The sequence below is a fragment of the Gobius niger genome (assembly GCF_951799975.1).
Source record: "Gobius niger genome assembly, chromosome: 15".
NCBI lineage: Eukaryota > Metazoa > Chordata > Actinopteri > Gobiiformes > Gobiidae > Gobius > Gobius niger.
In genome coordinates, this window is record NC_136866.1 from 13084334 (window position 1) to 13155510 (window position 71177).

At 40.2% G+C, this 71177-nt stretch overlaps 5 protein-coding genes across 7 annotated transcripts; 3 read left to right on the plus strand and 2 right to left on the minus strand.

Moving 5' to 3' along the window:
* Nucleotides 1-777: 777 nt before the first annotated feature.
* On the minus strand, nt 778-13610 carry reps1 (RALBP1 associated Eps domain containing 1). 2 transcript variants are annotated; one of them, XM_079571751.1, is made up of 19 exons: nt 12905-13610; nt 10081-10204; nt 8969-9198; nt 8346-8508; nt 8188-8264; nt 7483-7645; nt 7330-7393; nt 6808-6962; nt 6366-6487; nt 5845-5925; nt 4689-4776; nt 4131-4232; nt 3954-4014; nt 3626-3827; nt 3342-3524; nt 3006-3095; nt 2758-2912; nt 2566-2671; nt 778-2491 (listed from the first exon to the last, which is right to left on the minus strand). In XM_079571751.1, exons 1-19 carry the CDS (start codon nt 13055-13057, stop codon nt 2423-2425), a joined length of 2388 nt encoding a protein of 795 aa, XP_079427877.1. In that variant the 5' UTR covers nt 13058-13610; the 3' UTR covers nt 778-2422. The 2 variants fall into 2 exon arrangements, with proteins under 2 accessions (XP_079427877.1, XP_079427876.1); XM_079571750.1 differs by having other exon boundaries at nt 8122-8264.
* Nucleotides 13611-15035: 1425 nt separating this feature from the next.
* On the plus strand, nt 15036-17734 carry abracl (ABRA C-terminal like). The gene is made up of 3 exons (XM_079572308.1): nt 15036-15135; nt 15816-15881; nt 16173-17734. The coding sequence occupies exons 2-3, from the start codon at nt 15821-15823 to the stop codon at nt 16355-16357; spliced, it is 246 nt and encodes an 81-aa protein (XP_079428434.1). The 5' UTR covers nt 15036-15135; nt 15816-15820; the 3' UTR covers nt 16358-17734.
* Nucleotides 17735-18414: 680 nt separating this feature from the next.
* Nucleotides 18415-25895, plus strand: heca (hdc homolog, cell cycle regulator). 2 transcript variants are annotated; one of them, XR_013793643.1, is made up of 7 exons: nt 18415-18869; nt 20000-20996; nt 21573-21739; nt 22312-22466; nt 24371-25149; nt 25491-25512; nt 25815-25895. XR_013793643.1 is itself a non-coding variant. In XM_079571754.1 (5 exons), the coding sequence occupies exons 1-5, from the start codon at nt 18731-18733 to the stop codon at nt 24533-24535; spliced, it is 1623 nt and encodes a 540-aa protein (XP_079427880.1). In that variant the 5' UTR covers nt 18415-18730; the 3' UTR covers nt 24536-25301. The 2 variants fall into 2 exon arrangements, 1 of the variants encoding a protein (XP_079427880.1); XM_079571754.1 differs by lacking the exons at nt 25491-25512; nt 25815-25895 and having other exon boundaries at nt 24371-25301.
* A 38-nt stretch (nt 25896-25933) lies between these two features.
* On the minus strand, nt 25934-27668 carry mtif3 (mitochondrial translational initiation factor 3). Its single transcript, XM_079572105.1, has 4 exons — nt 27589-27668; nt 26835-27297; nt 26573-26721; nt 25934-26504 (listed from the first exon to the last, which is right to left on the minus strand). Exons 2-4 carry the CDS (start codon nt 27292-27294, stop codon nt 26271-26273), a joined length of 843 nt encoding a protein of 280 aa, XP_079428231.1. The 5' UTR covers nt 27295-27297; nt 27589-27668; the 3' UTR covers nt 25934-26270.
* An 8674-nt stretch (nt 27669-36342) lies between these two features.
* LOC306975153 (adhesion G-protein coupled receptor G5-like) lies at nt 36343-41194 on the plus strand (the record flags this gene model as incomplete). Its single annotated transcript, XM_079572572.1, has 9 exons — nt 36343-36395; nt 36705-36815; nt 36889-36925; nt 37126-37229; nt 37502-37623; nt 39010-39278; nt 39600-39693; nt 39768-40057; nt 41037-41194. The coding sequence occupies exons 1-9, from the start codon at nt 36387-36389 to the stop codon at nt 41192-41194; spliced, it is 1194 nt and encodes a 397-aa protein (XP_079428698.1). The 5' UTR covers nt 36343-36386.
* Between the last annotated feature and the right edge of the window lie 29983 nt (nt 41195-71177).

A 71177-nucleotide genomic window follows, 5' to 3' on the forward strand; every position in this document is an offset into this window, starting at 1 on the left:
AATATTTTCAAAGGGATTTTCTGTTTTCGTTGCTCCAGGCCTGACAATTGAACGCACACAAACTCAACATACGCACACAGAATACACCCTCAAACAGCAGAGAGAACAGAAGGCGAGTCTTGATCTGTCTAAAGAGAGCAGTCGAACATACAGAGGGGGCCTGAACGCCAGTTTTATTGGGGAATAGTAAGGCTTTGAAGATACTTCTTTGAGGAAGCTAGGGACAAAACAGGGTTAAAAAGGTGATGAGATAACGTAGATAGCCATCATAGACTGTATAATAAGTATGGCCCATAGCGTTCAGCGTGAGCTAGCTGAAGCTTGTTCATGCTAGCAATTTGGGCTGGGTTTTTGGAGCCAGCTCCTATATTTAGCATGCGGCAAAAATAAAAATAGTGCAAGGATAAAATTAAGACGTTGCACATTGAATTTGAGCCTTTGCTCAATAATGACTTAAAGAGGGGCAGAAGGGTTTCAGTGGAAAGTCAGCAGGAGCCAGGAACTTCCGGAGCCAGCCGCCATTTCCTTACAGCTTCAAGAAGAATTTCGCCACAACTCCATTCTTAGTTTTACAGTCTACGGTAGCTGTCCAACCACACAGCCCTACACCAAGTAATTACAAGCGTATTGAAAAAAGTGTCATGTGAACTGTAAGCTTTGAACTGAGGCTACACAATATATATTGCCAAATTACGGTTATCGCAGTACTATCCCAAGAAACCACAGTAAATTGCAAATTCACTGAGGTCTTTCTGCTGACTGAAATGTACGAAAACAAATTACATGAGCAAAAGTTCAGCTTTGGTCATGAATTGTAGCCTCAGTTTTTAAATTGGTAATCATTTTTGTTTAAATTCAATGGAACATACTAATACATATTTGAAATGGTTTAGTAAAATGCTGCAAAAACATGAATATCGCAATATACAATAGATTTAAAATACTATCGTGTAGCAACTAAAATTGATTTGCATTACAGTGTTGTGTAAGACAGTATACAGTATAGTGTTTTAAATATAGCAAAGGCAGAACATGTAAAAGAAAAAAAAAAAAAAGGTAAAAAACAAGGACACAAAAGACAAAAGTTATTTGGAAAGGGGAAGGTTCAAAGTGCAGTCAAGTCATTCAGGCCTCCCTCTTGCATCGACTGGTCTCTCTGTGCATAAGCTTCATCTACAACCTCTACATTAGGGTCGTATCTTGCCTATTGGTTAACTGCCCTGATAGCGAACACTGATTTGGAGATACTTCCTGGTCGGAAACAGGACGCCAACACGTAGTTCAGCAGTACTAACAAAAAAAAAAACACCAAAAAAAGGCAAGACGACTCGTAAAAGATTGGCGGTAAAAATGGAGGTTCAGTGGAAGATCTGAGATACAAAAAAATTCACAGAGATGCTACTATGAGCCAGCGGATTGGTCTGGGGTGGGGCGGGGGGGGGGGGGGGGGGTTTGGGGGAGCGCTCGCCGTACTTTGCATAGAGCCGGAGAGGACATTAGCAACGCATCCATTGTAATGTTTCAGCGACACAATTCTTTTCACACACCAACCAGGCAATAATGAAACCTTCACTCGACAGAGAGATTGAAGCAAAACCGCTCACTTGCTGCCTCTTGTTGGGTCTGGCTTCCTTCAAAGACCAAAAAAAAAAAAAAAGGTTGAAATACTTTAATCTTCCCATACCTTATAGAACAAGAAATGGTCAAACGCAAAACACAGTCCGCACGGAGGCGAGAGAGGAGAGTGCTATAAGTTCAGTCATTTGGCATTTCGTGAAGAAGATTCGGTCACGACTTCTGGATCTCCGGACGTGGGACAGTCTGCACTTTGTCCGAGCGTCCCAAAAAACAAACAAAAAAGGCATTCGCGAGGTGGGCTGAAAAATGGATTGCCAAGTCAACTTTGTAGTATGGAAATGTGGACTGAGACTAGAAAGATGCTGCCGTGCTAATATGAGATGATCACATGGTTATTTGCAGCCTGTCGAGTTCTTAACCAGAAATGTAACATCAACATGGGGCTGACTTGAGATTAACACTTAGAAATGTGCCCGACTTGCGTGAACATTTATACTTCCGGATGACGTAACGTGAATTGTTTTGATTTGTTTAAGTAGCCTCCGTTTTCTTCAGTCATAAGGAGCTTAGTAACCAGTTCATCTTCTCTCCTCTTCGAAAAAAAAAAGTGCCAGTCTTTTGTTGTTTTTGTTTATCCCCCCCACAACAACACGCCCACCGTCCACTGTTCAACTGTGCTGTCAGGTCCTTTGGGTTGATGATTGAGAAGTGCGTGATTGAGTTCCAATGGGGAGGGGGGAACTATATCGTACGGCCCCGGGAGGACAGACGGGACGGAATTTTCGGGGGAATCACAACGAGGGGTTCTCGTTTTTTTGGATAAAGACGAGCCGCCTCGCGATGGTTAAAGATGAGAGAAAGGTCTGAGCTGCTCCAACTGCACCTCTAGAGATATCCTCTCCTCAAGTAAGTCCTGGAAACGACACAGTGTGAAAGAGAGGAACACATTTAAAGAAGACGTGAATCTGCTGGGAGTTCCCTCTGTACCTTCAGCTGTTGTTGCAGTTCACTATTGAGCCGCGCCAAAACTGTATTCGTCTCCTTATTTCTTCTAATTGATGCTTGGATTGCCTTTTTGTCCTTTCCAATAGACCTGAAAGCACACACAAAAATGAATTTATATCACTTTTTAAACATTCTGGGGGTGTTTTTATGGAACAGAAGGCTACAGGGTCCTACCTGGGGATGGAGGGCTGCGTGGCTAACACCGCAGCTATGACGTTTGACTTCTGAGGACCGTGCTGCTCGTCCTCTGGTCTGAGCTCGTCTTCAGACTTTAACCTCCGACGCACCGGTTTAGGGGGAGGAGCAAAGGGACCGGTCGCACCTTTGGCCTGGAAAAAATAATATGCATCACACCAGGGAGATCTAGGGAAGTAATCCGTTATTATGCAGAAAATCTATGTAAATCTATGTAAAAGCCTTACAGAGTTCACAGTGGCTACGGTTCTCTCATCAGCAGGACCATCACTTTTGACCGTTCTCAATGGACCGGCGCCTTCTGACGTTTTATCCACCTGCAGACACGACAGCGCAAGCAATGCAATTTACAATATGCTTCAGAAAGACACCAAAAGTGCAAGACAATCTGCAGCTCAGGGGTAGAAATAGGCCTAGGCTTACAAGCTTTTCACCTCTGAGTCGGAAGCTTTAGTACTTTCTTCCCCTGGTTCCAAAAGAGCCAAGCAAATACGGTCTACTTCTGCCACGCAGGACAAAAAGTGGGAGTGCAAGTTGAAAGGGGCTGAAGGCGAAACACTCACCGGTCCGGGCTCGGCGTGCTTGTCCACCTCGGGTAAACTTGTCGGCTGTTCGGAGGCAGCGAAGGCCTGAAACTGGCTGAAGTCGGCGAAGTTGGGCTGCTGTGGGATCTGCTGAGGGGACGTGGAGAGGACAGCACCTCCGGGGTCTGCCTCTCCGCGGTGACCAGTGTGTGGGGCTGAAGACTGAAGAGAAGGCCGGTTACTTCTTTACTTAAAATGTACACTACTTGTGACACTCCTGGATGTCGCTAGGAGTCATACTACTACATACGAGGTGGTCATACCTGTGTGGGCAGGGGTCTTGGAGGCACGGCGGGAGGGAAAGCTATTGCATTGTTCTGCTGCGGCTGTCCCGGGGCCGAGGCAGCGGCGAAAGTGCGGTTCATGTCCAGGGAAGAGGAGCGCGAGTGAGAGGCGTGAGGCCGGGGCGGCGGAGGGGGAGGGGCCACAACCTTCAGGGCTTCAGGCGAGTTGCCAGATTGAGACCTGCACACAAGGATTTAAAGGTTTAAGGCTATGATTTGGTGGTTGGATTGATAGACTATAAACTTTTCCCAAATCTACTCTCTCCTCGTGTCTCCTAATATTTTAGTGATGGAAAAGTCCACCCACCTTTGTCTTGTGATTGGCTCCTGGTCTGACGTAAACGAATCAGAGCTGCTGTAACCATCACCTTTAACAAGAGGGAAAATGTCAAACTATCCTGGTATGTTAAAGCAGAGACCTTCAGAGCAATATTGTCTGAATTGCTTGGTGTCAAAACTTTTCAGGAAAGTCATTTTAACTCACCCACGGCGTTGGCAGCTACAAACTTCATAGAGGCAGTTAGCTTGGTTTCTTCGTTCAGTTCTGGAGGTTTGGCCAGCAGTGGACTGGTCGGATGGTTGTGATCTGAAGAGTCAGTTGATTTTTAAGTTAATAATATGTGATGAACTGAAAGAAGCCTAATTTCGACAAACGAGTATGCTAAAATGATCCACGTGTTATGTTTATTGTCAAGAGGCTCTCATTACTGAACCCTGACCCGCTCTTATCCCAGCTGCCGGCATTTTACTGTTAATTACATCCAGATATAATTACATAAAAACCCCACAGCGAGTAACAGGAAGCATCGCGCCTGACCTGCTCCTCATTTCCAGCATCTGAACTCCGTCACCACCCACACAAAATGAAACAATAACATTCTTACATGTTCAAGGCAAGGACAGTGCATGCGAGTGGTGCCAATAAGCAGCCTTTGTCTAAAGTCCAAAACAGACCCCTATTGCTGGTATCAAAGTATTCAGCAGCCCAGTGGTGTATCTGAGTAAGACACCAAGACAGCGACGGGTTTCAGAATGGACTTACCGCTGCCTGTTCGTTTCAACTCCATCTCCTGCATGTGGATCTTACTGGGGGTCATCCGGATTGGGACTGGGTGGACTATGGCTGTGTCCTGGTAAAAACAGATTTATCAAAGTAAGACCATCTTCATTGTAAGACCCAGTCATTTACAACTTGGAATACACTTTGACATACAGTATCTGTAACGTACATCGGCAAGTTTACAGCAAAAAACAAAACAATTTTATGGTAATTATCTTTAAAGTGGACATATCATGCATATGGGGCTTAAGAATAGACAAAAAACATTATTGCGGATGCCTCAGTATTGGTACTTTTGGTTTGAAATTAAATTATGTCTTGGTAAGATTTAAATAGTAAATGAAATACAAGCTAGAGCTGATGAAGACTTGGACTGGAGCTCCCCCTGCTGGCAGCTGTGGGAATAAGCTAATAAACTATCAGCTTTGATTTACGGCATGGTTTACAGCTTCAGCACGGTGTGATACATACACACTTCCAAATGGCTCAAAATAAATATAATACTGGATTATGGGCTTTAATAGTGAGGAGGACAGTTTAGGGTTTTAACTATGACGCTGTATCCAGGACGTATAGAACGAAGAACTGACACCGTAGGGTCTCAAATTTAACAGCTTTCCCCGAGAATTGCTCATAACATTGTGAAAACCTACTGTAGGCGCGTCTCTGACGAGGGAATGTTTTGGAACACCATGGTTTAAAGCTAAAAAAAATGTTTTGCATGATGTGTCCAATTTAAGACTTTGTTGAAAAGTTTGTCCTGGTTGGAATACATGCCATATGCCCTTTACATCCTTGCAAAGTTTGCATTTTAGCCATTTGTGTGTGACTTTCCTGACCATGTATGCGGACTACGACCAAAATAATATCAAATATAAATGTTTTATTGTGAATGGGGAGGTTCAAATTGATCTGCTGTTACTGCTGTGGCTAAATGTATATCAGAAATTAACCAGGTCTAAAGAGATCTAAGTAGGACTGAACTATGTCCAAACTGAGTGTAAACCAAGTCTAAAGAGACGCACGTCTACGATACTGAAAGTGCCATGCGCAGAGTAAATAGGAGAGGAGTGGTTCAGAGCTGGTTAATATATTTGCAGTCAGAGTGAAAACCATGCATGCTTTGTGATGGACTTACAGGGTCAGCTGGTGCAATGTTAGAGTCAAATTGGGTCAGAGTTTGTGAGCTGGAGGAGCGCTCGCTAAACGTCTCCCACTGCTGCAGGAGACACACAGACAGCGAGAGAAAACATGTCAGTCAGCCAGGGCGGTGACATTACACAATTACATCATCAGTACAAGCCGACACGTGGTGACATCATCATCAGCCGCCGAGTAATCGCAGCGGATACCACGGTCACTGCACAGTTAAAACAAATGCATGTGCAGTAAACATTCTCTTTTCCCTATAGTAGCAACAGGAGGATTTGCATAAATGATACAATCTGTGCAATGACTGATACTAAAATTTGGACAGTTTTGGGGCTCGCCGACAAACCAGTCATATTACAGTGAAATAGAAAAGCTGAATTATGAAGTTAAAAATGAAGATGGGCGGATATTGAGAGAAGTCCAGCCATTGATTAGGACAAATGGATTGCAATCACAGCAAAAAAAGGCAAGGCAGAGGAATTGTTGAGATGCTCTGTGGGTCTGAACCTCATTGCTCTGGTTCATCTCGGGCCAGGCCTGGTTGAGCGAAGGCATCGATGGGGACTTGCTGGGGGTCACCTCCACTGGAGAGGCGGAGTATCCGACATCTGCAGTTGCCTCTGGGACCTCTGTGAACAAGATTACAGGTTGTGGTTACAGAAAGGAATAAATGAAGGGATCAAAATGAGTAGGTATAATTGGAAATCTCAGGTTGGTGTTCATCCCCCATGATACAGAAAGGTACAGCCTCTACTATATGCATCCAACACCACTCAATATATTTATTCAGGCTTTGAACTGGCAAAACGAATACTGAAAAAATATCTGCCAACAAGAATGGTACGTCAGCTGAAATCTTACTTAAACGTCACCCCGCAGTGCAACTAAACTTGCTGGTTTTGCTGGTGCAGTGGGGCATGTCGGGGACAGAGGTTTTTCTTGCTTTTACCTGCTGAGTCATCCAGGTCGATCAGCTTTGGCATCAAGCTCTCGGGAAGCTTTTCTGGGAGGTCGTATCCGTTCTTTCTGGCCACGACGAGGTGGAAGGCCGCGCAGAACTCATCCAAGGTCAGCGCTCCGTCTTTATCAAAGTCTGACAGCTCCCTGGAAACACGCACCGGAGATACTATGAAGCTACAGGCAGCTCATTCAAAATGTATAAGCGGCCATTTAATTTCACTTTACTGTTCCTATTGAAACTTGAGTACTTCTCTCGGATGCGATATAAAAGGGTCAAGTAGCGGGGTATATCAGACTGACGGCTGAAGTAATTGTGTCAAAAACAGGTATTGAAGAGAGAGAGAGAGAAAAACATCTTAAATATCAAGTTTTGAACCGTGTTGGGTCCAGGGACGGCACTTAAGAATAATTGTTGAGCTCAGCCCAGGAATCAGAGCTACCCACTCAATGCTATGTCTTTAAAAGAAAACTACTCCTGCTGCGTTTCGCCCTTTACTAAGCCATGACTCACCAAATGTGTGACAACTCTAAAATGGGTAGTTTAGATTTGGTGAAAAACTCTTTCGCGGCCGAACCTAAGCACAGAAAGACAAAAATAACATTTAAATCAACATTAACGCTTCATTGTGCTTCGCAGAAAAAAAACAAATGTGTATTTAGTAACCTGGTATGAATCCCGTGAGGTCCGGCTGAATGCTTTTGAACTGGTTGATATAATACTGTCTCTGCTCCTCTGTGATCTTCCAGGGATCGTCGTAGGCGCTCGACTGCCGCTGGATTTCATTGGTCGTTGCTGCTGAGGCCACGGTGCGTATCGTTGTGCTTTCCTGAAGCACAAACATGAGGGAGAAATGTCAATGAAAAGATTCTGGATAAAATATATATCGATGAAGTAACGTGTGCTTTAAATGCAGAGATATAATGTGATCTGAGTCTAACGAAAGAACAAACTAAAATAAACAATCCTAACAGATGGATAACGCTTTCAAATGATGTGCTAAATATATCAAAATGTGTGATTCCATTTGGGTTACAATCAAGACCATTCTGTGCATCATGTGACTGGCAGCTGTTGGGCATCTCAGACTGTTGCATAACCGCTGGTCCCCTGTGTTTTGGAAATTTGACACTATGAAACCAGAGAGACGGCCTCTGCCAGACACCCAATTCAAAATAACAATGATATTTATTGTACTGTGACCTGAGCTCAAATTATTTTAATGGTGACAATGTACTGGAGTCTGGTCTTGTTTACTCCCGTTTAGCATTAGGAGGAGGACGGTGCATATTGTTATGGCCGTACCTGGACTGATGAGGGGTGTATGGCCGGGATAGTGCTGGAGGGGGGCGTGTCTGCGGTAAAACTGACCCAGCTCTCCTGACTCGGAAGTGGGGGGGAGTGGGACGACCACATGCCATCTCCAGGGACGGGCCCTGTGACTGCCACTGGAACACAGTTACAGAGGGGATTCCGTTACGATGTGGAACGGGCGGAGAGAAGACGCCAGTTCAAATAGTTCCCATTACCCGGCTGTGGCTCTCGGAACTGTGTCCACACGGCTCCGGCTGCCAGCACCGACTGCTGTCTGTCCACGTTGCCTCCGCTGTGCTGCCGCTTGTGTTTCCTCCAGGACAGAGGGGAGGTGGGGGGGGACTGGTGAGGGGACACCACTGGGGATGTGGCTTCTGGCTAAAAATATACACAAAACAGAAGAACTGTCATATTACGCTGCTTTATCATTCCAAGCACCCAGGACCAACAGACACATAAAACAAACCAGGAAAAGTACGAGTGAAAAGATCAAATATAATATAGTGAAAATGCATTATTTAGCTTTACTTAAACAGACTCCACATTCTTACATCTTTATTTATTGTGCATTTTAGTCGAGTTGACAGAATGCAAAAAAAAGAAATGTCCATCAATGAAAAAAGCATCAAAATCGAGACATAGGTTTATAAATAAAAGGTTTTAAAAGGCACTATTATTACCAGAGCATATTTTTAGTAACTGTCGCATCCCAGTGCTCTTAAGAGAATGACGATAATCGCTTATGACTTGGCTTATCAAAACTAATTAAAACAATGTCATCTTAGCTCATTTGAAACCTATTTTTATCCGTACTTCTCACGCATGTTTCTAAATATACCTGCGTGTCTACGGGGGGGCCGTGCGGCTGGATGACTTCGTGTACGGGTAGTGAGGTGGAGGTGGGCGGTCCTTTCTTGTTTTGGACCCCCCTGCCTGGAGGTCGGGGTATTACAGACGTGGCGGAGGCGGGGTACAGGCCCTGGTTGTCGCTGTCCTGGTACAGAGCGGCGTGTCTCGCCTCGGCCTCGTTCTTACCGACGACGAACCGGGGCAGTGGGAGGTCCTTCACTGTAAACACAGGAGAGGATACACAAAACAGACTTGAAATAATAGAAGGAGACAACAAAGCAAAGACATGATTGAGCAAAAACGTTGGAGCTTTGAGTCAGATTCGTAAGCTAGTTTAAGTGTCTAAGAACTACAGAAATATAATAGTATACAGTCAAAAGCCAGTTCTGTTGGCTCACCTGAACTAAATGAGTCCACCTGACCCACAGTACAAACAGTACTTGGAAAAAGTATTATCTGAAGCCTCATGTGTGAACTGAAAGCTGGACTTGTTCCCAACACACCTTTTACTTCTTAAAAACATGAATTACTTTTGGCATGTAAATACTATGATTAAAAAGTCTTACATTTTTTAAACAAACACTTGGAAAGTTGAGACCGGAGTTGTTTTTAACGTCTTTGCTGTTGCTACTATGACACTAAACAAACAGAGTGACGACACGTTCACTAGCCGTGCATTGCAAGAGGAACTAACAACCCTGAGTGTTTCCCTGTAACACTTTATTATGAAATTGTTCTGTGACTGAAGTTTTGCCCTGGCCACCTTTGCAAGTGATTACAAACAAACAATGCTTAGCATATGACAGTTATGTCTTTAGGCTTTACGCAGTATTTACTTAACAACAGACGCACAAGGATACAAGGGCCTGGCTGCTGCTTTTGGGGAACTGAAACCAACTGTAACTCACAGAACTCACGAGTCAAACAACAGTGTATCAAACTATCCAGAGAATGTATATTGTTTTCATCATTGCAAGATAAAACAAGGGCCGACACATTGCCATTCAAAGCGCTGCAGTTCGTGATGTAAGCAAAAACAGATACATGAGCGTTATAGTGGCTCTGCATAGTGAGCAGTCACGATAAAAGAGCAGCACTGACCCGAGTTAAGGCTCTCCACCCTGAGGGGGAGGCCGGACTGTGCGATGGCGATCAGCTTCAGAGCGATGTAGAACTGGCTTCGGCCGAAGTGCCCCAGCCGCGTGGCTCCGCACAGCTCAGTGATCTGCACACAAGAAAGAGGACCAAGAGAGTTATTTATACAACACACTGAAAAGGAAAAAATATATACCCTGTATACCGGTTTATATTGTCAATAGGGATGAAAAATGTAAAAGCAGAGTCAGTAATATTTGTTTCCGGTTCAACTGTAATTTAATCCATTACAGGGCAGCACAATTATGAAAAAATAGTGAATTGGGATGGTGTTCAGAAGTTTTAGAGGGTTTAGAAGTAAAATAAAACCTTAATAAAGACCGGGCATCTTGTTCTTTGAAAAGGATATTGTATGAACTGCAGTTTTGTTAGTTACGTTCCTTACTGTCAATTCACAAAGATATTGAAATTCCACTAAAACCACGATCCAAATTGGATTGGATTTCCATTCATTGCACAACCCAACCCTCACTTGAACTTCTTATTTGCTACTAGACTTACATATATTATCTACAGTCCTAAAGCGTTTTTCCTTTAAATACTGATTTGTTGTTGTCCAAATAACAAGCCTTTCTTGCCTAAAAGCTGAACTGCGCAGGAAGAAGAGATTACACAGAACAATCTCACTGAGGCTTTATTAACTGCACTGAAGCCATGTCTTTTATATAATAAGTGTCAAATGAAGTAGGAGTCCAGCTGCACTGGGGGAGCAACTACAGCCTGCTCCAGCTGACTGGGCTCTGACTAAGCGTATAGCGTGGGTCACACAGTAGAGCCTGTCTCAACATGACACAGTAACAGTACGAGTTAGGAAATCACTGTGCCTTTGCCAGAATAGGCCTTTATTACACTCCCTTCGTATAAAGCGTGGCTGCCTTGTTGACCTTGAAAGGGATGCTGACTCACAAACTGCAAATATTAGCCTGCTGAGAGATGTGGAGTCACCAGAATGGGCTGCTGTGCACAAGTGGTTATTATTACTTTACGCAGAACAATTGATTAAAGTTGAAGTATTTTATTTTCTAGTGCCACACTGGAACTGCCTTATGTTACCCCTTCGACCATTAGATTAAGAAGTTTTCAAAAGGAGCACTAGTAATGTTTATTCTATCATTTTATCCTCGGTCAGAATTAGTCCAGGAAGAAGGCAGCAGATGTTGTTAGTGCGAGAGAGAAAAAGCTGATGGGGCATGTTTTCAGTTCAAAGTTTGCAAGTACTTCCCTGGCACTTAAACATGATTAGGCCATGCGCCATTATCCCACTAAATCTGCGGTATAATCACAGAGCTGAACTGGAACAGCCGCTATGGTACTTTAAAGCCACACTGCGGAACATTCCAGACTCTGCTTTGGGTGGCTTGAGTCTGGTAAAAACACGGGTCAAGCTTCACTCGTATGCACAACAGTTTGAAGTCCCCACTGCGGGAAGTAGTAGTGAAGGAGGATACTGCTGATGATGTGCGTACCGTTACTCAATACTCAGCAAGCACGTTCTTGGCTCTCGGAGAGGTGCCCGTACTCTAAAGGAGGTATTTCGAGTGTTGATGTGTGTCGACCCACAACAATCCCTGAGTACCTGAAACCTGTTTTGTCACGTCACTAGAGCAGGTAAATAGTGGTAGCTTGATTAACGCTTATTATGTTGACAATGTATTTTCTTTTTTTTTTGTGGATCATCAAAGGAGGAGGACCTATTGTACTGAATCTGTTTGGTGATGTTCCGCTCCAGGCAAAGTTACAAGTCAGGTCAGAGGAGAGGCGAGCCCACTCACTGTAAAGGTGCATGTTTATAGCACATTTCCCTCAAACACAAAACACAATCAAATTAAAGCTTTAATTCTACTTATTAACTGGGCGAAGTGTTACTCTGTATGGCTTAAAGGAACAGGCCACCGTTTTTCCACACTGAGATATGTTCTTACCTGAGCTTAGACGAGTTGATTCATACTTGTCTGGTCTTTGTGCGTGCCCTCAATCATGCAAAACGACCAAATATGTTGCTAGCATTTGGCCTCTCCCAATGTATTCCTATAGCTCCAAACGGGGGTGAAGTTGGAAGTGACCAAGCTCTTCCACGGGCACGCACAAACACCAGACAGGTACGTATCAACTCGTCTAAGCTCAGGGAAGAACACATCACAGTATGGAAGAACTGTGTGCCCTCAGTCATGCAAAACGACCAGAGATGTTGTTAGCATTTGGCCTCTCCCAATGTATTCTTATAGCTCCAAACGGGGGTGAAGTTGGAAGCGACCAAGCTCTTCCACGGGCACGCACAAAAACCAGACAGGCACGTATCAACTCGTCTAAGCTCAGGGAAGAACATATCACAGTATGGAAAAATGGTGGCCTGTTCCTTTAACTTTCCTCTCATTTCAAATACACGGGCCTGTTGCTAAAAAATGTTCAAAGATACAAACAAATATTCACAATTCTAGGTCCTAAAAGCTGCACTTTTCTATCGCAGCAATCCGCATTTTAAAAGCAATACTCCCAACACCACGGGCAATGTGCCACATTTAATCCGGTACATGATATGTGTTTAGATCATTGAGTTACTTTCCTGTCAAGCTAATCCAGAAGAGGTGTGTCTGTTGCTGCGCAGTAATGCTAATCATCAAAGCTAACCCCCGTAGCTGTACTGTGTTGACAGCTCCGCTCCGACAACCAAACAACTTCAACAAACGTCACCAAACGCCGCGTTTAGGGCACGGCTCAAAAGTCTTAAAGCAATAGTTTCTGAACAAACGGGTGTTGATTGACAGTTTACCTGCAGGACAACTTCACTGGGGAGCTGGGCCGCCCGAAAAAGGTCAAGAACTCTCCCGTTTGAAGCCACTTTTTTGGTGTTGTCTGTGTCGCAGTAGACGAACAGATCCGAGTAATATTTCTGCTCAACGTCGCTCAAGGTTAAGCTTTCCATCGTAGTACCGGACGAGCTCCCGAAGCGGCGTATATCCCTGATGATTAGCCCGTAGCCAGCGGCTGGGGTAGGATCCAAAAATGGGCGAGACTTCCCAACTTAGCTAGCCTTGAGTTGAGCTAAGGTTAGCGGTGGATAAAAATGTTGACTTGTTGACTTGCTGTCTTCTGGCGCCACTGTGTCCGTTTATAAATACAACAGTTCACCACATGGGCATGCAAATAAGGGATGCCCGCGTGTGGTTATTTACTTGTTAACTTGTTGGCTGGATGGAGGCTAATGGAACAGCAGCAAGCTAAAGCTACCTTGAATCAAAGTCAGCTGCACTAATGATGTGCTAACTGGGGGTCGGAAAGTGCGTCCGCTCCCTCACTGCGGATGTCTGCGCCGATGGATGAAGGAAAAGCACTTGCGAGCCCCTGATCCCACTGTAGGATGGTCTCTCTGCGATTCGATATAAACAAATTCCCCCGCGGGGCCGCTGGAAGTAAAGTTTCAGGGTCTTTGGTCGCTTCCTACAGTGATCACAGCCGCCATTCCTACAACCGAGAGTAAAGACTCGCAATGGAACAGGAGCATTTCCGGTCTGACTCTTCAGAGTAAAATAAAAAAAATAAAAATAATATTAAATTAAAAGTCGGTTATTGTGACAGCTCTTCTTTCTCAATACGGTCCCCGGTTCCTGGAGTCTTTTCGTCCTCATGGCCTGTTTAGTACGGGCCATATTGTCCATGTTATGGTCCATTTGATCAAATGTGGCACATACAATTTACAATTTGTTTGGCTGCAACAAAGAAAAAGATAAAACCATGTGCTCATTTAATTACACAAATGTTGTTGTGAGGGTGATACAAATGTGACATAAAGACGCCGTATAACTGTATTTACGTTACATCATCATTACTGTCAAGAGACACCACTTGTAAATGTTTTCTTTTTTGTCATCTCAGTAACACTGGCACAAAGTTTGGCATTCTCTGTCTCCAGAATTCATGGCTTATGGACCATAAACATACATAAGAACAAAGATTTTGTATTTTGAGGTTTATTTTGAAAACAGCGAATCTCCTACAGGCTCAAGCTGTCATCAACAATTTCACAGCCCTAGAAAAACAAACATTGTTTCTTAACAAAATATTTACCCAGATGATTCATTTTACAGGATGTGCGTTTTGTTTTGAAGTCACTTTTATTTATATCCGGTACATTTATTGATTGTTGGTAACTTTACAACATGAAGTATCAGCTCTCTGGGCTCCGCCAATAATATCCGATCAGCGCTTTCAGGAAACCGGATGAGTAATTTCAAAATAAAAGCTTATTTTGGTTTTGAGTAGGATGTAGTAGTTGGATGATTTAGATTATACTTTATTTTCAGGCTTTGCTTATCATTTTATAACAACCTGCATAAACACCAAAATAATGTCTATGTTTATAACTATTGGCCATCTCACAGTTGTAGTTAGTTGTTGTTAGTGGGCCTACCCATATTTTATAATGTAATTTTAAAAAGAAAGAAAAGGGGGGGAAACACTGAAAAGAGTCTTGACTTAAGGTTACAGCACGTAACAGGTTTGCATTTAGCATCCTGCTCCTCTGCTTAACAAAACTGTTTTTCATGTAGTCCTGAGACACCTGAGAAAAAAAAGGTTACAAAATGGGCTTTTGCAATGTGCAAACCATAGACATATGTCCTTATATGGGCCAGAGTCTCCAAAAGCGTGTCACATGGAGTCAGATGAGCTTTAATGTTGCGTTCAGATCTTTTGGAAATACGAAACCATTTGAAAAGTTTGAATTCGTGGTAATACAATGCATTCATTTTGCTTTACAATGACATTAAACATAGAAGAGTTTCCATATAGATCTTGGTCGTATATATGGCAACGCTAAATCTATATCTCAAAAGTGGTCTGCACACTCCCAATTTACAGCACATTTTATTAATTAGATCTATGATTTGAACACAAGTATTCGTTTTTCCGAGGGACTTTGAACACACAGCCTCATTCGCCGGTTTGCTTCAGCTGCTGCACCATCAACTCTTTTTCTCTCCACAAGAACCTCAAATATAGCACGTATGTTTAACAGGTGTAATCGAGAGTATTTGCTGTTTAACGAGACATTGATATAACCTCATATTGATGCTTTTCGGGCCATTTCATGTGGGTGAACAACTCACGGGCGCTGCAGCAGATCAATTGTTTCACATGAGAAGCTAGCATTACTGTTTTATGCTTATTGTGCATGGATTTGTTTTTGGAGTTAAACCCGTAAGATAGTACAGTAGATAGATCATATAAGGTTCCAGTTAGTAGGCTTTGTATATGTGTAAAGTTGGAACAGAATAGGCTAAACGCTAGCGGGGAGTGTCTATTTCCGCGTTGATTGTAATGAGGTGCGTGTTGGAGCTTGTAATGTACCGAGAAGCTGCACCGAGAAGCCCACAGGAGCTGACTTTTATGGCTTTACGGAAACTTCAATATTAGATTTAAAAAAAAAAAAGAAGTAATTTAAAGGTTGTGGTATTTTGTAACTTTTTATTTTAATTGTTTTAATTTCAGAAAATAGCCTCTACAGTTACTGTTCTCCAACGTATCACTAGTTGTAAAAGATTACAGCAACATTAATTTGTTGTCCACAAAAACAAAAAAACAAAAAAACACACACAAATCAGAAGTGGCTACACATCTATAGAATATCCTGAAGATGCATGGATATGATGGTAACCATTTTCATTTCTTTTCAGTATTTCCAGGAACAATGAATATAGACCATGAAGTAAAATTGCTGGTGGAGGAAATCCAGAGACTTGGTGAAACGAGTGAGTAAACGTTCTTAAACACTATTCTACTGCTTGAAATACTTTGCAGTCTGGATCTGATACTTCCCTGTGTCAAATGGCATGAAACCTTACAGAACAGCCTCATGGGTCTCAATTTAATGCTAAAGTCTTGAGGTTTGGTGCAAATTTGGATCCATTGTCTTTGTTTCAGCAGTCTTCAAAGCTTATTTTCAATATGAAATTGTATAATGGTGCAGCACATTTTCTGTACGTTTCTGTATTTCTGCATTGTCCTTTGGTGAACCGCAATACTTGCTTTTCTGTTTTCAGATGCCAGTGGTCAGATGACCGTGAAATTTGGTGTTTTGTTCAGTGATGACAGATGTGCTAATATCTTCGAAGCCCTCGTGGGCACCCTCAAAGCGGCCAAGAAGAGAAAAGTGGTGAATTACGACAGTGAAATGCTTCTTCAGGGAGTTCATGACAATGTGGAAATTGTCCTGCTGCAAGCGTAACAGCCATTATGGAACATAAAACCATTAGCACCTGACAGAGTTTCATCTAACCCCTTTTAAACCATTGTGTGATAAAACAAACATGATTTGCAATGTCAAAGGAAAAACCCAAATTCGTGATAAGCATGTAATTTTTCTCTAGATTTAATCAATATGTTAATAGATCACCAAATCGTTTTTGTCTTCTGCCCGTTTCTACTTCTGTACACTTTTTTCATTCTAAATAGAACCTTCAGCATTCCTCACTGAGTGGCAAATCAAAGAATAACAGTGCAGAGTTGCCGCTCATTTTGCTCTGCTGTTGTGCTGTTGCTGTGATGGAATGCTGTTGCACGCATAACCTACACAACAATGAATGTACTTTGTAACATCCTTTTACACTGGGGACCATCACAGCAAACCGCTTTTTATTTTAAATATAAAATTGTATGGGATAAAAATGTAATTTCTAAGAAAAGTGAAGATGTACATTGCAAAAATACGTCCGCAAGAAGCACAATCACTGACAGTGCCTCCAATACCTGCTGTATGCTCATAACGTTCATTATCAGTGAGATAACCGCATTAATAGTGTGTATCCAACATGTACAGAAACTCACTTTGCCTTTCACAGGGATTTTTTTTTCCTACCTCCCGTCTTTCTATGAGGATGAATTTGCCTTTTTGTTCCAAAATCAAGTTAGCCTAATTCATTTGTACTGTTGTGATGCTGTACTCGTACTTGTATTATTTGTAGTAGTAGTTGTAGTAATGTAGTATTCATTAATCAGTAGCCTAGTTGTGTACACTTGATTCTGCAAAGCATTTTAAGCCAATGGTGATAGATTAGTGTGACCCCAAACCCTCCCTCCCCGTTCATTACAGGGTGCTAATTAAATCTCTCAGGACCAAAAACATGACCAAATATGTTGATGCGTTTAGAACAAACCTATAAACCTGTAGTGCCAAGTATACCTATGGTTTTTATCAATTCCGCAAGACCTGGGATTGCCTAAAAGTTATAAAAGGCTTAATGCATATTCAATTTTTTTTGGCCTGTATTTTTCCATTTCTTTTGTTTGCAAATAAGTGAAAAGCCAATACTTAAATTACTGAAACACAAAGTCAAACTGTTGTGTGCTTTGGCCCCTTGTGGATTATATCATGACTACTATAACACTGGTGTAGGTTTTTATATAAGGTTGTTTATTGTCCAAATACAAAGATCTGGGAATCGTGACCAAGGAATAATGTCTTTGCTGCTTTTAGTTAATAAGTCGGGGACCTCAAAAACCTCAATGTTTCATCTTGAATCTGTTCATGTGCATCATTTTACTGTTTACTTGTTGGCAATAACAGAGCTGATGATTGTACTAACTACAAGGAATAAAACATCTTGTCTGGGTTAAATTGTGTGTTAAAATATTATGTATATATTCGTTTGAAGTCCCACTCAATTTTTTTTGCACAATTTCGGTATGTGCTTTATTACTATTATTATTATTATTATTATTATTATTATTACTATTACTATTATTATCGGTATTATTACTATTAATATAATTATTACTATTACTACTACTATTATTATTATTATTACTATTACTATTATTATCGGTATTATTACTATTATTATAATTATTACTATTACTACTACTATTATTATTATTATTACTATTATTATCGGTATTATTACTATTATTATAATTATTACTATTATTACTACTACTATTATTATTATTACTATTACTGTTATTATCGGTAATATTACTATTATTATAATTATTACTATTACTACTACTATTATTATTATTATTATTACTATTATTATCGGTATTATTACTATTATTATAATTATTACTATTACTACTACTATTATTATTATTATTATTATTATTATTATTATTATTTCTTTCTTTTTTATATATATATATATATAAAAGAGATATTTACAACGTAGACTTAGGTGTATTTTCCATAGACATAACTGTACATGAAAGTGAAAAGCTCCTACATTTCTCATGTCCCCTGAAAGCGTCTCTTTGGAGGCGTGTCTTGTGACGTCAGGGGGTGGAAGAAAACAGCAGGAATCAAAACAAGAGACGGACACGCCTTCAATCTTAAAGGTTATTGCAGCGTATTTCTTCTAAGTGCCACTGTCAGCGCTGCAAAAACACGCAGCCCGAGGTCCACCAAACCCCCCCTCAAACTCCCAACAAGACCTCTGCAAAAAAAACAACAACAACAACAACACGCATCGCCCGACAAAGACACGCACTGCAGGGATCCGAGGCAGCTCTGCAGGAATGGACTCCACACAAATGTCAGACGCTTGACAGCAGACGCTCACAGAGGTCGACAAAAAGCAACACTGGCCCCTGAATCGCGCGGAAAATGCCCAACCTGAAGAGCAGCAAAGGCAAGAAAGGCAAGCGCACGAACAGCAGCGGGGATGAGCAGGAGAACGGAGCGTGTGCGGCCGCAACAGGAGGCGCCACGGCGGCTGCAGCGCCCACGAACGAGCGCTCCAGCGGTAAGACGACACAAGACAGCAGCGGATGGAGAAGTTTGTGATGCTGTCTTCCTGTCAAGGGGGGAGCTTTTAGAGTGGCGACTGTGGCGTTCGTGCATCGCGCTGTGTCTCCCCCTCACCTCAGTCCAATCCGTGCCAAACTTCATTAAAAACTCCCATCAACGCCTTTTGTTTTTATTAGCTTCCCCAATTTTGTGGCGCACGACTCAGGCCTTGGAGAATTTGCCTTGGTAGGCTTCTGTTACACGAGCCTTTTATGGCCTAACACAAACTGAGCATTGACTAGACTACAGTGATTTGCATGGGCCACCTCCATTGAGTGTTTTGTTGCCACGGCATCTTGCAAAAAAAGTATCGCGTAGTCGCTCGGTGTGTTCGGTGCTTAGCCGAAATGTAAAGCATGTGTAGGTATTTTATTCATGCGCACGGCTTCACATCAGTTCTGTACAGCAGCCCACTGGGGCAAGAATGCATATGCTTCGATCGTGTTCTTCCTGTTAGCTTACCTGTAGCAGTCATAAGCATTTTACAACGCATGTGCAAAACCCTGTCGTCAAAAAAAAGGAAAAGGAAAGCAAATCCTCAAACCTTTTACCAGTCCGTATTTTTCAATTGAAAACTTTGTCTCCTTGTAATGGTCTTACAAAGTTGTCACAATTTCACAATGCTTTCCCCATAATTGATATAGTTTGTGACTGCATAGCTGGCTGTGATGTTATGCGGGCGCGGCTATGTTTCTTTGACGCACATTTTACGCACAGTCGCACACTTGTATCCATGCATTTCATTTCTTTCATTTCAAATGTTATGACATAATATTCTTCCAGATAGTTGTGTGAGGAAGGTGCATGAGAAAGAAATGTACCATGTGCGTTATTATTATTATTTTTAGTACTACCGGTACTGCACCAACTAAGAATTTCAACTTTGGAGATCAAGCTATTTGGATACAATCTGATACTATATGTCACTGCCCAATACATTTATGAAGGCAGAGTTAGTATATAGTAAATAAATTAAATATATTTGCCCACAGAGGAGCATCTCATACTGAGTGTATGACACCATACAGTAATAGATGCACATTGCACCTGTTTAGCAGTAACCTATTCGCATCTTTTAATCCACAGAGTCTCAATGCGCGACCCCCCTGGTCTGCAGTCTGGCCCGTCCCATAGATATGGAGAAAGACGACTACCAGCGGGTCCTGTGCAACAACGAGCTGTGCCCTCACGGCAACTGGATGCACCTGCAGTGTTTCTTTGAGTGGGAGAGCTCCATCCTGGTCCAGTTCAACTGCATCGGCCGGGCCCGCTCTTGGAACGAGAAGCAGTGCCGACAAAACATGTGGACCAAAAAGGGCTATGACTTGGCATTTCGCTTCTGCTCCTGCCGCTGTGGTCAGGGGCATCTGAAGAAAGACACAGACTGGTACCAGGTCAAGCGAATGCAAGACGAGCGCAAAAAGAAGCCATCCGAGAGTCGTTTGGGCAGACTTGGGGTGGCCTCGGGGTCAGGCGAGGGCTGCGTGGATGAGAGCAAGAAAGCAAAGTTACCAATTGGAGGTAAAGTTGCTCCAAGAAGTCAGGAGATGCCCCGTAGACTATCAGTGGAGAGACAAAACTCTATGGAGAAAGGTGCAGTCGGGGGTCAACCATTAGGGAGTTCACTCCCAAAATCCCCTTGTGAATCTTCCCCGGGACAGTCCCCTCCAACGGGGTTTTGCTTTTCGCCCACCTCGGCATCAGGACTGGGAGCAGCTATGAGAGGGTCAAGACAGCTGGGGGAGTTTCTAAGATCAGCAGTCCATTCGGATACTTCGAGAAAACATCCTTTTATACCACTGGTGCGGGGAGGGGGGTGTTTAATGGGGGGTCCTGGGATAGGTGGCGGTGGACCACATTTGGATGCGGGATCGGTGCTGCCCCTCTCGATGTCGCTGGCCCTCCCGCTGCACCACAGGCTGGGGTCGGGAGGGGACAGTGCACACGGTGGACATCCCGTGCAGTTCCTGAGGAGGCTGGACCTATCAGAGCTGCTCACGCACATTCCCCGGCACAAGCTCAACACCTACCACGTCCGGATGGAGGACGACGCGCAGGCGGGACAGGGCGAGGAGCTGCGCAGGTGGGAACACGGGAACGCATCCATTAATTGTCATTAGATGCTGTGTCTTCCACTTATAATGGTACCTTGGATTGTATATAGAACCAAATTGTCGCTGCTTTCCTGTTTCAAGACACATGCAGTCTACATTTCCCCACTCTTTCCATTGATCAGTTAAGGACTGATAGATTCCCTCTTAAAGGCAAAATAAAGTTACTAAATGTGTAATAGTGATAATCAAGAAAACTCTTTCTTGATTTCTACCCCTAACCCAGATGGCTCTATAATGTTATGTGTTGGTTTGGAAAGCTTTGTTACACTATGATCCAACTAACAATTATTCATTTGAAGTTTTTTAGAACATGTTAATTTGTTCTAATAAATTGTATATGTTTGCTATTTGCAAATATTCAAGGTACAGTATTTTGAATGAATGTCAATGTACTTCTACTTTGATGTTAATGGTTAATAATTCCTCCCACATTAACACAGTGGCAAATCAACTAGTGTGATGTGGTGCATGAACTCTCACATTAGATGGCGATCATTTGTATTCTACGTTTTTGACCATTTTTGCCCCTGGTTTTGATGCTGTAGGTTCATCCTGTCAGCCCTCAGTGCTTGTCAGAGGAACGTGGTGCACTGTGCCCTGTGCCTGCGCTCTCTCCCCGTGTTCGAACAATTCCCCCTGGTGGACGGGACGCTCTTCCTCAGCCCGTCCCGACACGAGGAGATAGAGTACGACGTCCCCTGCCATCTTCAAGGTCAGTCACCGTGCCAATTACTTTAATGTATTTATTTTTTTGTCAGTGTGTAAAGTGGACATGCAGAAGGGTTGCATTCCGGACTCCGCTACATACATGGATAATGCGTCTCTGGGAGTGAGAGCCGTGGGCTTTTGATCCTGACCTCATCCTTTGATATGTACAGTGAGGTGTTTGGTATTCCACACACTCCATAGAACAGCGACGCAGCCTCTGGTTGATTTATGAAAAATTTAAAGCCAAATAGATTGAAGAGATTTTGCTTCTTGGAGCGACAGCTGCTCACTCATTAACCAGGGGGGCGGGTCAATCCAAGGACCAACCAGTGTGCTTTTGGCAAGACACTTTACAAACTTTGCTTACAGTATGATAATGTTTGTGTGATGCATTTTTATTAACTTCTAGTCTCAATACAAAAATGCACTTTAGTTTTAGTGAAATGATTCTTTTCAATTTTAATCTACTATACTGTATATAAATGCAAATCACTTCACATTTGGGAGGGAGAAAAAAAGCTAAAAAAAAAAAAAAGGATGAGGAAATAACTAATATAAAGTGGGTGTTTCTTACAGGGAGGCTGATGCACCTCTATGCCATCTGTGTGGACTGTCTAGAAGGAGTCCATAAGATCGTCTGTATCAAATGCAAGTCGCGGTGGGACGGGAGCTGGCATCAACTGGGCACCATGTACACCTACGACATACTGGCAGCCTCCCCATGTTGTCAGGTACATATATACGTGATATGACAATGTCACTATCTTGTCAAGGGTGATGATAAGCTATAGAAAATTGCAACTAAGTCGTGTCCCAACAATTTAGCAATAATTTGAGAACTTGTTTGTATCATATAACAAAGGAAAGCAAATATTGGAGAAGCCAATGGACATGGACAGCTCTTTTTTATGCCACTACCTCTCGCTCTACTCATAAATCTATGAAATGTTGTTTTTCTCATGAAATTTGAGAGGGGATTATGGCGTTTCTGGGGCACAAAAGACTAATAGATATCAGATTATGTGACATTGTTTTGTTGATATAAAATAAAAGCCCTGAGCACAGTAGTGGCCGCCCATAATGTTAATGTTATTGCTATCTGTTCAATATTGCGCTTGTGCCATTATTAATATAATCTGTAATTTTCATATCAGCGAGGGTTTCCAGGTGTCATCGACCAAACATAAACTGCGGCTTCCGATGTATTTTACAAGTTTCTTGAAGTTCTGCGCTTTTTTCATGACCCGGACTCACACTCACTTTAAAATAAAAGGGTTTTCATTTACATAGGGCTGTACAATGCAACGGCAAATGTTAATTACCGCAATGTTGAAATTGGAAGAAGCCCCAATATATAGGAAAATCGGAGAGGTCTTCCATCTGAACGGGTTTGAACAATTTAGCCCACAGAATTTTGATTATTATTAGTTCATTTGACAGGGACAGTACACTTTAATGACCATTTCTGTAAATGTGTCAGTATTAGCTGCAGAGCTAGTTTTGAACTGTTGTCTCTGGGCGAGGTGTGTAATGGCAACAATTATAAAACATAAGGTAACTAGGCCTAAAACAAATACAGTATGTGTGGCAAGTTCAGTTTTATGCTTTAAAAGCCGCCAAATACTGCAGATCTTACAATTCTAAAGGTTATTTCTGACTTTTTAAAGAGGGGGTATTATGCAAAATCGACTTTTTCAAGCTTTACATCATGTTATTATGTCATTCCCTCATTAAAAACATGCCTGAAGTGTTGCCTTGGCACATTCACGTATTTTTGAGTAATCTGTAAAAACTCTGATGGCAGCCATTTTAGGGATAGCTTTGCCTGAGTCCTCCTAGGAACGCCCCCACCTCCTGGAGACGCCTCCGAGCTTTCGTCACCAGCCGAGGAACCAACCACTGCTCCTCAGCAGAACCCCCTCCCCACTGATGCCACAGACAGTGTGTGGAGGGGGCGTGTCGGAAAGGGTCAGAGGTTCTTAAAGAGACAGAGGCCTATTTCAAGACATTTGCTACAGCCATTTTGAGAGAGCAATTTTATACAAGGCAGTTATTCTAATTTACTGCATTTACAGACCAACAGAAGGTTTCATCATCATTGTAGTGTGCTAAAGACTGGTACTATGTGATTGAAAAAAGCATAATACCCGCTAACCTTTTAACCCCCGCCTTAACCAAGTACACCAGCTTTCCCCAAATCTAAAAGCTTCTCGACTGGAGAGATCACAGCCTATAGGCCTATACGTCTCATTTGAAAGCTAAGACTGCGTTGTTACCACGTTGTCACTTTTTTGCTGTGTTTTTGTAACTTTTTTGTTGCTTTTTTTTTCATGTTTTTACTATGTTTTGGCCATGTTTTTTTGCAACTGCCCTATTGCGTTTTCGTAACTTTTCTGTCCCAATTCCGTCGCTTTTTTTGTCCCGTCTATGTCGTTTTTTGGTTCCATTTTTGTTGCGTTTTTGTCGCTTTTTAGTTGCCCTTTCATCCTCGGTTACGTCTCGTTTTCATCGTTATTGATGACGCCAAACTGGAGAGAACGTGCTCAGTTCAGTTCCGGTGGGAGTTAAGAGGTTAAACGATCACCATTCTTACGATTTGAATGATTTGATTTCCCCTATTTTGTTGTGTTTCTAGGCGCGTCTCAACTGTAAGCACTGCGGGAAGCCCGTGGTGGACGTGCGGATCGGGATGCAGTATTTTTCAGAGTACAGCAACGTGCAGCAGTGCCCTCATTGTGGGAACCTGGACTATCACTTTGTTAAACCGTTCTCCTCTTACAAAGTACTCGAGGCTTATTGACACATGTTGTCCTTGCATGCTAGTTATCATAATGCTGCTTATGTTACTGTTTTTCTAACACAATCTAGGAATACATTTTATTTTTTGGGCCTTATGATGGTTATCGGAGTATATTTTTGGCACGGGTTTTTAAGACAGCATCTCTATTGCTAGAGAGAAGAGTAGATAAAGTGTTGACTTGACAATGTAAAAGTCATACAAACACACTTATCTGTGACCAGTGAATGTAACTGTATGCCAAATTTGCTTTTATTTTGTACCAAAACATTGATATCTTCAAAAAAAATTTAAAAAAGTAAAGCAAAAAAAAACATCCATGGTGTGTCAATGTGGTTTTGTTACAATGCTGTTGACCAAATACATCAGCATGGTTTACTGATGAAATCATAAGTGGTCAACGGGCTGTAATTCTTGTGGTTAGAGAATACATAGGAGAATTGAAAGGCGCACCAAACTGAGCAGCATTCAACAGATCAATGCTCGTTTTGTGAGATATCTTTTACTTAACTTGGACCGCTTGAGGACTCGCACATGGGTTGAGATTTGGAGCACAAGATACAGTATATATAGAGCACCTTATCTAATGAATTGACCTAATTATATCCAAAATAATAGTTAACCTCTTTCCACCCGCCTTCCAACGAGTGCATTTTCTTCAGTTCAGTATTGTCTAAAAGCTTCTGGACGGGAGCTTACAGCCTATAGGCCAGTGTGACACCTCATTTGAAAGCTAAGACCAACAAAACTGATCTAAACGGATCTTTTTCCTCATAGTTTTTTTTTTTCACGTTCTGTTTCATCTCATTTTCGCCACTTTTTTGCTGCACTTTCATCTCTTTTTGTTGCTCTTTTATGACTTTTCTGTCACTTTTTTCTTCACACTATTTTGACTTTTTTTTTTCCAAGAAGCTTTTTGATTTGGGTAGCGACAAACGGCTCAGGTGGGGGTTAAGAGGTTAAACTTTAAAGGCATGGAGGTAGAGCCACCTTATCCAACGGGTGAGCAGGGGCTGGAGCCCAGGGGCCTACCACAGTCAAGGGCCTATGACTAACCGTATGCGATGATTGTGCTGCAGTCCTATGTGTGTACTTGTAGTAGGCCTGCCCTACCTGGCCCAGAGGGATTCATGTAGGAGTAGCAGGGTTTGGGTTTTTGTGGGATTTAGGGTTAGGGTTATAGGTTAGTTAGGGTTAGGGTTTGCGCTGATGGAGGGTGGGGCCCTACAATTCTGTTTGAGCCACGGGGCCTATGGGTACATTAAGGTGGGTCTGCATGGAGGAGGCTAACTAGCTTTGTGGTGACTACTGACAATATGACATAACTTTAATAAACAGATTCATCCAAAAGTCTTCTGCTTTTATACATTTTTCTTTTCCATTTAGAATATTTGCGTCAGTATTCACCACAAAGCTAATCCGCCTCCATTGTGGCTTTACACTCGCAGAATTCTAATCATTTATTTATTTATGTTGGTAAAAATCAATGTTAAGTTTACTTCGGGAACTAGAGCAGGGTTTGAGGTGGGTGGGGCTGTTCAGCTCCATTCTCAAAAATGCACCACTTGTTTTTAACCAATTCATGTCAGAATGAAGGGCTTTTGTTTACGTAATAGTAATGTCTCACTTCGACAGTTATTCTTTAAATCACTTAAAGATAAGCTTTTATTCATAATTCACATAGTGTAGTTCATAAATGTTGTCCTTTTCGGCAGTGCACAGCGACAGCTCCATGGTCTCACTGCTGCACAGAAGTCTCGGCCATCGTGTCCTTAGTGCTGACCGGTGACACACTGGGTGATTCTGAAGTGGACTCTGTTGCTTGTGTTTTCTTCAATTTCTGAGCGAGCTCTTTGGCTGTAGGCGGCCTCAAAACGCACATCGCTGCTTGACCGTCTCGAATTACAGTGGGCTTTGATACGAATCCGAAATCTCCCGCCAGCTGCTGCACTGTGCTCTCTAAAGTTGTGTCCTGTGGATACAGAAAACAAGCGTCAAACAGGCGTGAATCTGGTGGTCAAATTTGTCAAAAGTCCTCACAATGTTGCCAGTAGAATTCCGACTGGCCCGAAGAGTTATCCTGACACGGTGTTTCTTCTCCAGCCAACTCTCCACTTGCTTTAATTTAGTCGAGAGGTCATGAGCTGCGATACCCGATGAGAAAGTGAGCTCCTTTACTTGCAGAGGTCCTGTAAAAAAAAAAAAGAGAGATCCTTTCCTTGTCAGTGTCTCACTTTGATTGGTAAGAAAAGTAAACACAAGATGAAATGATTGGAAAAGGGCAACGTGTGAACGCACTGACCTGGCTTTGATTTCAGTTTCTCCCGGAGATTCAGCTGCTCCTGGTGGAGCTGCTTCCCGCTCATCAGCCTGTAAACGGGAGGGTCCTGGCTTTCATTGAGCAGCACCAACTTCAGTCCCTTCTCGTCCATGAGCCTAAAGACAGCGGAGCGGTGCATGGTCCCCATTTCGTCCCCGCTCTCCCCAATCACTTGTATAAGACGATGGGGGATCCTTTTGCCCACATTGCTGATAGAGTCATTATTTTGCCCACTTTGTTTCTTCTTCTTAGGCGTGGGTGTTGGCTGAGAGTCCTCCACCTTTGTGCATAATGCAGATCTGCTCAGGACAAACGGGAAGGCAGTAGATCTGTCTTTGCATGTGGAGCTTCTCCATAAAGGCGACAGACAAATGGCTGGGCTGCAGCTTGTTATGGCTCGGGCTGAGTAGTTGAGCAGCCACCGTACACAACCAGCAGACATGGCCTGCACAAAAAGACATGGTCAACATTTCATTCAAAGGTTAGTTGCTTCTTTTACTCGTAGTTCTCCTGGTGTGTCATCTATTTATTGACTAGAATATAAATATGAAATGTCATAAAAATAAAATACTAATATCAAAAAGACGTGAAAATGTGAAGCTTGCTTGCTGGAGGTGTACATATAGCGTTTTCTTCAAGCACGTGCCTTTATTATATTTACTCTTACTGAGTGCACTTGCTTCGTTTATCCGACATAGCATCACATTTCAGGCGTGAGTCTACATGTTTTACTCACTGTTTGGTCAATGTCGTAAGTTCATGTTTTCATCAAAGCTGAGGTGAACGGTAACTTCCGGGTAGGGCTTCTTTGGTTTTGTTCAGCACAGCGACAAAGCCCTTTAGCGCCCTCTGGTGGAACTGTTATGAAGTGTTGCGTGTCAAACTGGTGTTGGCTTCTTCTTGCAGGTTGGCTTATGAGGTAATGCTGCAACGATGACAGACTTACTTTCCAAATCAGTTACATTTATTGTTCCATTGTTACAGGGTGCCTTTGTAGAAAGTGTTTTTTTTTTTTTTTTTTTTCATAAGGTACAGTGGGAGGGAAAAGTGTGTGAACGCTTTGGAATTTATCACATGTCTGCCTAAATTGGTCATAAAATGTGGTCTGATCTTCATCAAAATCATAAGAATGCATAAACAGTGTCTGCTTAAGCTAATGCCATCCAAACGTCTACATTTGATCATATTTTTAAAGGCCATAACATGTAAACATTCACAATACAGCGTGGAAAAAGTAAGTGAACCCCAGGAATCCCGCTGAACTGCAGCAGTTTTGTAAAGAGGAATGGTCCAAGATTCGCCCTGATCATTGTGAGTGTCTAATCTGCAACGACAGAAAAAGAAGGGTCAACCAGATATTTAATAAAGGGGATCACTTAATTATTCCGTGCATGTTGTGAATGTCTTAGGTTTTTCTGCTAAATATGGTGAACAACAGCAGTTTTGTAAAGAGGAATTGTCCAAGATTCGCCCTGATCATTGTGAGTGTCTAATCTGCAATGACAGAAAAGCATTTATTGCGGCAAAAGAAGGATCAGCAGCTATTTAATACAAGGAAAAATGGAACAGCACATTATCAAACCCCATCCTCACTGTGAAGCATGGAGCAGGAGCATCAGGGTGTGGGGCTGCTTTGTTGCCTCGGGCCTGGACAACCTGCTGTCATCAATGGAAAAATTCATTCACAAGTTTATCATGATATTTTGCAGAAAAACCTGAGACATTCACAACATGAACGGAATAATTAAGTGATCCCCTTTATCAGATATCTGGTTGACCCTTCTTTTTCTGTCGTTGCAGATTAGACGCTCACAATGATCAGGATGAATCTTGGACCATTCCTCTTCACAAAACTGCTGCAGTTCAGTGAGATTGCTGGGGTTCACTTACTTTTTCCACGCTGTTTTGTGAATGTTTACATGTTATGGCCATTAAAAATATGATCAAATGTAAACGTTTGGGTGGTATTAGTTCAAGCAAGATGCATTCTTATGATTTTGATCAGACCACATTTTATGACCAATTTAGGCAGAAATGTCAGAAATTTCAAAGCGTTCATATAGATGCACTTTTTAACTGCATTTTAGATATCAAATTCTGGATGGCAGAAAACCTTCTCCAGCTTAACCAGGACAAAACTGAAATGTTAATCATCGGCCCTGAGACCCAGAGAGAGAGACTTTTACCCAAACTACAGTCACTATCTATTAATCCTTCCTCACAGGTGAAGAACCTGGGTGTGATCTTTGACTCTGAACTGGCGTTTATTCCACACATTAAGAATATCACAAAGATAGGTTTTTACCATCTAAAGAACATAGCCAGAGTCCGCGCCATTCTCTCTCGGGCCAACACGGAGACGCTAATGCATGCTTTTATCACCAGTCGTATCGACTACTGTAATGCCCTGCTTTCTGGTCTTCCCAAAAAGAGTCTCTCAGGTCTACAACTTTTACAAAATTCAGCAGCTCGTGTCCTGACAAAGACCAGGAGGCGGGACCACATTACACCGGTTTTAGAATCGCTGCATTGGCTCCCCGTGTGTTTCAGGATCGATTTAAAAGTTCTTTTAATGTTTTTTAAATGTCTTAATGGTCTTGGTCCTTCTTATCTTTCAGAACTGCTTTTACCTTATGAACCTTCATGGCCCCTTCGCTCCTCCGGCAGGGATCTCCTAGTTATTCCTAAAGTCAACAAAAAGACTCACGGTGAGGCGTATTTCCAATATTACGGCCCTCGCCTCTGGAACGACCTGAGGAGGAGCTCAGGGCAGCAGAGAACCTTCATGTTTTTAAGAGCAGGCTCAAGATCCACCTTTTTAGCTTCGCTTTTAACTGACTAATCTATTTATTTAATCTTAATATATAAAATATATATATGGGAGGTTGTGCCAGGCGTATTGTTTTAAATGTTGTCATCTGTAAAGCACTTTGTGATAACTTTCGGTATGAAAAGTGCTTTATAAATAAAGTTTGATTGATTGATATACTTTTTCCTCCCACTGCTTCTTAAAAAACCTTAGGCTCATAGCAGCTACCCAGACTCACTTCTATAAGTTAATATGCAAAATCTGTTTTATAGGGGGGCAAAGCTCTCGATTTACCGATCGATCTACGTTCCCACCCTCACCTATGGTCATGAGATTTGGGTCATGACCGAAAGGACAAGATCGCGAATACAAGCGGCCGAAATGAGTTTCCTTCGCAGGGTGGCTGGGCGCACCCTCCGAGATCGGGTGAGGAGCTCAGTTACCCGAGAGGAGCTCGGAGTAGAGTCGCTGCTCCTTCACGTCGAAAGGAGCCAGCTGAGGTGGCTCGGGCATCTGTTTCAGATGCCTCCTGGTCGCCTCCCGCGGGAGGTGTTCCAGGCATGTCCTAGTGGGACAAGGCCTCGTGGAAGGCCCAGGACACGGTGGTGGGACTATGTCTCCGAGCTGGCCTGGTGTCGCCTCGGGGTCCCCCCAGAACAGCTGGAGGAGGTGTGTGTGGATCAGGAAGTCTGGGCATCTCTGCTGAGACTGCTGCCCCCGCGACCCGGCCCCGGATAAAGCGGAAGAAAATGGATGGATGGATGTTTTATAGGACTAACAATAGAGTTACTTAGTCAGTGAGTTTGGCATCTTTTTTCCCCAGGTGTGTGAGATTGTTACTTTGAATTTGTGAATCTTGCTCTATACGTTTAAGTTCCATCACACTAAAATACCACATGACCATGCATTGACTATTTCATGGGAGAAAATGAAATGCAAAAACACTGAGTAGAGTCCATGTGACGACAGGGCGACATGGTTATTGTGCCTTGAAAGTCTGTATCTATCTAGCTTTGTTATGGCATTATTGCTTCATTTATTTTTCTAAGATCAAAAGACTGAATTGAAAGCAGAATTATGTATTTTTACTGTAGAAAGGTGACCACTTTTCATTCAGTTATAACAAACAGATTCTAAAAAACATGCTTCATCTCATTCCCCGAGGCTCGTCTCCCTCTGCACCATTGAACACCTTGTTTTTTCCGCACAGCCGTTTTGGAAATTAATTTGCAAGACAAACTGCGCATGAGGCCGCTGTATGTAAAACTGAGATGAGCCGATAAGAGCTTTTTAATGCTGCTCTTGTGTCCCTTTGTATCACACAGGAGTTCGAGGCAGAGGATATTTTGTGCCACAACCTATTTTGGGATATTTAGAGCTTCAATAACAGGAGATGCTTGACCAATCCTAATCCCAAACATGGCACTGAACTGCTGGATCATTTCGATTGTTTGTTTCGGGCTTTTCATCAGAAGTGGTAAGAAAATATTTTATACAATTTTGAGTGTATGGGTGAAAGCAGTGTTGAATTCTTGAAATCTACTGCTACTAACAGAACATTTACATTAATCGTGGTAATCACAATCTAGTTGAATTACAATGGATTTCCAATGTTATTTAAAGATATTTCAGTTTGAGACTGAAGTTCGTTTTATTCTCACTTGGGCAAACCATGAGCTGTGTACCAGAGCTTTTTAGGAAAATACCTAACTGCACTTTTGCTTGAACATTTGTGACTGTGATCAGACGATAAGCCACATTATTAGCACGGTTCGTTTATTCAAAACTGTCGACAACCTTTCAGTTTGTGTTGGTGGCTCTTCTTCAGGCAGTAGGGGTTCACTCTCAGAACTCTCAGGACCATGGCTCTTCTTCAGGCAGTGGGGGTCACTCTCAGAACTCTCAGAACCATGGCTTTTCTTCAGGCAGTGGGGGTCACTCTCAGAACTCTCAGAACCATGGCTCTTCTTCAGGCAGTGGGGGTCACTCTCAGAACTCTCAGAACCATGGCTCTTCTTCAGGCAGTAGGGGTTCACTCTCAGAACTCTCAGAACCATGGCTTTTCTTCAGGCAGTGGGGGTCACTCTCAGAACTCTCAGAACCATGGCTCTTCTTCAGGCAGTGGGGGTTCACTCTCAGAACTCTCAGAACCATGGCTCTTCTTCAGGCAGTAGGGGTTCACTCTCAGAACTCTCAGAACCATGGCTCTTCTTCAGGCAGTGGGGGTTCACTCTCAGAACTCTCAGAACCATGGCTCTTCTTCAGGCAGTAGGGGTTCACTCTCAGAACTCTCAGAACCATGGCTCTTCTTCAGGCAGTGGGGGTCAATCTCAGAGCTCTCAGGACCATGGCTTTTCTTCAGGCAGTGGGGGTCACTCTCAGAACTCTCAGAACCATGGCTTTTCTTCAGGCAGTGGGGGTCACTCTCAGAACTCTCAGAACCATGGCTTTTCTTCAGGCAGTGGGGGTCACTCTCAGAACTCTCAGAACCATGGCTTTTCTTCAGGCAGTGGGGGTCACTCTCAGAACGCTCAGGACCATGGCTCTTCTTCAGGCAGTGGGGGTCACTCTCAGAACTCTCAGGACCATGGCTCTTCTTCAGGCAGTGGGGGTCAATCTCAGAACTCTCAGGACCATGGCTCTTCTTCAGGCAGTGGGGGTCACTCTCAAAACGCTCAGAACCATTTTTTTTTATGAGGAGTATGTAAAAAAAAATCTAATTTATAAAACAGTCAGCCGTCAAAGCTGAGAATGGTAATAATATTAATAACATTTGATTTTCTTTTCATTCTTCTTTCCCCCAGATGAATGCTCAGATGGCACCGGTAAGTTGCGGGGAAAAATATGACCAATTTTCTTTAGCATTATTTTTATTGACTATACAGCTTATGCCAGGCACATTTTTACAATAATAATAATAATTCTCATAAGGAGCAGCAGCTCGCCACAATTCCTGTCTGCTATTCCAAACTTCTATGTCTATAGATCATTCAGCTACATTTAAGTTTTCTGCTGCTTCCTGCATCGCTTCTACTTTGTATCTGAACATTGCCTGTTCTTCCACTCTAGATTATAAATTCTGTCCGCCCCAAAACAATTCAAATTGCTACAACCACGATGTCGGGCATTTCGTGTTGGCGAATGTCAGCCACAGCCTATTCATCACTGATAAGTTTTCTCGAGCTTTTTGCCATGGCAGTGAAAAGCCAAGTATGAATTTCTATCTTATATTCAATATATATTATATTATTATCAAGACACAAAACCTCCACACTCTTTCTTCCAGTTCTATCTGACATATCTGTCAACAACAACACAATCCCTCAAGGTAAGTGAACTGTTAACCAACAAAAGGCTTCTTTGACTTAATCCAATGTCATTTTCAGGAAAAAAGTGGAAATGGCCTGAACTTGAGAACAGGAATGGGTTTTTTGTACTGCGCCTGAGAAGATGGCATACCAAGAGAGGGTTGAACATCTATGTCGTGAGGGGAGAAAACTGCAGCGAGTTGGTCAATCAAACCAAGGGTAAAGCTGCAAATATCATTATTCAACTTAGGGCATTTTAATAACAGTTTTTATTGGGTGAGATGTTATGTTTGCTCTGTTGGATTAAAGAAATATTGTTGATCACATATGCCATTAGATTCCTTTTTCTGTTTTTTTCTTTTTACTGATTGTGTCCAGGTGAACGTGAGCCCCCTGTGTCAGGTAAAAACTTTCCCTTTTCATTATAGAACAATTCAAAACAAAATATGACGTAGTGTAAATGTTTCTTCCCTTGACACAGGGACCTGCAACATAACGTGTCTGAAAACAGATCAAGTGTGCAATAACGCTGGCTACAATGAGGAAGCCTGCCATGGGATGAGTGAGACTATTCTATTTTAAGATTTACAATCATTTAGAATTTGTATTTGCAATATGTTAAAATGTTTGTGTCATTTTTTGTGCCATTTTTTATCTAGACCTAACATCAACAATGTGAATAATTCAGCCCATATTCTAGTCCGTGCACAATATTACATCAGATATCCAAGCAGTTAATAATATTATGTCCTGATGTTCTGGACATCATTATGCTCCTAATCATTTTTACTGCAAAGCAAATCCAGTAACAGAAGCAAACTGATGGTTCTGACACTGGTGAAAGGAATAAAACAAAGTCAGGATGTGAGATAATCCCATGTCTCTTTTTTAGAGTCAAATAATAAATACTTTGTGAATGTGACTACAAGTACGCCTACATGCACTAACTGCAACAACCCAGTGAAAAAACCAGAGGACGAGGTACAGCTGAATGAAAAGATCCCAGACCTGCCCCCGGTACCAGCGTCACCTGATCAGCTCCTGGACGCTGAAACAGCGAAGTAAGTCCAAATGGATCAAAATGTAATTATAAAGACCATGTATGATTATAGAAGTGGTGGAGCTTGATGTACAGTAGACCTGGTGGTACTTGGAAGGTCAGATGCCAAGAGTTTAAAGATACACTTAAAGATAACTTACAGAACTTTTGTTTCGTCTTTGATCTGAACAGAGAAGTGACGAGTTCCATGACCCCTGAATTTGTCGACCAGTTCAATGAGTCCACTGTGGGGCTGACTCTGGGCAAGAGCGTCACCGGAGTCTTAGTGAAGCAGACCGACCCGGTGGACCTGGAGGAGGTGTCTCTCGGTTTCAACAAAGGCACAGACTTCAACGTGAGTTTGCCTTTCAACTTATTAAATGGCACAATAAACAGGATGAAAATGTGCAGAAAACTCAGCAGAAAGCTCAGCAAGTTTCAGAGTGAAGCACTTTTAATAAGCAATAGGTGCTAGCTGTTTGTGAAGGCAGTTTGAGTGCTGAAATGATTGGGTGAAGGTGGCAAAGAAGGCAAGGCAAGGCAACTTTATTTATACTGCGCATTTCGTACACATTGTGAAAACATCAAGACATTACACAAGGTCACATGCGGAATTTTTTTTGGTGGGACAGGAAAGACGACTGGCCAGTGAGGGGCTGAGGAAACATGTTGAGGCAGAGGCTAAACAACGGGGCGTAGTTTGGGAGGGGGTATCATGTGTGTGTAGTTGTTGGCAATTGTGAGAGTCGGTGTTAATGCAAAATATGACCCAGAGAGCTCAGTCCGTATCTGGTTTCGCTCTGTGGCTTGGCCTTGAAGGGAAAGTGTAGACTGCATAGGAGAGATAGAGAGGGGTCCAGCTGCTTCAAACTTCCTCTTTTAGGAGGATGAGAATTATTCCAGAATAGTTCACAAATTTATAATGAATGAGCTTTTTACTTGGTCTCAGCATTCGTCCACAGCGAGCTGCCAGGTCAAATACAACAGTCCATCGCTGTGCTTGTTAATTTCAACGGACAGCAGCATGGTCCGATTGAGAGCTGCTGTCTTTCCAAATGTCTGATAAATACTACACAAACAGAAAAGACAAAGGGAGAGAGGGATATTGTACATCCAATTACACAATGGAGATATTTTTTTCTCACTCAAACTTAAACACTGTTTAAGTGGTGCTAGCCCGCAGTTAGCTTTGCCTATTTGCCTGTTAGCTTCTTCTTCGTAATTCTGTTCGTGTGTGTTGGGGTGTCCGACCCGGAGGCAGGGAAGTTGCAATTGTGGTTTTCTGGCAAAGACGACCTCCTCTGTGGCCTCACTTTGTGAAAAAAAAACGTATCAATTGCGCTGAGATTCCAGGTTATCAATTCCGTAGTTTAGCGGTTCGGGAGGACAGCGAGCAGGGATCCAAGAGGAAAGATAAAAGTCAGACAAGACACTCACAGAGGCAGGAAAATAAGCACGAAAGCCAGGAGCATTGAGAAGACAGCATATTCCAAAACAAAGATGGTAACTGTCTAATGGTTCTGAAATTGTAAGCAATAAAATATATAAATTAGGTGTACAAACTTGTGACCGATTTTCACCGTAATGTTTCTCAGCCCTCAGTCCCTCACTTTAAGGCCCTGTTTTAACTTTTTCCAAAAAACGGAAAGTCTCTATCACTTTCGGTTACGGAGATATATAAAATTTATCGATATATCGTTGAACCTCGATTATACCCCCATGCACTCACAATTACACAGTGTTTTAAACAAACACCAACCATGTTTTGATCAATATTTCTCAATTAAAGCAGTTTTTAGTAACTTGTTTATGTTTACCTTAAAAAATCCTTTCCGTAGTCCCTCTGGGGGAAATACAAGTGGAATGATTGGGATGGTCTTTCATCTCCCCCTGGTATCTCTGGCCAGAAAACCAAAATTGCAACTTCCCTGCCTCCGGGTCGGAGACCCCAATACACACGCACAGAATTACGAAGAAGAAGCTAACAGGCAAATAGGCAAAGCTAACTGCGGCCTAGCGCCACTTAAACAGTATTTAAGTTTGAGTGATAAAAAATATCTCCATTGTGTAATTGGATGTACAATATCCCTCTCTCCCTTTGTCTTTTCTGTTAGTGTAGTGTTTACGCTCATGGACAATTAATGAGTAAAAAAAACCACTAACATGCTATGACACCTGCAGTGGCGCTTATGGCCTCTAGGGGCACGAGTTAAGTAGTACTGCTTTAAATTTCTTTTCTTCTTTTTTTTCAGATTCTGGAAGATAGGAATGTTCTCAGTCAATTTTCAAGATCTGTAACTGTGCCTAAGCACGCTTTCAACAAGGCTTTGAGTATGAATATCAGCAAACCATTTGTGGCGGTTTTTCGCTTTCTCAATATGTCCAAGGTAAAATGAAAAATTAAAGCACTAAATGTCCAGATGATTTTGTTGTTGTTGTTGTTGTTGGTGGTGGTCTTCTTCTTCTTCTTCTTCTTCTTCTTCTTCTTCTTCTTCTTCTTCTTCTTCTTCTTCTTATTATTATTATTATTATTATTATTATTATTATTATTATTATTATTATTATTATTATTATTATTATTATTATTATTATTATTATTATTATTATTATTATTATTGTTATTATTATTAGCCATTATTATTATTATTATTATTATTATTAGCCATTATTATTATTAGCCACTATTATTATTATAGGATGAGAATAACAGCACTGTGTTGGCTGATGAAGTTGTTGCAATCGAGATGGGGACAATAATCAAAAACCTCACAGATACAATAAACATCAACTTCAGAAACCTGGACTACGTAAGTTAAGGAACATTTGTTAAATGTAGCATTATGTTTCATTTATGTTTCCTTTTTCTTATTTTTTTTCCAGAAAGGAATACCATCTTGTCACTCCTGGAACGGCAATGGTAGGATTTACAACATTAAATATAGACATACTCGGTTTTTATTCATTTATTGCAATGCTGAATACTTGCAGTCAGTAAATCAGTGGTCCTGGCTTAGTGAAGATTATGAGTAAAAAAAAGAAGATATTTGCTGCTCTGTTTTCTCTAGCTTTCCATTCAAATGTGTGCATAACTCCCCTCCATGTTCTGTGTTTGTGCAGGAAGTCGGCCCGTGTGGACCAGTGACGGCTGTGTGACAAATATTAGTGGCATACATAACATAACATGCCGCTGTACCCACTTGACATTTTTTGCAGTCTTACTGGTACGTTTCAAAATATTGTTTTATCCTAGATACTGACTATTGTTTTCATTCTTGTTGTTGTAGAACTAGTTAATTTCTAGCAAGCTCTATTTTTTTTTCTATTTTTCAAGTAAAACCATCAATAGACAAATTCACTATATATTTTTTTTTTTATATTTGCAAAGCAGCACCTTTGACGAAAATTAAACAAATATAAATGTAACTGCTCAAAAATATATATGTCAAATGAAAAGCTCTTCACTTTATTTTATTTTTTATTTGAATATTTTCAGACGCCCCTCAATGAAACCATCAGCGCCGATGACCTAAACACTCTGACCATCATCACTCGCGTTGGCTGTGGCCTGTCCATGTTCTTCCTTGGCATCGTCCTCTTCATGCACTTTGTTATGAGGTGAGTTAGTAACCCAAAAATATACTTGTCAGTAGCCACTACATATGCTGTAGAACCTATCAGAACCAATGTGTTGCTATCCTTTGACCAATAATTATTCTAGCTGAACTTTATTTATTTATTTATTTTACCCACCGACAAAACCCTTGCACTCGATCAGGGCTGGATTGAATGAGTGGCAATGATATAGAGTCTCTGGCTCCCTCTAGTGGACTCTCACCATAACTTCTTGCATTGCGAGTTACTGGTATGATCTAAAAAGTCCACACAGATTTATAGAAATTCAACAGAAGGTTCCTCAGTTCTTCGTACAGCTCATGTTAATCAAGTCCATGTTATAGTAAGAAAATGTGGACCCTGATATAGAAGGTTGCTGGTTCAAATCCCGTCTGTGTTCCCTTCAGTAATTCCATGAACAAAAAACACTGATGTAGTGATTATTGTTGATGGTCACATTACTCAGTGTCTATTTCAAAGTAGCAGCTATTGTTGCTAAAATTATGCATTTATCTGTCTCCGTAATTTATGTTGCAATCTGGCACTGACAATAAGAGAGACGCAATTAAAAGAGGTGTGAAAACTTTCTGAAGCCACTGTCTGTCGATTACTTGGGTTGATTCGTTTCCATATGTGCCACCATGCACAATTATCACTAAGGACAGTAATAAAATACCCAGTCGAATGTGAGCGACACACATGATGTCAGTGTCGGTCAGTGTAAACAAACTCAAAAACAAACATGTGCATCATTTTAGGAAAATGAGAGATTTGAATTAATCTCATTTTCCATAGGGCTTATGCCGTATATGGAACACTGTTATTGAACACTGTTACCATTATATTTTCAATGCAAATGGGCTACAGCTTCCTCTTCTTGTATAACCGTGGGACTGTTCTGTGACCGAGTTCAGTTTTGCATAATCACCATTCATAGGTCAGACTCAGTGGATAAGTGTTTTTCAGGTTTTACTGAATTTTTTGCTATTTTAACTATTACACTCAATGGCTTTCATACTCACTAGTAATGAAAAGTAATATTTCAACTTTTTTTTTTATTATGCATTTATATTTTGTGTGAGTGTATGAATGTTATAATTATTTTTTAATGTAGGCTACTTTTAGACAAGCACAAGTTACTCATGTATTTTAAGAATATCATTATGATTGAGTGGTTGTAAAGGTGTATCTGTTAAAATAAGATACAAATACATAAAAATACTAAATTCACCAACCTTTTTCATATGTTGGCATGAAGCTTTTATCACTAAAAGGTTCATCAGATGTTTACTCAAGTAAAAGAGTTGTACTCTGTGATAATACTTTGTGATAATACTCTGTGATAGTACTCTGTGACGTGTATTTTGTGTGCTTGTACTTGTTCCCCAGGAGGGCCAGTTCCAGCGACTCCATAAAGATCTTGATCCACTTGGTGTTTGCCATGTTCCTGTTGGACTTTGCTTTCCTCGTCAATGACTTTGTGGCTAAAACCAAGAATGTGATCGGCTGTAAGGTCATGGCCGCCGTGATGCATTATTTTATGTTGAGCACCTTTACCTGGTTCGCGGTGCACGCCTTCCACCTCTGTCTTCAACTCTACAGCGGGGGCAAGATCAAGATCCGGCGCTACGTTCTTAAAGTCTCCATTATCAGCTGGGGTAAGTGCTGCAGACTCACTATTCTCTCAGCTCTAAAGTGCATGCAGCAGGTTTGCATTCTGACTAATTACTACTTTAGTTTGATGGAATACAGTCAGTGGTGAGGATTATTACATTTTATGAATAAAAAGGTAAACTTTTTCATATTCTAAAACACAGGCCCTCCAAAGGGTTTGATTTGAGCCTTGAGCGAGTGTAATAATATCTATATTAGGTGAAATGGGTAGTCTAACCTGTCATGCGCACTTTAAAAACACAACAGTGAGAACATTATCACTCCTAATAGGTGTGTGTGAATGGATTTTCTGTTTTTATGTGCAGTGATGCCAAGTGTAATCGGAATTGTCCTGTTGAGCATCGGAAAATACGGAGAAGTGGTCATCAGCACGGGAAACGCTGCGACCAGTGTGGCCATGTATGTTTGAAGTCAAGTGTTTATGGCCCTAAGATAATGCAGTCCAATAAGAACAAATCTTTTCTGGTGTTTAGGTGCTGGATTCTGGACAATGAAGTCCACTACATTGTCAACATTGGCTACTACGCTTTGGTGTTCGTCTTCACCTTCTCCACCTTCGTCCTCATGCTGACCTGGCTCTTCCATATGAGCCGTAAACAGAAAGGAGCCGCTCCGGGGAAACATGTCTCCAGCTGCCAGAGGATCGTCACCATAATGGGCCTGTGTTGTATCCTGGGCGTGACCTGGGGCTGTGCCTTCTTTGCCTATGGGGTCTTCCGTGTTCCTGCTTACTACTGTTTCACAGTCCTCAATTCATTCCAAGGTATTTTGCATAAAAGCATTTTCATATAGTTTCTCTATCTACTGTGTGGAATTAATATGGAAAAGGGTTTTTTTGTTTTGCCTGGCTGCCAACAGTCCACTTTTGCAAAAATATATGTATTGATTGTATAGAAAATAGAACTCGTAGAACCTTTGCTCAAGCGCCACATGGGCCTTTCTGAGTGGAGTTTGAATGGTCTACCCATCTGAGTGAGTTTCTTCCCTCAACCCAAAACATGCACAATTTGCTGATCCTCCAGTTCCCCACTGCTCCTTTCGGCTTTGACCGGTTGCATTGAAGGACGGGCCAAATGCAGAGGCCGCCTAAGCTTAACATTAACTACTCCAGACTAGGACTGCATCAATTTTCCATGAAAACCATTTCAAAACAGTGCGCACCATTAAACTTTTGATTTTTTTTTAACCAAATTGTGTTAAAACAAGACTATTAAATACCTAACCAGGACCAACAGCAAATGAAATACCATGCATTTGTGTTTAAGGAAAAAAAAAAGTGTGAATCTCAAAGACTTCAGGGATTGCAGCCTCTTGTGATGATGCTACTGCTTCACCTAACACTGCGATAGCAATTATTTGACAATATATTGTGTCGTCCTATTCCTGATTTTTAATCTAGCTCCAGATTTAAAGATAGATTCCTGGGTGCTAATACTTCTCTTGGCATTTTGGATAGATCTAATCCAGAGAACAAATACATCTCTGCAGGGACAATAAAATATTCCTACCTTATGTACATAGCTGCATTTTGATTGTGGAAAGCTGCACAATCGAGGACCATCAAAACATGTTATACAATTTTCCTCAAGCTTTTGGGAATAACATTTTATGGTCTAGTGTTTTTGCATTTAAATAGTCAAACTAATTCTCAGTGATTATTATATTGTCAAAGTCCAGAAAAGAAACACATCCTTTATTTGCTAGAAATGGTCTCTTTATTAAAAAAAATGTCCTTCCATCAGGTTTTTGTCTGTTCATCTTCTACTACAAGACCAGCCGCACGGTGGAGACAAAGGACCCTCACAGCAGCAGCAGCAGCAGCAGCAGCACTCTCAAGACAAACCTGGATGAAATATTCAACCCCTATGACAACTCCAGCTCTAAACCCAAACCAGAGTAATAGGTCATAAAATGTGGTCGGATCGTCATCAAAATAATAAGAATGAATAAACAGTGTCTACCTAAACTAATACCACCTAAACATTTGCATTTTATCCTATTGGCCATAACATGTAAACATTCATAGGACAGTGTAGAATAAATAAGTACACCACCTGAATCTCACTGAACTGCAGCAGTTTTGTTAAGAGGAATGGTCCAACATCCTGATCGTTGTGAGCGTCGAATCTGCAACTACAGAAAAGGGTCAGCCAGTTATTTAATACACAAGGTCTTTCTGCAAAATATCTTGATAAACATATGAATTGATGACGGCACGTTGTCCAGCCCCACACCATGATTACCCCTGCACCATACTTCACAGTGAGGATAGGGTTTTTAATGTTGCTGTCCTGTTCCATTTTTCCTCAGCACATGATGTTTTGTGGTCCGCTCAAAAAATTCAACTTTGGGTGAGGGTATATAATATTAAAATTTTACTGCTAAAATGCCATAAAAAGTAACTAGCAATGCCAGTAGGCTATATACTGGTTTAAACTGGTGCATTTGTATTTTTCCTTTCAAAATGAACTTTTTTTCATTGTACTTGTTTTGTAGACAAGCTTTGGGGGCCCCTGTGGTGCTTCTGTAGCACCCCAGGGGGCCCCGGACCCCACCCTGGAAACCACTGCTTTATTGCATGACCAATTTAGGCAGAACAGTACTTACATACTTACTATTTCTTCCACTGTATGTAAAAATGCATTTTTATCTCTGTGTTTTGCAATATATACATTTATTTTATGAGTCAAATAATTGTATTTTGTTGTGGTACTTTTTCCCTTGTTAAATGTCATAAAAACATGAAATTTATCAAAACAAATTAATTCAGTCTGAAATGTGAAGTTTGCTAGCTGAACAGGGAGAGGTACATTGTGTTTTATTTTCTTGTCTTTTACTGAAAACCCCACTGCACTTTTATCCAACAGAGCACCTGCATGTATGGTCAAAGATCACATGACTGATCTGTGTTCATTAGAATGCATTTGGTTGATGGGTTTTCACTTGTTTCACTTTAATTGTACATATGTATATATGTGTTATACATTGTTTGATTTTACCTTTTCTCTTGTACAGCACTTTGTGATTTTCCCTGTGAAAAGCGCTTTAGAAATAAATTTACTGACTCCAAATGATTATGCAAATTGTATTTTTCTCAGATTTTTTTCAAACTGTCAACTCAAATGACAGTTTGCATAAATTTCAACTCTTTAACTGTAAGAGGATCATCTGAATATGATTGAAAAAACCTTCTAATGATAACAGTATTTTTTTCAAAAACAAATATAATTAACAACTCAAAATGTGCTGTTCCAAATGATACAATGAAAATTTTAAGTTGTAAAGAACTGAAAACGGTCAAGTTATATTTTAACATTGGACCTCTTATTTGATAGCAGCTTCGAAATTATTAAATCCATTTAACTTGTGAGTTTTTGGAGAGTTTCTGCTTGGATTTCTTTGCAGGATGTCAGAGTAGCCTCCCAGAGCTGCTGTTTGGATGTGAACTGCCTCCCACCCTCATAGATGTTTTGCCTGAGGCTTCAAAGGTTCTCAATCGGGAAGGATGGGGTCCACATCAGTGGTTTGTCTCCTTTCATGCCCATAGCAGCCAAGATGCAGAGATATTCTGCAGCAGCCATTCTCAAATTGGGGACATTGCAGCCCCCTTATTGATCAGAAAATGTCTCGGGGCCCCCCAAATCATAATAATTTACTCCATTCAAAGGGATTTGTTATAATTTTACAGCTAAAATGACATAAAAAGTAACATCTAGCAATGACAGTATTAACTGGTTTAAAGTGGTGCAATTGTCCAGGTAAATGTATTCTTCCTTTCAAAATGAACTTTTTTGGGAACCACTGCTTTATTGCAGGACATGGTGCGTTGTCATGCATGAAGAGGATTTTGTTAGGGAAAGCACGGCTCTACTTTTTGTACCATGGAAGAAAGTGGTCAGTCAGAAACTTCACATATTTTTCACAGGTCATTTTCAGTTATGGAAATTGAAGTATAGGTCATTTTTAGTTATGTCTTATTACATCATGTACCTATACGAATACATATTATTCCATTGTGTATCTAGCCTATAGGTACAAGGCAACACATTGTTACAGAAGCACATTACATTGTACTAAATCTAGTTACAATGTAGTAAGGGTAGCATAGACTATAATTATTATAGTGTTAGCCAAATTTCTTAACGGTACAATGACTTTCCCATATTGCTTGAAAATGATGATCTGCTTAATAACGTGGAACATCCTTTTTCAGTAGTTTTTCTCTTAACTGGGCTTAACCTGACAACTAATCATCACAGGCGTCTGAGATTGATGTCAGTGATTCAAAGAGCCCTGAGACACAATACCATCCATGAGTTTCATTTTTTATTGATTCATTTTTTAGCTTTGTGACACTGAAATACAATTTGCATATTCATTTGGAATTACAGTGTACTTACTGGGGAGGTCTCTACGGCTTCAGTCTTCTCTTTTTATTTGTAAAAAAACGGACTGAATGAGAGAATCACATCACACAAAAGTACAAAGAATTTAGTATACATATTTAACATAAACTTCCCAATGTTTTTTCAGTTCAGGGTTAATATTCATATGAATTTATTAATTTATAAATAAGAGATTATATTATTTGCACCCGAATGATCCTGGGAGCTCTGTTGTCGGGGGCTTCGTGCCCCTGGTAGGGTCTCGCATGGCCATCAGGTCCAAGGTGACGGGTCAGACAAAGAGCGGTTCAGGGGCCCCTCATGAGAGACCAACGGGCATGTTTGGTTGTGAGACCGCCCTTCTGTGGGCCCACTACCTGCAGGAGGAGCCATAGGGGCTGGTGCAATGTGATTTGGGCAGCTTCAACTGCTGCCTCCATGACCCGGTAGCGGATAAGTGGAAGAAAATGGATGGATGGATGGATGGATGGATGGATGGATGGATGGATGGATGGATGGATGGATGGATGGATGGATTATTTGCCATATTGTGGCAGCATTTGATATCAATAAGACCCTCAAGTCCAATTTGTTTAGTGTGGGTTAAAATATGATTCTTTCTGACATGATGTCTCTTAATTATAATGTTGTGAAACGTACTACCGAGACTCACTTACATAAGTTATTAAGCAAAATCTACAGATGATTAGTTATAGAACTAACAACAGAACTACTACTTAAAGTCAGTGAGTTTGATATCTTTTTCCCCAGATGTGCGAGATTGTTACTTTTTTGTTGTTTTCATTTGGCAAGGCAAAGCAACTTTATTTATACCGCGCATTTCGTACACAAGGCAACTCAATGCATTAAATAGATCTACAATGACTGAATGATGAATTTATGAATCCAGCTCTTTACGCTTAACACTAAAATACCACATGACCATTCATTCACTATTTTGTGAGAGAAAATGAAAAAACACAGAGTTGTGTCCAGATGACAACAGGCAACATGGCCATTGTGCCTTGAATGCTGTTAGAATGCTGTTTTTAGACTTGAGAAACTACAGGAGTGAGGTGAGCAGTCTGGCCATGTGGTGCACACAGAACAATCTCACTCTAAATGTGGAGAAGACAAAAGAGATTGTTGTGGACTTTTGAAGAGCGCAGGACCAGCATGCTCCTCTAACAATCAACGGTGCTGCAGTGGAGAGGGTGACCAGCACTAAGTTCCTGGATGTGCACATCACAGAGAAGCCCTCCTGGACCATGCACACTACATCACTGGTCAAAAAAGTAATCAGCGTCTTTACTTCCTCCGCAAGTTAAGAAGAGCCAGAGTCCCAGCCTCATACAGAGGGACTACAGAGAGCATCCTGACCAGCTCCATCCCTGTGTGGCACGGAGCCAGCACTACCTCCTGCCGAAGGAGCCTCCAGTGCATCGTGAGAGCAGCAGAGAAGATCTGGAGCCCCTCTCCCCTTTATTAAAGGACATGTACTCCACCTGTCCCCACTGCAAAGCCGTCAGAATCACCAGGGACCCTTCGCACCCATCACACAGGCTCTTCAAGGTAGAGCTTTGTAGTGGCATTATTGCTAAGATCAAATCACTGAAATGAAAACAGAATTATGTGTTTATGTGTAGGAAGGTGACTAGTTATACAGACAGCTATATGAAATAGATACTAAAACAATGCTGCAGTATTATACAGTATCATTCCCCGAGGGAAACAGGCTGTTTCCCTCTGCAATATTGAACACCTTGTTTTCTGTGTTACCGGTTTTGTGGGAATTAATTTGCAAGACAAACTCAGTGCATAACGCCGCTTTATGTAAAACTGAGATGAGCTTTTTGATGCTGCTCTTGTGTCTTTGTGTCACACGAAGTAGCAGGCATAGAATCGTTTATGCCACAACTTATTTTGTGATTTTTAGAGCCTCAATAACAGGGGATGCTTGACCAATCCTAATCTCGAACATGGCACTGAACTACTGGATCATTTGGATAGTTTGCTTTGGGGTTTTTAAACAGAGTGGAAAAACTCTGGCGATTGGTAAGAAAATATTGAATATGATTTTGAAAGCAGCGCTGAATGCTGAATGTTATTTATCTTCTGCTGCTGATTTTATTAACATGTACATACACACATTTTTGTTTTTGGATGATATGTGTAATAATAATGGGCTTCTTCATGATCAAACATTTGCTACTTCTGGTCTAAAGCTTGGGTTTACAAAAAAGTGTCTTTAAAGAGAAAACAACAGTTTTGCCTCCACAGCTATGGAATCATTCATCACACCAAGGACAGAAACTTTAGTTGGCTTAAACAGGGAACACATGTTTGAGGAAGTGAATTGTAGATTGAGGTCAGGGGTGTTAGGTTTGGGATTTTGCAATATTCTGGCAGTTGCAGTTATTTGTTTTGTTGCAGGCTCTAGTGCGCCCTCTTGTTACCTGACAAAGGGAAAAGGTGTAATACAGAGAAATATATTTCAGTATGTTAACCTCTTATCCCCCGCCTTAACCAAGCACATTGTCTCCGGTTCGGCTTGACTCAAATCTAAAAGCTTCTTGGCTGGAGTTTGCAGCCTCTAAGGCCAGTGTGACGCTTCATTTGAAAGCTAAGACCAACAAAACTGATCGTAACTTTTTTGTTCCGTTGTCGCTGCCGACAATAAGTTGCAGGTGAATAGGGAAAAGTTTTAAATTTACAGATATCAATTTGAAACTTTTGCTGTAGCTTACTGGCATAAATGTGAGAAAAAAATATATTGCAAGTTTTCTGTCATTTTATGTTTTTATATAAAAACAAGGTGTTTTATGCCTAAAAATGCCCAAAATTTTACATCTGTTCGGCGACGAAATTCAAATTTATGGTTTTATTTTATTGATAAATGAGCTACCAAGACCGGATTTTGGATATCTTGTTTAATTTTAAAATAAGCAGTTTTTAGTGGAAAAATCATTAAAAATTGATTTTTCGCCTTTTTTTTTGACATTCAAAACTCAATAAATAATAATAGGAAATAGATATTTAAAAAATCCCTCAAAAAATCTACAGGAGCTTCTGAAGTAGAGATAGTGTCGCCACAATGAGAGAAAAATATGTTTTGCAATATTGTTATTATGTATATGTTATTGTGAAGATTAGGTATATTTTTTGTTTCCAGGTTAAAGCTCATATGTTTGACCCAAAACCTGAAAACTGAAAAAATTAGTTTGTAGTGTCTCCCCTTAAGCATTTCTGTTGTGTTTTTGTAGGTTTTTCATTGTATTTTTCTCACATTTTTTCACGCTTTTTTGTCACATTTTTTTTTTTGCGTTTTCATCACTGTACTGGCGCTTTTTCCCAAGGAGCTTTTAGATTTGGGCAAAGTGTGCTCGGTTCAGGTGGGGGTTAAGAGGTTTTGCTCATTCAGATAAATGCCTTGGCAGGAGATAGAGAAAGGGATAGGCATCGATTTGCCAACCAAAATGACATAGTTGACGAGTGCTGATATACAATACACAAAATGCAAATATTTAAATACAATACAGCACTAAATTTAAACTGAAATAGGCATTATATACTTAAGTGTTTCTTTGTCCTTGTCTCACCAACTTGGCCCATAGATGCCTTCACTTGTGAGCACAATGTTACTAACCTGCGCTGCCCAGAGGGTGAAGTGGTGATGATGCAGACGGCATACTATAACGGAACAGCTGGCGATGAGAACTGTACTAACTCTAAGACATTGAAGCCAGACTGTGGCAAAGACGTGCTCAATATCATGGCCAAGAGGTGAGCATTCGCACTACATTTCTGTTAAGGTTTTTTAACTGTGGAGCAAATACTATTTTTTCAGTTCATTATAAAACATCATAGAGTTGGGAGATAGTATGACGATAAAAAACGAATTGGGATCTGAACCATGTGAAATTCTTCCAAATGAGAGAGATCATATTGTGATTCAGATCATTTCCCCCTCTCGCTCTACTGCTATACACACGTCACGATGATATTTCCTTCTTAAAGGCTCAAGAGCTCATATGAACTGTTAAAAAAAAAATCTCCCAAATCAGTAGACTATATGCATTCATTTATTTTTCATTCGTACAGTGAAATGCAAGTAGCTAATGGTTCAGATGTGGATTTTGTGGGTGTATGTGTTCGTGTGTGTTGCTGAATGTGAGTGGCTGGCTGCACCATTAGTGTTGTGCTCGGCACTGTTTTATTTTCCGAGAAGACTGTGTCAATATTCACTCAGAGAAGACAAATCAAGTGTCGATTTGAGTGTCTAATCGAGGTAACAGGAAATACCTTTCTCTCTTTTCTTTTTACCATCCCCTCTCCATCCATGTGGGCAGCTGTGACGATCTCAATCAGTGTCAGGTGTTGGCAAACGATGCTCGCTTCAGTGACTCCTGTCCTGGCACATACAAGATTCTGAAGGTCCGATATGAATGTGTTCCTTTGAGTGAGTATCCCTAATTTACATAGTGCAGTATACTGTATGCACACATATATTTATACATTCTGTTAAAACGATGCTGTTTCCTCATGTGTTATGCTGTTAGACTGTTAGGACCATCCTCAGTGAATAATTGTAGTGTGCACAACAGTGATTCCCAACATGTTTGTAACTCCATCGATGGTGATGTTTGAAAGGGCAGGCGACTAATAAGTGTTTACATCCAGTAGTGATTTTTTTTTTAGGCCCGAGCGTCCAGCATGGCATTAGGGCTACAGAATTTTGCAGTTTTTACAAATTGCTTCCTTTCGCACATACAAACTCCGATTAAAAAAACATACATGGCAAGATATAGGCTACACTTTATTGACCCTTCACCCCCAGACAACAACAAATGTAAAAAAAAAAAAAAAAATGATGAAATGAGTAAAAAAAAAAAAAAAAAAAATGCATGGGCAGTCCACAATTCATGGGATCCTGACTGAAAAAGTCTGTGGGACCCATATCATATTTTGTACGGTGTTGCCATGGTAACGACCGAAGCACCCCACAAAAATCTCCCATTATACAAAATGACAGAACCCTCTGTAAAGTGTGTAAGACAGTTAGGAAAATAAGAACAATTGGGCACAAAAGTTCATGCAATCTTATTATGTGGGGGAGCATCCGATTGTCCATATTCTAGTCCGTGCACAATATTACATCAGATATCCAAGCAGTTAAAAATAGTTTGTCCTGATGTTCTGGACATCATTATGCTCCTAATCATTTTTACTGCAAAGCAAATCCAGTAACAGAAGCAAACTGATGGTTCTGACACTGGTGAAAGGATTAAAACAAAGTCAGGATGTGAGATAATCCCATGTCTCTTTTTAGAGAATACATACTTTGTGAATGTGACTACAAGTACGCCTACATGCACTAACTGCAACAACCCAGTGAAACAACCAGAGGTCAAGCGACAGCTGAATGAGATCATCTCAAACCTGCCCCCGGTACCAGCGTCACCTGATCAGCTCCTGGACGCTGAAACAGCAAAGTAAGTCCAAATGGATCAAAATGTAATTATAAAGACCATGTAAGATTATAGAAGTGGTGGAGCTTGATGTACAGTAGACCTGGTGGTACTTGGAAGGTCAGATGCTAAGAGTTTATACACAGTAACATTCATATTAACTCGTTTCATCTTTGATCTGAACAGAGAAGTGATGCGTTCCATGACCCCTGACTTTGTCGACCAGTTCAATGAGTCCACTGTGGGGCTGACTCTGGGCAAGAGCGTCACCGGAGTCTTAGTGAAGCAGACTGACCCGGAGGACCTGGAGGAGGTGTCTCTCGGTTTCAACAAAGGCACAGACTTCAACGTGAGTTTGCCTTTCAACTTATTAAATGGCACAATAAACAGGATGAAAATGTGCAGAAAACTCAGCAGAAAGCACAGCAAGGTTCGGAGTGAAGAAATTTCAATAAGCCAGGCAGTTTGAGTGCTGAAATCCTATGATAAATGTATAAGGGTTCAACATTTAGTCGACTTTGGAAAAATAAATTCTTGTACTTAAACTGATCAGAATAAAATCCAACAGCAAGGTTGTTTGCTTTCTTCTTTGTTCATTTGGACGGGATGGTGCATGTTAATGAACATACATGGATACATGCATTTAAACACACCACGCCGGATTGTAGCCTAGACTAATTTGCACATTTAACTAACCACTCTCAACCACACTCTCATTCATCCTTGTCTATTGTACATGTTTAGTTGTTGGGGAAACCAGAGTACTCAGAGGAAACTTATGCAGACATGAGGGTAACATGCAAACTCCACACAGAAAGGCCCCGTCCAGGTGGGAATGGAACCGTGGACCTTCCGGCTGTGAAGCACGAGTGTCACCAGGTGGCACAGCGGTTAGCGATCGTAATATCTTTGGGGCACAAAATATCTGTATTGACTCGAGGTTGACGTTTTTTCTAAGGCCAGTGCAGATTTTTGTGGATGTTAATTGGCCGATATGCACCTCTGATATTTTGAGGTCTTGAATGCCATTTCAATAATCCTGTGTATGATGTGTATGATGAACAGTGGCAGCAGGGAGCTATTTAGGGGCAGAGGCCGATATATTCAGGACATTCATGTTTAGTCGATACCTCAGAGGGACCTCATTTGAAAGACAAAAAGCATATTCCAAAACAAAGATTGTGACTGTCTAATAGTTCTGACATTAGAAGCAAACATATAATATATCAATTAGGTGTACAAACTTGTGACCGATTTTTCTCATCCCTCAGTCCCTCATTTTAAGGCCCTGATTGAACTCTTTCCAAAAAACGGAACGTCTCTATCACTTTCGGTTCCGGAGATATCGGCTTTTAGCAGAAAGATATCGGCTGATGGCGATCAATTCCTGCCCCCATGCACTCACAATTACACAGTGTTTTAAACAATTGCTTGGGAGCTAACAGTTTGTGCGGATCTTTCGTCATTTCTTTATTGCTCTTATTCTTTGATCCTGCACACTGACTCAGTGCCTGTGGATGTTTGTGTTTTACACAGTGTTTTAACACCAAACTTTTTGATCAGGATCACACAATTAATCAATGTCATCTTTTTTGTGTCTTTTTCAGATTCTGGAAGATAGGAATGTTCGCAGTCAATTTTCAAGATCTGTAACTGTGCCTAAGCACACTTTTGAAAAGGCTTTGAGTATGAATATCAGTGAACCATTTGTGGCGGTTTTTCGCTTTCTCAATATGTCCAAGGTAAAATGAAAATGAAAACATCTGTACCTCCTTAGATGTCAAGACTTTATTTTTATTTTTATTTTTATTTTTATTTTTATTTTTATTTTTATTTTTATTTTTATTTTTATTTTTATTTTTATTTTTATTTTTATTTTTATTTTTATTATAGGATGTGAATAACAGCACTGTGTTGGCTGATGAAGTTGTTGCAATCGAGATGGGGACAATAATCAAAAACCTCACAGATACAATAAACATCAACTTCAGGAACATGGACTACGTAAGTTAAGGAAAATTAGTTAAATGTAGCGCTATGTTTCATTCATGTTTCCCTTTTCTTATTTTTTTCAGAAAGGAATACCATCTTGTTACTCCTGGAACGGCAATGGTAGGATTTACAACATTAAATCATTAAATATAGAAGTACTTGTTTTTAATTTGCAAAGCCAATACAAAAAACTAAAATATCTACTACATAATTAACTTTATGGTAATGCTCACCCCTTGTGGTTGTAGTTAGAACATCTAGCTCTATCCCGCAATGGTCCTGGCTTAGTGAGTTAAAAAAAATCATAATGTGTGCATAACTCCTAGTTTTCCTCCATGTTCTGTTTGTGCAGGAAGTCGGCCCGTGTGGACCAGTGATGGCTGTGTGACACATATTAGTGGCATACATAACATAACATGCCGCTGTACCCACTTGACATTTTTTGCAGTCTTACTGGTAAGTTTCAAAATAATGTTTTATTTAGATCCTGACTATTGTTTTCATTCCAGTTTTTATTATATCAAGACACATCTCGAAAATTGCCCATGACATTAAAATTCAAACCGTCAATAGACAAATTCACTATATTTTATTTTTTATTTGAATATTTTCAGATGCCCGTCAATGAAACCATCAGCACTGATGACGTAAACACTCCATCCATCATGACCATCATCATTCGCGTTGCCTGTGGCCTGTGCATGTTCTTCCTCGGCATCTTCCTCTTCAGGCACTTTGTTATGAGGCAGTCACGGTGCCAGCGCAGTACAGGAGGGGGGGCAGCTTAAAACCGAGAGGGGGCGATGACGTGTATGCATGCATACACGTCATGCATCGTATGAGAAAACTTATGCAGCCCAAGTGTTTAATATATGCCACTTAGAAACGTGATAACAAGCTACAATAACACACTGCCACAAGTAAAGATACCTGCTTTAACACAACGCTCATTCTAACCCGAACATTGAGAAACAGACGAAAACTTGATTAATCGCACTAGCCAATCAGAAGCAATACACAAGCCAGGTAACCCAGAGCAACACAAAAACAGACTCCACAGATCAAACACGTGATGTCCAACTAAACAGCGTATGATAAATAACCACATTGGTAACACAAACAGTAGCATCTTACCTTCAGTTGAGTTGTAGTCTCCTCTTTCCTGATGAGTGGAACCTCCTTAACAGCATCTCTTTCCATTCATGCTTGAGTTTCCGACTGAGGTCATTCTCAAAGGCCAGCGGGCTTTCCGTCTATGCAACATGCTGCGTCTGTGCTCAATAAATACGTTCTTCAACGTGGAGAATAAGTTTTCTCACATAGCCGTTGATGCTACGAATGTTAGTGCGTGTTTGAACGCTGTCATTACCGCTGGCATGGCACTGAACACCATGTATTCCTTTGCAACAAGTTGACTCAGAGTCACTTTCTCCTCGTCCTGGCCTGTGTGCCTCTTTTTCAAAAAGTCCCGTGCAACTGTGAACTGTCCCTCAATCATTTCTGTGTTTGTTAAATCCAATGGTGGTTTCACTTTGTCGGCCTCCAGGAAATTCTCACTGACGGGATCCAAAGCGTTCAAAGCTGTCATGTATTTCCCATTACGCTCACTGAAACGCGCAGCCATTTCACACAGAATAGAGTCGATTACGCCAAAAACCAGCCGCTTACACTCCTGTTGAATGTCTATTTCGCGCTCACTACATAGTCCTGAAGAGTCCTGGTGGTCTGCTGCGGTCGTTTTGGAGGAGCAGGCGCGCCTTCACCTGCTGCATCCGAACTGTCAGTCCACAGTTTCACAAATTCCTCATCTGATCGTAAATCTTCGATGCAAGAGGATGCACTTTGAATGAGCCGGACTGCAGTAATTAGATCAGTTTCTTCGGCCTGCAGGATCCGATTGGCTGGGTCCATTAGCCCCAATATTTTATGCATCACACAGGCGAGAAATTTAAAGCTCCGTTCTGTGATGGCCTTATGAAGTCCAACAGCTTCAATTTTCACATCAGCGCCTGCTCCTGTGGATCCCATTTCTTTCAGGAAGTCCACCAGTGTGGTGTGTGACTTCAGCACCACAGACACCGTGTCAAGATGTCCAGTCCATCGCTGTTCTAACAGCCTTTTAAGCTTTTCTCCTCTGTATTGTGCTGCTACAGTGGGCTTTTTCAGAAATTTATAAAGGGAATTACACACGTCAAAGAAATCTTCAATTGCACTCTCTGAGGAAATGGGACGAACGATCACCAAATGCAATTGGTGGTTGAAACAATGAATGTAAGGCACTTCTCTTATTTTGAATAAGCTTCTGCATGCATCCCTCTCTTCCAGACATGACGCTGGCTCCGTCATAACACTGACTAAGAATTTTATTTGCATCAAGACCAGCATTTGACAGTTCATTGAGCACAACATTAGTGAGCGACTGGGCATCACACTTGTCTGTTGTCTGCATTGATAACAGCCTCTCCTGCACTTTAAAGTCGTTGTCCACATAACGCACAATTATAGATACATTTTCACTGCCTGTCGGGTCTTTAGTTCCGTCCACCTTAAGTGTAAACCATGGATCCCCAATATCTTTAACAATTTGCTCTGTTACGATCATGCTCATTAGTTCAATGATGTGATTTTGAATATCATGTGATGTGTAAGTTGCGTTTTTTGGAATTGTACTGAAGGCCTTTGCTAGCTCTTGGTTTTGCCTCTGTGTGTAATCAAACAGTGAGAGAAAAAGTCCGCTGCCCGCTTCATCTCTGCTATTGACTGAATCCACCGTCACCCCGCAGTGGCACTTCATTTGAGACGAGAAATTCAATTATGTCCACAATTGCAGTCACATAAAGGCGGTTTCGCACAAGCTGATCGGAGTTAACCATAGTTGAAATTTCACTGCCTGTGTTGCATCGCATTTGCTTCTCTTTCCAGCTAGCCATGCACGCTAGGTGCTCTTTGCTGTGACTATGCCTGCTAAATCCCTTTGCCTTATCGTATTAGTATAGTCAGTGGAGTTTCTCCTGAGTTTTAGGTTGTTTTGAACACATCATAGACTGAAAACAATATATAAAAAAATGAAAACACTACATTTTGACTGAGGGGGCGGGACTGTTATGAGGTGAGTCCAGTCGCCCAAAAAACTACTTGTCAGTCGTGAGTGGACACAGCCACTACTTGTGCTAATGCTTATGCTAATCAGAACCAATGTCACTATTCTTTGACTAATAATTATTTTTGCTGAACTTGATTGAGGGCCTATATCATGCAAAATCGACTTTATGGAGCTTTTAGCCATGTTGTTATGCTATTTCCTTATCAGAAATACCCCCAGAGTGTTTTTTGGCTTCATACATGCAGTTCTCAGCAATCCTCCTGAATCCTGCTCTCTGAGCAGCTGCTCCGCCCTCTGCTGGAAAACGACGACGAGTTGTGTTGTAACACTCTGAAGTTTCTTACGTCATAGTGTCAAACAGGAAGAGCACAACTTCTGTAATGTAAAAAAGTTTAAAAGCTATTTTCAGTGATATTAGCGCATTACTTAAGCTAATCCTTTTTGCAATATTTTTACCTTTTTATATTAGTTATTTTATTTTATGTTGCTGTTTAAATGTGATTTTTTTATTTTGTTCTTTAAACGCTAGAGGTTTACAAGACAGGGTCAAGAGAAAAGCTATTTTTTTATTTTGTAAAAATCAGAAAGCTCAGATTAACTTTTTAAGTTAAGTACTTTTCAAGAAACACACTCAACATCTGCTGATGAAAAAAATTGGAATAATCAATGGGGGGATAAAATTTATTATAGCCATGGTACCTCGAAATCAGCTGGAGTAGCCATTTTATTAAATAACTGTTTAGGTTCACTTACGTCTATTAAAAAAGATACATATGGACACTGGATTGTCATAGTTATGAACATTGACAGCTTTTTCATGATTATTGCAAATATTTATGGTTACAATAATCCTTCTCAAAATAAGGAATTACTAGCTATAGTGGCTGAAACTATTTTAGAACAATTTTTTTTTTACCCCACTGAAGTTATTATTACAGGGGGTGATTTTAATTGCGTACCGGATGAATTGTTAGATCGCTGGCCAAGTAAATACAATCAAAATCACTATAACACACAAATTCAAACTTTTTGTAATGAACTAAATTTAACGGATATTTGGAGGGAAACTTATGGAGATACCCAACATTTCTCATGGTTCAAACCCAATGGTGGTGCTAAATCGAGAATTGATTTATGGTTGGTTGACAAAAACTTCAGCCATTTCATAGCAAATGTGGCAATGGATTCAGCTCCGATGACAGATCATTCTCTTATTACACTGCAAATTAAACCTCCAGTCTCCTTAAAAAGAAACAAGGGTTTCTGGAAATTTAATTAATCTCTACTGTTAGATGAGGATTTTTGTCAAACAGTGAGAGCATTGATTGAGAGTATTAAAAATAACAATGACTTTGAAACTCACTGTGGTAAGTGGGAATTTTTGAAATATAAAATAAGACAATATGCAATTAGTTACAGCAAAAAAACTTGCTGAAACAAAGTATAAAAACGAGAAGGAATTGGTAATGAAAATAAACGACCTATGTAATATTACAAATCCATCAAATGAACAAATTCAAAAACGTCTTGAATTTCAAAGTCTGTTAGACCATTTCTATCAAAATAAAGCAATGATCGAATGAGCATGGATCGAAGAAGCAGAAAAAAACTCATCATACTTCTACAAATAAGAAAAAGGTAGACAAGGAAAAAATGAAATTAACTCATTAATAATAAATGGTAAAGAATGTTCTGACTCTAAATTAATAGCTGAAGAAATCTCTTCTTTCGATACTTCATTATACAGATCTTGTTTCTCAACAACTGAGTCTGAATTATTTTTTAATGAAATAAAAAATCATAACATTCCTAAACTCAGAAATGAATCTAGCAAACTTTGTGACTCTAACATATCCCTGAATGAATTGGATCAAGCGGTTCATAAATTAAAACTAAACAAGTCCCCAGGTTCTGATGGCCTGACTTCAAACTTTTATAAACATTTTTGGAATGAGATAAGGGAAATGTTACTCGAAGTATTTAAGGAAGCAATTGAAAAAGAAAACCTCCCACCAACAATGAAACAAGGAGTAATAGTTCTTATTCCAAAACCTGGAAAGGATAAAAAAAAATTGTAGACAATCTCAGACCTATTACACTCCTGAATAATGATTATAAGATTTTATCACATATCTATGCTTCAAGACTAAAAACTACGCTCCCTGAAGTCATTAGCATGACTCAGACAGGATTCATGAGAAACAGATCAATACATGACAACATTCGCCTAGTGCTTGACTTACTAGATTATGAAGATTTTATTGATGATGATAATAGCTTTCTGCTTTTCTTAGATTTTAAAAAGGCATTTGACAATTTAGAGCACCCATTCTTAACAGCGTTACAAACTTTTGGTTATGGACCAAAATTTGTTAATGCCATGCAAGTATTTTATAAAGATAGAAATAGCTCAGTGGCATTATCTTATGGTACTACAGGTCGATTTAATTTAAATAAAGGTATTATTCAGGGCTGTCCGTGGACTCCTGGCCTTTTTATTTTAGCAGCAGAATTGCTTGCAATCAGTCAGTACGCAGATGATACCACTCTTTTTCTTAAGGATGACAAGCAAATACCCATAGCTTTACAAGCAGTTGATATGTTCTCCAGAGCCTCAGGTTTATTTCTTAATTTTGATGAACGTGAACTTTTAGCACTTAAACATTTTCCCAATAATTCCATACATAATATTACAGTTAAACAAAGTATAAAATATTTGGGAATAAATATAACTAAAAATCCAAAAGAGAGACATTTAGAAAATTTAGATAATAAACTGGTCAAATGTAAGAGCATTTTTAATCTTTGGTTGCAAAGAGATCTTACAATTTTTGGTCGCATTTTGCTTACAAAGGTTGATGGTATTTCTAGAATTCTTCATCCCACGTACTCTTTAGCATTAGAGCCATCCTTTGTCAAAGCTGTAAATCAACTACTTAAAAAAAGCGGTTTTACTTCAGGATTATGAACATGGTGGCCTAAAAGCTATTGATTATGAGTGTATTAATGGCACAATCAAAATTATTTGGTTAAAATCGTTTTTGAAAAATCCAGTAAACTTTTGGCATATATTCCCCAATAATATTTTTACATCTTGTGGAGGATTACAGTTTTTATTAAAATGTGGTTTTGAGGTTAAAAAACTTAATATCAAGCTGTCTAGTTTTCATCAGCAAGTTCTCTTTTACTGGAAGATGTTGTACAAACATAACTTCACTCCTCATACTACTTCGCTTTGGAACAACAGATATATTCTTCATAGGAAAAAGTCTATATATTACAAGGACTGGATGGACAAAAATAGTTGGTGCATTATGGATTTGTTGGACTTAGATGGAAACCTGCTCTCTTATAATGACTTCAGCGTGAAGTGGAACTTTTTTTGTCACCCAAAGCAGTTTTTCTGTCTTGTTAATGCAATTCCAAAACCATTCTTGCTGTTAGCTATAGAGGTGGTAATTCATTCCAATATCAATATCTAGACTACCCAATTTTTTTATAGGTGAAATTCAATTTTTCGACAAAAAATGTAATAATAGATTTATTAGACAAATACTAACTAGTGAGCTTTATTCAAAACAATATAGCCGAATTCAAGACTTCAAAGAATATGAGCCAGTAAAGGTTAAGAAATTAAGAACAGAATATCTGAAATATCCTATTCTTCCAAAATCCAAGGAAATTCATTTTAAACTTCTCAACAACATATATCCGTCAAGCAAATTTTTAAGACTAAGATTTAACTTTGATAGTAATGAATGTTCCTTTTGTAAAACTGAAGTGGAAACCACTTGTCATATTTTTTATGATTGCAAATTTGTTAAAGTGTTTTGGTCTCAGATCCAAGAATGGTTGGAGAGACAGAATGTATCGGTTAAACTGACATCGCATGTAGATATTTTATATGGAATGGTTTTGGAAAGCGAATTAGATAACTTGCTGGTAAACATAATCCTCATATTGGCAAAGCACTATATACATAGATCAACATTTTTCTAATCCCCACCTGCATTTAGAGCTTTCATTAATGAATTTATTCTGTGCTGCAAATCTTTAAAAGTTATGAAATTTAAAAAAGCAATGGAGCTTCTGAATCAAATACATTATAAATTAACTGACCCTTAAACCTGAAGATGTATATATATATATATATATATATATATATATAATTTTTATTTTTTTATTTTTATTTTTTTATTATTTCTTTGAGTTGGATGTTGTCTTTTTTATGTTTTAATTTTTACAATTGCCTTAATATTGCACAATAATTTCCTTCTACTCAACCGAATGTGCCTTGACATGACATGCTGTGAACTGTTATGTGCCTTACAGTTTGTAATTGTTGAATTAAAAAAAAAAAAAAAGTACAAAAAAACTTCTGTAATGTAGAGACCTGAGGGGGCCACTTGACAGGACGACAGTGATGCTCCCCTGTCTTTTAAATTGAGAATTCGCAATAAGACAACAAAATGGGACTGTGACCTGATAATACTGAAAACTGAAGTGATGAAAAATCTTTGGAACATTTTTGGTCCAAAGTTTCACTTGAGGTGAGGAAAAACTGACTTTTAATTGAGACGCGGGAAAAAGGAGGAAAAAGTCAAGAAGGTGGATATCGCTCATCGTCTTGGCCCAAAGAGATCGGATGGATCCAACAGACCAGTCATCATCCTGTTTGCTCTTCGCCGTATCCTTGATGCTGTTTGGAAGTGTGCCAAAGGCTGCAAGTTTCTCTACGCGACAACAGGCTTCGGCTGCTTCCGAAATGGTCAGATTGCTAAGAGCTCTTACGCCAAACCGGATGTGCGTCAGCGTCCGCCATGGCAAGTTGCCTCCGAATTGGTCTGTCAGTTAGGAAGTAGTTAGGAAAAGGAGCCTTGATGCTAACTATCATGGCCACTTTAGCATAGGGACCTCTGATGCTAACTAACCAGTGATTAGGAGCTATGTGCCATCCCACAAGCCACTGCGCCAAATCCCCCCACCCCCCTCACTCCCACCCTCGAGTGATTCATGCGCAACCACTGTTGATTGACAGGACCATATTAATAAAAATAATAATAATAAAAAGTAAGATTCTGCACAAGCCAAACTTCATAAAAGTGATAAATCCATGTTGTCGTCTCCACAGCTCAGTCACATGTCAGCGTTAAAGAGTAAACTCAGGAAACGGATTAAATGCTTTTGTTTTCATTTAGTTGAAACTTAAGCCACGTGGATCATTTGCATTATGTAGCTTTATGAAACAGCTGTTGAAATAAAATAACACTAAAGGGAAATGTTTGGATCATTTGGATTTATTTTTCTCCTTAAATGTCTTTGTTTGGACACTATGTTGTTGTTGCATATACTATACAGTAGGGGGCGACATGCACTTTTGTTTGGCCTGCACTCCACCAGTAACTTTAAAGAAGAAGAAAAACAGCTGTTTGTGAGGTCACTTCCCTTTCCCCTGTTTAAGGATGGACGGATTGTTCAAATGCTGCTGAAGCTCTAGTTCACTAACTGCATAGAGATCTAACAGTTGACCCCATGAAAGGTTAAGGAGTTAGTTGCTAGTGTTAGTGCTTAGAGGCTACAATTTGATGGTTTCGGATTGAGCCTCAGTCTCACTCAAGCGCTGTTTCCCGAAGACAGACTTGCAAGAGAGAAACTCTGGCCCCTGGTGGACAAAGCCAGGAAAGAAGGGAAGAAAGCCACCCTCATCGGCCCTTTCGCGCTGATCGATGGGAAGAAGATTAACCACTGGGATGTGAAGTAATGTCTTTGGTGTGCAAAACGAAGCCTTATTCCACTCTCCAGCATCTTTATGCCTTTGGCAACACTGAAATAATATTATAGTTGCATGTTCTTTTGCCTCAACTTATTATTTCATATAATATTTCAGTACTCTGCCTATTAACATACAAGCAAATATTCTGGCATTTTTTTGTGCAATTGTTATTGTATTGTATTACTTGAAAGTTCATGCTTGGTCACAAAATGATACAACTTATTTTTGGTTGTCTTGTTGCATTCTCGTTCTTGGATCTAAAACAAGCCTATGTTCTAACTACTGTTTCAAAGAGAGCTCTTTTTGTGTGTGTATGTTCTTTTATGGTTCAACTATCATCTTTAAATCTAACTTCACTGAATGTCAGGGGTATTCGTGATGCAACTAAAAGGAAAGCATTGTTTTTATTTCTTAAAAGAAGTGATGCTGAGTTTATACTGCTTCAAGAAACTCATTCAAATGACGCTGATGTGAAATTCTGGAAGAGTCAGTGGGGTAATAATATTTACTTCAGTCATGGCTCAAATCATTCTGCAGGAGTAGCTATTTTGATAAATAAATAAATAGATAATAAAATAAATAAATTTAAAGGAGATGTCATTGAAGTATTTACAGCAGATACAGGTAGATGGATTATTATTACAATCAAACAGGATAACTTATGATAATTTTTTATTATTTGTAGTATATATGGTCATAGTGTACATTCTCATAACAGCACACTCTTCTCCGAAATTACATCCAAACTAAATGAGTTGTTACAAAAATATGCAAACTCTCAGATCATTTTATGTGGTGATTTTAATGAGTGCAGATGAAACAAAAGATAGATTTCCCCCCAAAACTGTTCAAGTACTTCAGAGGAATAACATAGCAAAACTATGTTTTGATTTATCACTCACTGATGCCAGGCGCTTCTTAAACCCTGACAAAAATGATTTTACTTGGTCTAATAGAAGTTTATCTTTAAGATCGAGAATTGACTTGTTTTTGATTTCATCAGCTAGCCTTTATCTTCTCAAAGAGGTTTCTCATTCTTCTGCTCCTTTATCAGATCATATGCAAATGACACTTGAACTATGTGGTGAATGGCACCAGCCCAAAATAAGAGGCTATTGGAAATGCAATAATACCCTTCTGCAGGATGAGGAGTTCAATGAAAAGGTTAAAAGGCTAATAAGTGAAATATTTTTAGACATTGAAAATGGTGATCGCAGGCAAAAGTGGGAATATTTTAAATAAGCTGAGAACAGTTGCAATACAAAGAAGTAAAAATCTTAAAAGACTAAAAAAACAAAAAGAGATGGATTTAATTGAGAGAATCAATGATCTCCTTTCTAGAAACTCTATATCTGAACTGGAACAGGTTGAATTAAAAGAAATACAAACAAAACTGGATCAGTTTTATTTAGATTGAGCAAAAGGTGCATATATTCGGTCCAGAGCTAAATGGATCGAGGAAGGGGAGACCAACTCCTCTTACTTTTTTGCCCTTGAAAAAAGAAATGGATAACATAAATCTTTGACTGCTCTTAGGGTTAATGATACATTAACCACAGATGCAAAAGTGATCTCTAATCACGTGGCCTCATTTTATAGTAAATTGTACACTTCTGAATTTGATTGCGTAGAGTTTATTTGTAAAATAAGACAATATTGTCCAGTAATAGGTGATAGTTTTAAAGAATTGTGTGATTCAGATTTGACTCTAAATGACATTAAAGAAGCTCTGTTTTCAATGAAAACTTCTAAAACCTGGCAGATATAGGCTTATTTCTATGGGAGAGGCTCATGTGAGGTGGACATTCTTTTACTTCATGGCTCATAGTGAGGCCTTAAGCTGAGAAAGTACTGACATGTTATACATTTCCTGAATCCTCAGAGTCTAGAGAGTTGCCCAGTATCAGAGATTTGTGTCTGTGATGTTCCTGGAAAAAACAGCGTTAAACGTAGTAAAACATTTTTTGGTGAAAATTGTGAAAAAATGTTCTCACATTTGAGTCTGAGGAGCTTTGGTTACCACGGTAATTGTTACAGAGTAGTACCTTTGGACTCAAATGAAACATGACCATGTCTTCTTTACAATGATACCAAATACAATGGTGTAAATCATTATCTAATGGGCTGGAAATGGCCTCAACCAAAATATGGACCAGTGTCAAAAGTGACTTTTGACAGTTCTGAGGTTGAGTCTGTTGATCGCCATTTTTTTTTATTTTTTTTTAAGTTTATTTGAATAGGGACAAGTATGTCACATAAACCCATGTTACATACTACAACATTTTAGCCAAAGCTAATTCTCAATGTCCGTCCCCAGTTGGGCCTTTACAAAAAAATTAAACAATACATAGTTAAAACACATATAATAATACAGCACAACACTATATAAACACAGCAGAGCAGACAGTCGGTGGTCACATTTCTGACCGCTGATTAAAAAGTCTTTGAGTTTGTGTTTGAAAAGGATCCAGTTTGACTCTCCCTTCAGATCAGTGGGTAAACAGTTCCAGGCTTTAGTGCCTTGTACAGTGAAAGCTGATTGTCCAAATGAAGTGTTTCGTTTCGGGATCTGATCATTCCCGTTCTGAGCTCCTCTAGTCCTTGAACCCACAGCCCTGAGTGGAACTATACACTCACTCAAAACCTGTGGAGCTCGCTGGTTCGAACATGTATGCATCAGCTTCAGCTGGGAAAATGTGATAAAATTTTCAAAAGATAAAATGTTTAAATTCCTCAGACTGATACAATGATGTGACCTAATGGGCTTCCTATCTAGGATTTTTAACGCTCTGTTATAAATCATTTGTAGTGGCTTGACTGTAGTGGCAGTGGCCTGAGACCATGAGCAGATGCAATAACTAATATGCGAGAAGATCATGGTGTGCATGAAAGTGTGAGCAGCATGAAACGGGAGGTAGTCCCTGATCAGTCTGAATGTGTAAAGTCTTTAAATCATCACAGATCCAATGATTTTGGTCGGATTTTGATCATTTTTTCTGTGGAATGTGTCTACAGTCTGTTGAAAATAATGGCATATTGACTGATGCCATTACTGGGTGGAATAGTTGATTGCCAATGAAGTAAAGATAAAAAATATTGGAAAAAAGTGAGAAAACGCCTAATTTTTTTGCATTAAATTGATGCAAAAATGTGTAGAAATGTGTTTTAAGAGCTATTTTTTCAGTGGATGTTATCAGCACATGTGTTCTGTGTATCTGGAATGCATTTAATGAAGCCTAGGAGTTAATTCAACCTGGGAGACGATTTTCGGCATCACATACCTCCAGCCAATTATCTCTTCCGAGAGGCCACACCTCCACCTCAGCCATCAGCGTAAGATCCGCACCTCCATAGCCAATCATCGCCCTCGGCCCCGCTTTTAAGCCCCAGCCATCATGGTTTGTTCGCTTCCCAGCTGCGCTGCGACCCGCCTCTACCCCATCTCTGCCTCTTCCCTCCACGGCTTCTACTGCTGCAGCTTCACGGGTCAGTTCCATACCACCACCAGTGTCCAGGCTCCGGGGGAAGGCATCCCTAACTCCAAGCTGTTTATCCATACTGACTTTCATACATCCATGTCTACCGCCGGGGTCTGATCGCCAAAACTAATATAATATATAATAATAATATAATATACATGTTTGAGTCTATCCAGGTTGAATTGAGAGCCTACCCAACAACATCTGATAAAAATACAGGGTGCATGCACCAAAATGGCCACAAATTTTTTTTCCGTGATATTTCCAGCAGAGCAGACCCTCTAATTATTGGTCCGTAGAGTCAAAGTTAAAAAATAAAACACAAATCAAAAGTATAGCAGACCATGTCAGGTTCAACCCAATTTAAAGAGCTTTTGAGACTTTGGGTCCCTGACTAAAGAGGCCACTCGCCAGGAGTTGGAATATCTTTCCGGGATTCAGCGACAATCACCAAAATAGTGTTTTTCTGTGACTGTCTCTTGATGGATGTTTGGTGAACCTTCTCAAAGTGGATTAACTTTTTCCCCAATGTGATGGAGAGGCAGGACAGAGCGGTGGTGAGTCAAAACACGTGTTAGTTTGTGTGTTAGCATGTGTGTTAGCCATAATGAAGCTGTGTTGCAGATGTCAACTCCTTAACTGTATTGTGAAGTAACTTCACTTATTGCTGTGATATTTATATTTATTTTACTGCTAATAATGCATGGGCAGATCCGCTCGGAGAGAGGGGGCGTAGTTAACTGAATCGAAAGCGTCTTGTCTTCCGGGCTTGCATAATACCCCCAGAAAATACTTATATTTCTCATAAAAAATAGTACTCCATAGTGTTAGAGGTACAATATATCATATAAATGTCTATACTTTACTTTGGGATGGCTAAAATAGCATGATATAGATCCTTTAATTTGTCTATTTTACCCACCCACAAAACCCTTTCACTCGATCAGGGCTGGATTTAATGAGTGGCAATGATATAGCGTCTCTGGCTCCCTCTAGAGGACACTCACCATAACTGCTTGCACTGTGAGTTACTGGTATGATCTAAAAAGTCCACACAGATTTATAGAAATTCAACAGAAGGTTCCTCAGTTCTTCGTACAGCTAGTTTTAGTAGTTATAGTTATAGTATAGTTATAGTAAGAAAATGTGGACCCTGATTCAAATCCCGTCTGTGTCCCCTTCAATAAATTCCATGAACAAAAAACAACACTGATGTAGTGAGTGATTATTGTTGATGGTCAAATAACTCAATGTCTCAAATCTCAAAGTAGCAGCTATCGTTGCTAAAATTCTGCATTTTTTTGTCTCAGTAATAATAAAAGAGACGTTATTAAAAGAGGTGTGAAAACTTTCTGAAGCCACTGTCTGTCGATTACTTGGGTTGATTCGTTTCCACATGTGCCACCATGCACAATTATCACTAAGAACAGTAATAAAATACCCAGTCGAATGTGAGTGACACACATGATGTCCGTGCCGGTCAGTGTAAACAAACTCAAAAACAAACATGTGCATCATTTTAGGAAAATGAGAGATTTGAATGAAAGCTTCCCTTATGGCGTATCAATGGAAATGGTCTACAGCTTCCTCTTCTTGTTTAACCGTGGGACTGTTCTGTGACTGATTCAGTTTTGCATTATCACCATTCATAGGTCAGACTCGTTAAACTTCTTTTCTATAAGTTTGTGCAGTGGATAAGTTTTTTTCAGGTTTTGCTGAAGTTTTTTGCTACTATTAACTATTATACTTGGCTTTCGGACTCGCTAGTAATGGAAACTCATACACCAACTGTTTTAAATTATGCATTTATATCTTGCATGCATAGGCTACCACTTACCATAGACATCAGAGCTGGTGCTGGCCCTTCTGGGGCCCTAATATAAGCAAAAATACACACGGGGGGCCCTACAGTACACATCCCGTGGTTAGAAGAAGAGCAAATCCATTTACGATCAAAAACAATTCCACTGTGCAGTAGTGCAGGGCAGAAGGGGAACGTAATTACCTCAATTCAGGCCCTGCCCCACTGTGTGAGAACCACTAAAAGCCACTGTCAGACTGGAATTTAGGAATACTAGTCTAATTCCCAACTTTTTAAAATGGTAAATGGCAAATGGTCACATTCTCTCACCTCTGGTCCCTGACCCAGTTTGGGAACCGCAGATTTATTTATTTATTTATGTCTGACCACTGAGAATTAGCCTGTGAGTAGCCCATTTCGTTTTAGACCGTGCACATTCAGAGAACCAGAGTTACTGTAAGTAACTGTACGTGATAACCGTGTGGATTCAACTCATCTTTGAGACAAATAGGCTCGCAACAACGCGTTGATTGATCAGTAAAACAACACCGTAGTTTGACTGAGATGCAGGGCCCTTTGCGGCTGCTTGGGCCCCACACACCTAGCATAGTTTGCCTATAGGAAAAACCAGCTCTGATAGACATGCACTAGCCCAGCACCACTAAACTCTTCAAATATAAAGACTGCATCAATACAAATAAATCTCAATAAATCAACAGCACTCTGTTGATTTATTGAGATTGATAACTAGGAAATGAGGCGCTATGTCAAAAATTGTGAAATATCCCTTTAATACCAATACATAAAATACTAAATTCACCAAGCATGAAGCTTCACTAAAGGATTAAAGAAGAGTCATCAAATGTTTACTCACGCAAAAGTGTTGACGTAATATTACTCGAGGAGAAGGGAAACCGGTGTACTCTGTGGTAATACTCTGTGATAATCCTCTGTGATAATCCTCTGTGATAATCCTCTGTGATAATCCTCTGTGATAATACTCTGTGATAATACTCTGTGATAATACTCTGTGATAATACTCTGCGGTAATGCTCTGTGATAATCCTCTGTGATAATACTCTGTGGTAATGCTCTGTGATAATACTCTGTGATAATACTCTGTGGTAATGCTCTGTGATAATCCTCTGTGATAATACTCTGTGATAATCCTCTGTGGTAATGCTCTGTGATAATACTCTGTGATAATACTCTGTGGTAATACTCTGTGATAATACTCTGTGGTAATACTCTGTGATAATACTCTGTGATAATACTCTGTGATAATACTCTGTGATAGTACTCTGTGACGTGTATTTTGTGTGCTTGTACTTGTTCCCCAGGAGGGCCAGTTCCAGCGACTCCATAAAGATCTTGATCCACTTGGTGTTTGCCATGTTCCTGTTGGACTTTGCTTTCCTCGTCAATGACCTTGTGGCTAAAACCAAGAATGTGATCGGCTGTAAGGTCATGGCCGCCGTGATGCATTATTTTATGTTGAGCACCTTTACCTGGTTCGCGGTGCACGCCTTCCACCTCTGTCTTCAACTTTACAGCGGGGGCAAGATCGAGATCCGGCGCTACGTTCTTAAAGTCTCCATTATCAGCTCTAAAGTGCATGCAGCAGGTTTGCATTCTGACTACAATTACTACTTTAGTTTGATGGAATACAGTCAGTGGTGAGGATTATTAAATTTTATGAATAAAAAGGTAAATATTTTCATATTCTAAAACACAGGCCCTCCAAAGGGTTTGCTTTGAGCCTTGAGCGAGTGTAATAATATCTATATTAGGTGAAATGGGTAGTCTAACCTGTCATGCGCACTTTAATAGCACAACAGTGAGAACATTATCACTCCTAATAGGTGTGTATGAATGGATTTGCTGTTTTTATGTGCAGTGATGCCAAGTGTAATCGGAATTGTCCTGTTGAGCATCGGAAAATACGGAGAAGTGGTCATCAGCACGGGAAAAGCTGCGACCAGTGTGGCCATGTATGTTTGAAGTCAAGTGTTTATGGCCCTAAGATAATGCAGTCCAATAAGAACAAATCTTTTCTGGTGTTTAGGTGCTGGATTCTGGACAATGAAGTCCACTACATTGTCAACATTGGCTACTACGCTTTGGTGTTCGTCTTCACCTTCTCCACCTTCGTCCTCATGCTGACCTGGCTCTTCCATATGAGCCGTAAACAGAAAGGAGCCGCTCCGGGGAAACATGTCTCCAGCTGCCAGAGGATCGTCACCATAATGGGCCTGTGTTGTATCCTGGGCGTGACCTGGGGCTGTGCCTTCTTTGCCTATGGGGTCTTCCGTGTTCCTGCTTACTACTGTTTCACAGTCCTCAATTCATTCCAAGGTATTTTGCATAAAAGCATTTTAGTTTCTCCATCTATTGTGTGGAATTAATATGGAAAAGGTGTTGTTTGTTTTGCCTGGCTGCCAACAGTCCACTTTTGCAAAAATATGTGTATTGATTGTATAGAAAATAGAACTCATAGAACATGTGCTCAAGCGCCACATGGGCCTTTATGAGTGGAGTTTGAATGGTCTACCCATCTGAGTGAGTTTCTTCCATCAACCCAAAACATGCAAAATTTGCTGATCCTCCAGTTCCCCGCTGCTCCTTTCGGCTTTGACCGGTTGCATTGAAGGACGGGCCAAATGCAGAGGCCACCTAAGCTTTACATTAACTACTCCAGACTAGGACTGCATCAATTTTCCATGAAAACCATTTCAAAACAGTGCGCTCCATTAGACTGTAAAATACCTAACCAGGACCGACAGCAAATGAATACCATACCATATTTGTTTAAGGAAAAAAAAAGTGTGAATCTCAAAGACTTCAGGGATTGCAGCCTCTTGTGATGATGCTACTGTTTCACCTAACACTGCGATAGCAATTATTTGACAATATATTGTGTTGTCCTATTCCTGATTTTTAATCTAGCTCCAGATTTAAAGATAGATTCCTGGGTGCTAATACTTCTCTTGGCATTTTGGATAGATCTAATCCAGAGAACAAATACATCTCTACAGGGACAATAAAATATTCCTACCTACCTTATGTACATAGCTGCATTTTGATTGTGGAAAGCTGCACAATCGAGGACCATCAAAACATGTTATACAATTTTCCTCAAGCTTTTGGGAATAACATTTTAAGGTCTAGTGTTGCATTTAAATAGTCAAACTAATTCTCAGTGATTATTATATTGTCAAAGTCCAGAAAAGAAACACATCCTTTATTTGCTAGAAATGGTCTCTTTATTAAAAAAAATGTCCTTCCATCAGGTTTTTGTCTGTTCATCTTCTACTACAAGACCAGCCGCACGGTGGAGACAAAGGACCCTCACAGCAGCAGCAGCAGCAGCAGCAGCACTCTCAAGACAAACCTGGATGAAATATTCAACCCCTATGACAACTCCAGCTCTAAACCCAAACCAGAGTAATAGGTCATAAAATGTGGTCGGATCGTCATCAAAATAATAAGAATGAATAAACAGTGTCTACCTAAACTAATACCACCTAAACATTTGCATTTTATCCTATTGGCCACAACATGTAAACATTCATAGGACAGCGTGGAATAAATAAGTACACCACCTGAATCTCACTGAACTGCAGCAGTTTTGTTAAGAGGAATGGTCCAACATCCTGATCGTTGTGAGCGTCGAATCTGCAACTACAGAAAAGGGTCAGCCAGTTATTTAATACACAAGGTCTTTCTGCAAAATATCTTGATAAACATATGAATTGATGACGGCACGTTGTCCAGCCCCACACCATGATTACCCCTGCACCATACTTCACAGTGAGGATAGGGTTTTTAATGTTGCTGTCCTGTTCCATTTTTCCTCAGCACATGATGGTGTGTGGTCCGCTCAAAAAATTCAACTTTGGGTGAGGGTATATAATATTAAAATTTTACTGCTAAAATGCCATAAAAAGTAACTAGCAATGCCGGTAGGCTATATACTGGTTTAAACTGGTGCATTTGTATTTTTCCTTTCAAAATGAACTTTTTTTCATTGTACTTGTTTTGTAGACAAGCTTTGGGGGCCCCTGTGGTGCTTCTGTAGCACCCCAGGAGGCCCCGGACCCCACCCTGGAAACCACCGCTTTATTGCATGACCAATTTAGGCAGAACAGTACTTACATACTTACTATTTCTTCCACTGTATGTAAAAATGCATTTTTATCTCTGTGTTTTGCAATATATACATTTATTTTATGAGTCAAATAATTGTATTTTGTTGTGGTACTTTTTCCCTTGTTAAATGTCATAAAAACATGAAATTTATCAAAACAAATTAATTCAGTCTGAAATGTGAAGTTTGCTAGCTGAACAGGGAGAGGTACATTGTGTTTTATTTTCTTGTCTTTTACTGAAAACCCGACTGCACTTTTATCCAACAGAGCACCTGCATGTATGGTCAAAGATCACATGACTGATCTGTGTTCATTTGAGAATGCATTTGGTTGATGGGTTTTCACTTGTTTCACTTTAATTGTTCATATGTATATATGTGTTATACATTGTTTGATTTTACCTTTTCTCTTGTACAGCACTTTGTGATTTTCCCTGTGAAAAGCGCTTTAGAAATAAATTTACTGATGATTATGCAAATTGTATTTTTCTCAGATTTTTTTCAAACTATCAACTCAAATGACAGTTTGCATAAATTTCAACTCTTTAACTGTAAGAGGATCATCTGAATATGATTGAAAAAACCTTCTAATGATAACAGTATTTTTTTTCAAAAACAAATATAATTAACAACTCAAAATGTGCTGTTCCAAATGATACAATGACAATTTTAAGTTGTAAAGAACTGAAAACGGTCAAGTTATATTTTAACATTGGACCTCTTATTTGATAGCAGCTTCGAAATTATTAAATCCATTTAACTTGTGAGTTTTTGGAGAGTTTCTGCTTGGATTTCTTTGCAGGATGTCAGAGTAGCCTCCCAGAGCTGCTGTTTGGATGTGAACTGCCTCCCACCCTCATAGATGTTTTGCCTGAGGCTTCAAAGGTTCTCAATCGGGAAGGATGGGGTCCACATCGGTGGTTTGTCTCCTTTCATGCCCATAGCAGCCAAGATGCAGAGATATTCTGCAGCAGCCATTCTGAAATTGGGGACATTGCAGCCCCCTTATTGATCAGAAAATATCTCGGGGCCCCCCAAATCATAATAATTTACTCCATTCAAAGGGATTTGTTATAATTTTACAGCTAAAATGACATAAAAAGTAACATCTAGCAATAACAGTATTTACTGGTTTAAAGTGGTGCAATTGTCCAGGTAAATGTATTCTTCCTTTCAAAATGAACTTTTTTGGGAACCACTGCTTTATTGCAGGACATGGTGCGTTGTCATGCATGAAGAGGATTTTGTTAGGGAAAGCACGGCTCTACTTTTTGTACCATGGAAGAAAGTGGTCAGTCAGAAACTTCACATATTTTTCACAGGTCATTTTCAGTTATGGAAATTGAAGTATAGGTCATTTTTTAGTTATGTCTTATTACATCATGTACCTATACGAATACATATTATTCCATTGTGTATCTAGCCTATAGGTACAAGGCAACACATTGTTACAGAAGCACATTACATTGTACTAAATCTAGTTACAATGTAGTAAGGGTAGCATAGAATATAATTATTATAGTGTTAGCCAAATTTCTTAACGGTACAATGACTTTCCCATATTGCTTGAAAATGATGATCTGCTTAATAACGTGGAACGTCCTTTTTCAGTAGTTTTTCTCTTAACTGGGCTTAACCTGACAACTAATCATCACAGGCGTCTGAGATTGATGTCAGTGATTCAAAGAGCCCTGAGACACAATACCATCCATGAGTTTCATTTTTTATTGATTCA

Bases quoted from the DNA above. Each gene is read 5' to 3' on its own strand.
- heca (XM_079571754.1), top strand. From the start codon at position 18,731: ATGCCCAACCTGAAGAGCAGCAAAGGCAAGAAAGGCAAGCGCACGAAC. The intron at 18,870-19,999 runs GTAAGACGACAC...TTTAATCCACAG, and splicing joins CACGAACGAGCGCTCCAGCG to AGTCTCAATGCGCGACCCCC. The intron at 20,997-21,572 runs GTGGGAACACGG...TTGATGCTGTAG, and splicing joins CAGGGCGAGGAGCTGCGCAG to GTTCATCCTGTCAGCCCTCA.
- abracl (XM_079572308.1), top strand. From the start codon at position 15,821: ATGAATATAGACCATGAAGTAAAATTGCTGGTGGAGGAAATCCAGAGA. The intron at 15,882-16,172 runs GTGAGTAAACGT...TTCTGTTTTCAG, and splicing joins CCAGAGACTTGGTGAAACGA to ATGCCAGTGGTCAGATGACC.
- mtif3 (XM_079572105.1), bottom strand. From the start codon at position 27,294: ATGTCTGCTGGTTGTGTACGGTGGCTGCTCAACTACTCAGCCCGAGCC. The intron at 26,722-26,834 runs GTCAGTGCGTTC...TTTTTTTTACAG, and splicing joins GAAACTGAAATCAAAGCCAG to GACCTCTGCAAGTAAAGGAG. The intron at 26,505-26,572 runs GTGAGGACTTTT...CTGTATCCACAG, and splicing joins GGAATTCTACTGGCAACATT to GACACAACTTTAGAGAGCAC.
- reps1 (XM_079571750.1), bottom strand. From the start codon at position 13,057: ATGGAAAGCTTAACCTTGAGCGACGTTGAGCAGAAATATTACTCGGAT. The intron at 7,394-7,482 runs GTTACTAAATAC...TTCTGTGCTTAG, and splicing joins CCTCACGGGATTCATACCAG to GTTCGGCCGCGAAAGAGTTT. The intron at 2,913-3,005 runs GTAAGGCTTTTA...TATTTTTTCCAG, and splicing joins CCGTAGCCACTGTGAACTCT to GCCAAAGGTGCGACCGGTCC.